The sequence below is a fragment of the Ptychodera flava genome, chromosome 11 (assembly GCF_041260155.1).
Source record: "Ptychodera flava strain L36383 chromosome 11, AS_Pfla_20210202, whole genome shotgun sequence".
In the NCBI taxonomy this organism is placed as follows: domain Eukaryota; kingdom Metazoa; phylum Hemichordata; class Enteropneusta; family Ptychoderidae; genus Ptychodera; species Ptychodera flava.
Window position 1 is genome coordinate 34,087,882 of NC_091938.1, and position 53,698 is coordinate 34,141,579.

At 34.9% G+C, this 53,698-nt stretch overlaps 1 protein-coding gene across 5 annotated transcripts; it reads right to left on the reverse strand.

Moving 5' to 3' along the window:
- Positions 1–779: 779 nt before the first annotated feature.
- Positions 780–53,337, reverse strand: LOC139144134 (1-phosphatidylinositol 4,5-bisphosphate phosphodiesterase delta-4-like). Of its 5 annotated transcripts, XM_070714793.1 has the most exons (23): positions 53,086–53,337; positions 46,605–46,751; positions 45,193–45,228; positions 37,456–37,689; positions 33,448–33,575; positions 32,765–32,892; positions 32,088–32,154; positions 27,911–27,925; positions 26,480–26,573; positions 25,578–25,695; positions 22,093–22,178; positions 20,918–21,038; positions 15,594–15,679; positions 15,034–15,116; positions 13,711–13,734; positions 11,302–11,403; positions 9,988–10,081; positions 9,155–9,334; positions 8,789–8,896; positions 8,232–8,290; positions 7,573–7,702; positions 6,194–6,343; positions 780–5,564 (listed from the first exon to the last, which is right to left on the reverse strand). In XM_070714793.1, exons 1-23 carry the CDS (start codon positions 53,114–53,116, stop codon positions 5,467–5,469), a joined length of 2,319 nt encoding a protein of 772 aa, XP_070570894.1. In that variant the 5' UTR covers positions 53,117–53,337; the 3' UTR covers positions 780–5,466. The 5 variants fall into 5 exon arrangements, with proteins under 5 accessions (XP_070570894.1, XP_070570895.1, XP_070570897.1 ...); XM_070714794.1 differs by lacking the exon at positions 27,911–27,925 and having other exon boundaries at positions 53,086–53,335; XM_070714796.1 differs by lacking the exon at positions 13,711–13,734 and having other exon boundaries at positions 53,086–53,329.
- Between the last annotated feature and the right edge of the window lie 361 nt (positions 53,338–53,698).

Here is a 53,698-nt window from a genome sequence, read left to right on the forward strand (position 1 = left end):
TGGTGACCTGGTGGTTTGGAAAGTAACTCTGTGAAGATATAGTGATCTGTATTCCCAATATGAAACACAACAGCAAATCAAATGATCCTGTGACCCCCATTTCCCTCTACACAGATCCTCCCGTCCTTATGAAGACAATGGGAATGAACTAAAGTCTGGCCATGTACAGGGAGTGACCAAAAGTGGAACGTCCAATTGTCAGTTTGAAATCTGACGAAGGGTCACTCAGGCCCTTTAATACAAAGGTTTTCAACTTGTATTTTTTCACCTTGACATGACCTGTTGGACAGCTGCACATATTTACAGAAGTTTAAAGTGTCAACATTCATTCAACAATGGTAGCTATAAGGCATGAAGCTCTTGGGGAGATGTTAGAGAATTACAATAAACATATGTCACTCTTGTTTGGTGCAACAATGTGCATTTTTTTGTAAAGGGAAAGACCTTTCAAAGTCTGGGTCGCGGTGATATCAATCCAGCAATGTACAGAAAGACAAAGTTCCACAGAAGCTAATTATCTGACCTTCATCTAAGAGCTTTGAAACATTGTAGCATAAGTATGTTTGCAGGGATACAGTATTTTTTTGACAGTTTCAGTCCCTGTGGCTTAGTTTCCTCTCTTAGGTGGTGGAAATATCTGCAATAAACCTGTAATACCACACTCACTTGAAAACATTACACTTGCAGGTTTACAGGCTATCAGAGGTCTATGCATCACCTAAGTTTCAAACACGGTAAATCCCAGACTGTAAACAAACAAAAACAACGGGACACATCAATGAAGTTTTTAAAAGTGTTGTTTTATTAGAGATGGAATAAGTTTTGGAATTCTCTTTTTCCCTGACGGGCACTGATTGGAATTACATAGAAGATGACAAAGGAAGACATGAAATGTGCAGAAACACAAAAATCGTTTTTTAAAAGTTTTTTCTATAAAGTGATAAGAAAATATACATCATCTGACACAGGAACATCTTTTTGACAACTATCTAGCATAAAACCACTTTAATAAAAACAATCTCATATCAGAGATGTACACCAATCTTGTTCTTAGTCTGGTCTTGGAAACAAGGGAGACGTCGATTGAACACAAATATGTACTAAACTTGAACAATTCACTTGGAAAAAAGTATGATAATCTGAAATATTAATTGAATATAGACATTAATATGTAAGAAAATATAGATTTAGATTAACTAGAACAAAATTAAAAGCTATATCAATAAAATTCAAGGTGTTTTGATATAATTGCTATACTTTGACAAATATATTTATCTCAGCATTCCCCTTTAGCTGTCAGGTAACTTTTCTTGACTGAAATGTACATGTCATGGATTCTGTAACGTCAATTATAAACACAAATGTTAAATAACAAAATCTTAGGTGCAAACAGCTGTTTTATTTCCAAATAACCTTTGCAGGGACTATTCATGGAAAGACATTCAATATGCAGTGTGGGCTGAATATCTAGTCACCAAAGTCATCCTCAACGAGATGATGAATTATCAAAGACAACTTCAGAAATGATCAATCATATAATATTGATTATACAACAAAAAGTTTGGTCTTTTCAACTGAAACAGATCTTGATATTTACACAAGTGACTTGCCTAAATCTGAATTCCAAAAGCGATTTACTTTGTTCATATGCAAGATAATGATAAATGAATGGAACTTTATCTACCCTGTTCTGATGGTCGTATCCATGACTACTGAAACTGTTACTATGGTGACTATGACTGGGTGCTAGTATGGGAAGCATTCATGACTCGTTATGTGCCCATGGCAACAAGATGGTTTGCACAATAAATTTGTACATAGCAAAAGGTACACATTAAAATGAAGCTGATATGTTGCCAGGCATTCTGGTAGTTTGTGCAATATTGCAATAACATGTCAACAAATCTGGATCATTTGGATAAAAACTGCCTGAGTACTACAGACTTGGATAAAATTGCATGAATATTACAGACTTGATGATGCAAATTACCATCACACCACACACCTTCTTCAACCTGTTCACCCCAGTTCCTTGTGAACAGGTCCACAATCACCATTGACAACAAAGAGTTTGGGCCAAACCATCTTGCTGAAAGGGTTACAGGAATCACACTGTCACTAAGACAATTTAGAACTAGAGAATTCTGCTAAAATGTGCTACACACAAAGACATAAAAACACACTTGAAGACATACCGAAATCTATTCTAAATCACATGATGTGAAAAAACAAAAACATTGGGATGAAAACTGGGATATATCTACTCTGGTACAACATGAAAGACATGAGTGAGTAACACTTGCACTGGAAAAGCAAGGTCAAATTCATCAATTCAACTTTGAAAATTTTTCAACAACAAAACCAAATGTACAATTATACCACCTCTATACTTTTGGAATGATTGTCAATATAGCATCAATCAATTTACTGTAAATATACATTTATACTATACCCTTGAAATTTTTTGAAAAGTGGACATGATATTTACACAGCAACCATAGTGGTTACAAAATGTTAAAAAGGCACTGCTTAGTGTTTATTTGAAAGATACATTATTTTACTCTGACATTTTTCATTCATTCATTCAGGCCGATCTCTATGGTAACATACCTGAAGTATCCTAGAGATAGAGGGGTTCTGACCTGATAGGGATTATGACTACTTCTGTAAAACATGTGAAAATCTGAGCTTCTTGAAATCACATTCCTATTGTCAATACTTTTGATGGCAGCAATTTGGGTGTAGGTGATAATTACACTATACAAAACTCTGACTTGAATTGTCACTGTGTGGGTGTATGTCCTCACATTTTGCTATAGTATGACCTTTGACCTGTAATAATTTGCATAGTCACAGCAGGCTCATAAATCACATCAGATAGGAAAAAAAGAATTAAGGTGCAAAATGTTAATGAGAAGGAAATGAAATTTCTGTTAAAGATCTGAAATGTCAGTGAAAATACATTTCTCTAACGTAAGACTCTGAGGATTACATTACAGAATTTTTTATTGTCTGATTGTTGATCTCAATAGATGAATGAAATAAATAATGAAATATTTCTGCTTTGTCATGGTTTCATTTAAAGGCACAGTAACTCAGCTCCAAGCTGGCATATTACATTTTTTACCCTGACTTACATTGCTTTCCATGACGTTTAACAGCTCATCAGGTCGTACTGACTCTCATAGTGCTACCACAGATCTACATGTACTTGTTAACAAGTAGATCTGTGGTACAACCCCACTGATTTCAGTAGTGGGTTGATTCTACTAACATGAAATATTGATGAAACGATTACATGTCTATCTACTATTTGAAAGATTATGACATGTGGTAAACTAATATCCTATACTCATTTTAAAGCTCATCTTTTGTCTTTTTTTTGATCACCAATTGCAAGAATGGTTAAACCAGATATTGCAGAAATATTTTTGAGTTTCTCTCATAAATAAAAAAGGTGTAAAATGACACAAAAACTTTGTTACATATCGGTTCATTAATTTTGTCTAAAAGGAAATCTTTGTATCCAGTGATAAAAAAGAATTTCATTGTAAAATTATCAATAAAGTAGCTACATGCAGGTTAAAAACATTACTATTTTAATTTATACCTTATGAATAATTAATTACAAACTCTCTCTCACCATACTTCAATCAAATCGTATTGCTGGTATAGGGATGGATCTATGTTTGGCGCAATCGTAGTGCAGTTTGCGGACTTTAAAAATTATTTCATAAGCTACAGCTGCTCTAAGTAAATTCTATAGAAACTAAATTTCTAAGAACAAAAGGCATATATGGACCTATATCACTTTTAAATCAAGTATGTTACTTTTGGAGATTTTTTTTAGTAGGCTCTAGGTTTTTTTATTTTTAGATGCTTGGTGCGACGGTATTTAATATGTTTTGGTGATCACAGACTGAAGATGTGATGATGTGAATTTCTTTCATGGAAGCACAATTTTGATAAAACAGATACATAGCAATATTTGCATAGTGTTAGTGATATTTGACCTGGAATTTTGGAAGTCTACCATTTACTGTTTGGTAATACCATACACTTGTAACTTTTTCTTTGATTCAGGGCACATACCATCACTATTGGGAGGTTGCTAAACTCAGCTTTGGGTGCCATACTGCTGACATACATGTACAAATCTGCAATATTAAAATGGTGTTGCTGACATTCAAAGCCGCTGTATTAAAGCCGCTGTATTAGTGCAACAATGTCTCACAACCAGCATACTCTTTTAGTACTGTTTGGGAAATGGGGAAAATACCGCCTCATAGGGTTGGGAGACTTTCTGTAACATTGGGTTTGCAAACACGCCCTCTACAGGCCAGCTCAGCTGTTACTTTTGACATAGTGTCAATTTTCTGTAATTTGAAAGAGACTTCTTTGTGAAGACATAACACTGCTCCTAAAGTACACACTTTGTAATTTGTTTACAGATCAGTGTACGTCAATACATTGTCCATTCTCGCAAGCCAGAGCATAATTTCTGCTCCGCTGACCCATGCAAAAATCTTAACAGGTTGCGCTTAGCTGTTGCCGTAAAGAGGTGCGTGGTTTACGACGATGTACATTGTCCTTATGAACTTACTCCTGTTAACACACAAATTCACTTTAAAGAGATCTATAATATCAATTTTCCATAAATAAAGTATGTCTGTAAGCCAAATACTGGGTATCTTAACACAGATCTTGCATATCAAGTATATCATTATATTCAGATGTTTGCGCTATTAACACACATGGATCTCTTGTGCCACACATGAATGGACTGAACCACTTCAATCTACGACACACTGCAACCAACAACAAAACATCTACAAAGTTACAATGCAACACCCTTTACCATTCATGCAAAATGGAATGATCCAACTGAATTCCATTGACTCATCCAATTGGAAAAGAAAAACACATCATTATATAATGTATTCACTATTTACAGAGACATGACAAGCGTATATATATATGTATTGATATATATATACACCTCACACAATGTACAATAATAAATAATTTCCCATTTGGTAGCTGTAAAATTCAAGGTATCTAACATTACTGTAAATAAATCTAAAAATCAGTAACTTTTAATACAATCTAAAAGGGGACTACCTGGCAGTAAAACATAAATGGCTCCCTAAGTAGCTAAAAATAAGGCACTAGTTTATCCCCTTATTTGCCAATAGAATTGATACTCCCTAAGTGGCTGAAAAACATATCCTTACTCCTTAGGTTGCTAATAAAATAAAACTTGCTTGCTAGGTTGTCATTAAAACACAGCTTCTCCAGGGCTGTAGAGTTGAGAAAATTCATATAAAATCTGCATAGGCTTGGTAGGAAAACTTTCGCAAAAGGTTCAAATTATTTGCATATCAACTCTGCCTGGGCTGTAACTGGAGTTTCATTGCTTCGCTTTAGATATGTTGCATATTCAGGTTCTACGGGCAGCACAGGATTTTATTTCTTGCTTGGTTCCGTTATACTGATCTTTACAAACAATGTTGCAGGACCCATACTGTCACCAGTCTTTGATAGTAGTGGTACGTGATGGTAACCTGTCAAAAAGACACAACAAAGCAGTGCAGTGGTGTGAAATTCTTCAGTGAAATACAGAATACAATGAATATCTTACTGGTGTGACCATGTTAGACTCAACAATGTGGCCACTAACTTTACAAAACACATATCCAACACAGCACTATTTATTCTCATTACTTCAAAAGGCATATTAATTCAACAACGATTCCACTCTGGACAATACTGGACAACAGTTGGTTTTACATCCTTCCGTTCATTTTAATCTTTTTCAAATCATACATATAAATATTATCTCAATTGTTTTGTATTTCAAACATACAATAACATTTCTCTTGACAATTTCCAAGAAATCAAAGCATACACATACAAACATACTGCGATGTCACCCTGAATCAACATTTCGTAATTGTTTTCACATCATTTATCATTACTGTTTCTCTAAGTCGTTCACAGAATGTTATTTCCTGTCAAATAAGCCGCGATGTCATCCAAATAAACATTTCGTCACACTTGTCTTCAAATGATCATCGCAATTTCACATGTGCCCATTATATTCTTTTATAAATCACACCACATGAATTTGCAAAGTAGTTTCAATGTACACATGGATTTGACATCTGTCATGTACAAAGACAGCAATGCTTACCTTGTTGCATGCTACTCAATGGCAATGTGTACTGTCCAATGAAGTCATTAGCACTGGTCTTATCATAGTCTCTCACCATAAACCTCACTATACACAACTCTGGTACATGAATGTCAAACACTTTTGTTTCGTTCCAGTTTGGATTGAAACCTGCAACAGAAATAAACAGTATGAGATATCTGTATGTTGATCTCCACAAGGAGGTGAGGTACAGAGTTATAGGTGACAGAGTTCAAATTTGCAGGTTTTTATTAATGATTTTATTAATGTATTGCTATTTCTGGGTAAGTTGTACATACAATGTTACATTTAGTAAAGTTTGGTTTGAGCAAAAAATTACAATTATTACTGCCATGTCTGTTGTAAAGGGTTAGCAACTTTAACTTTTGATGACTTTTTGACTTTTTTGTTTCTAATGTCAACTGCAGTTTCTTGTTCTACTGCCCAATGCATGTTGAGATACATAGTGTTCAGCTAGCTTGCCAACTCAGCCTGTACATGTCAAGATTGCATTGTTATGGCTGACAAGTGAATTCTGGTCTGCAATGAAATTCAAATATCAACAATAACAGCGCATTAACATGCATAGATGCTGTATTGGAAAGCTATATAGTTGATGTTTCAACTTGTTTGGGGGAGTAGAAAAAGAACTTGGAATTGACCTTAAATAAAAACAGTGAAACTAATTATCAAAAGTTAAAGCTACTGGCCCTTCAACTACATGTAGTTCATAGCAATTTCTGCTTTTAAAGTACAACGCGCTTCGGGGACAGACATACGGATTCTCAAACTTTTACAATTCTTTCCTGATCTACAACTTGTGGTGGCTCATTTTAAAGCTCTTGGTACAGTATAAGAAAAATTTTCACCATTTCAGTTTTTCGAAAATCCAAATTTAATTTTTCTCCATAGAGTTCACACAGGGATGGTGGCCACTTTGAAGTTCAAATATCCGTAAATCTTGAGTAATTTGTTTTCTTAGTACCAAAACTTGCACAGTGACCCCAAAATTTTATTCTTGATTTTGTAGGAGAATGGTTGAAAGATTCATTGAGGAAAATTTGAGCAAAAGTTAAGTTTCTCACTTTCAAGGCGCATACTTCCTTAAGAGACTGCGTTTTTGTCTCATATAGAGCCATTTCCCTGACACCTGCACTGACCATGATCACATGGCAAGCTCTCCCTCCCTAACTTTTGTCATGAATTTAAATTCTTCCAAGAATAATCTATGACCTTCATATGGACTTGGGGTTCAATTTACTGCAACCATAAAATGTACATGAAAATATCATAATCCAATTTCTCAAACGGACAATCAGAAACAATAATTTGATATCAATTCTGATTCCTCCTGATCACAATAATGTACGAGTATTTACCATTGTCGTCAATAATTCTTGTTTTGGCGTCTTTGCAGTCTGCTGGCACTCCATAAACACTGACTTTGACGTAAGGATCAATGATTTCCTTGCTGCCTGGAGGTTTGGGTAACTGCTGGCCACTGATGATCTGCAAAGTTCAAAATCATTATCAATTATGAGTATGGGCTGTATGTCATTAATGATCAGAATGAAAACTGACCAATGTTCAGATATTATTACAGTTATCATTTTATTATTATTATAAGCCTTTATTTAAACTTGATAAACAGTTGAGCCCATGGCTCTTCTCCCAGTGTGTTGAGCAATAAAAAATAATCAACTATAAATGCAGACTAACCAAGGCACTTGTATTGTACAATAGGTTTCCTGCCCTTCAGAATATTCATAGTGTGGAGAATTTATCCCACTTTTTCATTACTTATAAATATACATATACAATATGACATTCATATATATCTGCTATTATGCTTTTTTATTTCAGTTGTAATTACTGTGATTCAAAGGGCAAGAAATTCATTTCATATTCCACAGAACATATCTATCACAAATATAAACATAGTTAACAGACAGACTTTGGTCCGTTTCTTCCCCGTTCGATCACAATTTTCCCTTGTTTTATCAGGTTTTGGAACAAATACTGAAGACACATCACTCACCTTGATGGATAGTCTTTGTTTAATCTTACCGGGTCTCTCAGGATCAAAACTGGCACTCTCTGTGGATGTCAGCAAAAAGTGCATGAAAAAAAAATGTTCATTTATAACATTTTACGCTTTGTATGTTGAGAAACACTGTACAGTGTGTGTCCAGATGACACAAAGCATGATCATATAACTTTAGGCTGTGGAAAGTCAATGAGACATACCAGAATGTTTTCTATGAAACAAACTTTGTATTTTTACACATGCACATACATGCCATTGCATAATATCAAGGCAGCTGAAGGCGCATGGTGACACAGAGCACAAATGTCTGAGTGTATATATATATTGTAGTATGTGCATATAGTAACCTCATATGATCCATAATTTCATATCACAAAGTTCACTTGATTAGATTTCAGCTATTTGCCACATAGTCAGGGCAGTCTTGCATAGAGCCTTATATTTGGTTTCTGGATATTGTCTCTAGTGGTGTCTTATTGTGACAAAGACGCAGGAATATTGATATGTCATTGCAGTTTTACGCAGACTGGGATCAAGTTCATTCTCACCTTTTCTCATGAAGGAAGGCTTGAGTATATATCCACAGTTGCCGTTTTGTTTAAATTTACCAAGGTTAATGTCCATCTCATCTGCAGCAGTCTGGTAGTTCAATGCAACTATCAATGAATCACAGGAGCCAAAAATTACCAATGCTGTACTTTCTGATTATCACATAGTCACATTTCACAACCGTTTCAAAATGCATGTACATGCTGCCTTTCGTTTCACAGGGGAGATCAAATCAGCTGACAAAAATTCAGGAATCACAAGGCAGAATTTGATCAAAAGTACACCAAAGTACCTGATACTGTGTGAGTAATCTTATGGTAGACAAAGTATATAAATTCTGTTTTCTCACTTGAGGGATAACTTACCAATCTGACAGCCGGCATTCCAGAATGGTACAGGATTGTAATTGCTAGAATTTGTTCTCATACCACCAGGGTAGGTACGACTTAGCTGCCATTTGTTGTGGTCTACGTACTGTTTACCTTGCTCTTTGGATAATTCATTGGCTTTGCTCTCTCCGAACGATGACATCTCATAAAATGAATCTACAAAGCAAAGAAATGAATTCATGGTGGCTGTAACACTAAAACTATTGTACTGTATTCACATATGTTATTTAATATTATAATAAGCAGTATTCAATCACTGAATAAGAAATCTTCGGGACAAAAATTCTAACAGTAAATTCACACATAGTTGTATTAAACATGACCACATGTAAAACATGTAATGCAGTTTGTTTTTAATTTCATTTCCGTCACAATATGACATGTTTACAATATAGCAACAACTAGCTAGCAGTATTACTTTTTATGGCAATGACTATATGTATACTGTTACCAGGAGCAACCATGGCCTCTGATAAACACTTGTTGCTAAGTGACTGCTTGATCATGACAATGGTTTCTATGGATACTGTTACATAGGGTAACATGGCCCATAAAGTAATACCTGATGTTCACTGAGAGTCAATTCTTAATCATGATAAGTTTCCAAGGCAACTGTTGCCATGAGCAATCACTACCAATACTGAACTATTTTGAGTTGTTTACATTGAAGAGTCACTGCTTGATTATGAACATTAGTTTATGGTAAATCTTCAAATCATAAAATCTGCTCACAAGAAACACTACCAGTGTGGAGCTCAAGGGGGAGTGAATATTGTATTGGCTGGAATCATCTTTCAATGCATACTTACAGGTGCTCTTTGAGTGTTGGAAATTCTTGAAGCTAACACTCTTACAGAGAACCACAAGATCAGACAAATCTTTATCCAACTTCTGTTTCTCTTTCTGAAAGCAACAACAAACATACCAAAATGGCAATAAAAACCCAATTCAATGTGTTTGGTTATCACCAGACATGAATCAGTACAGGTCAAGCAGTCTTGTAGTCTAGTTCGCTAGTCTTGCAGTCTACTTTGTTAGTCTTGAGGTCTAATTTGCTAGCCTGCAGTCTAGTTTGCCAGTCCTGCAGTCTAGTTTGCCAGTCCTGCAGTCTAGTTTGCTAGTCCTGCAGTCTAGTTTGCTAGTCCTGCAGTCTAATTTGCTAGTCCTGCAGTCTAGTTTGCCAGTCCTGCAGTCTAGTTTGCTAGTCCTGCAGTCTAGTTTGCTAGTCCTGCAGTCTAGTTTGCTAGTCCTGCAGTCTATTTTTCAAGTCCTACAGTCTATTTGCTAGTCTTGCTGTCTAATTTAGTCTTGCAGTTTTCTAGTGCTGCAATCAAGTTTGCCAGTCTCACAGTCTAATTTTCTAGTTTTGCATACCATACATCCTTTACCATACACATATTTTAAATATCCACTGGTCAATCAGAGCATTGGAATGACCAATTGGTTAGTTCAGGCAATTTATCCAGTAATCCTGGATATTAGATAATTGAACATGACCATCCCTCACTACGCATAAATACGGCTACAGTCATAGACATGTTTAAACTTACCAATTTTTTCTCAGTATACAAGTGACATTTTACTGTTATTGGCTCTATGTTTGCACGGACAGCAAGGTGTTACAATGAAAATGATGAATTTGACAGGAATACATAATATGACTACCATGGACACAGGAAATTTGCGCCGCTACACTGAATCACGGTATACTGGTAGCTTAGATGCTGCAAAATTCTAGCAAGATCCCGTTTGTGTTTACAGTATGTTTGGTACAGTGATTTCACTACATTTTGGCATTCAAGGGGTAAAAAGATGACATTGCCAGAAAACCACATTGTGGCGATGAGTTTGACAAAGTCTTCATAAGATTAACTATCAGAGCAGAGTGGTCTGACTGGTTGTTAGCTTAGATATAGTATGATCACAGTGTACTGGTATCTCTGAACACTCAAGATTTCCAACCTTAGGTAATGGAGGGATTTCTGTAAATATCTATACATCAGTTTATTTCTAAATACATGTAAAGTCACAAGATTACTCTAAAGGATCACTGGTTTGTCACATTGGTTGAGACAGCACACTGATACATACCAGGACTGGAATTTATCCTCAGAACACCTTACCTTCTTAGATTCTTTCTTGACCTCTTCAGCCTCAATATCTGCTGCTTCGTCTTCATCGCTGACATCACCGTCATCATTGCTGTCTGCTTTCAGCTTCTTACCCTGATCAAAGAAATTATTCAAGGGATTTTTTTAGAATTTTTTATGACATAACTGAAATTATCAATATCCTTTTAACAAGTTGCAGTACTTGAAACACACAGTAATAGCGACAGATTCACCTCAGCTTAACTTACAACCACAGCATATTACCTATTTACACACATGAATGACAATTATTTGTACAGAGCTGGTCAGTTGGAGACTTGTTTCACTTGAAGATTTATTAGTCATCTTCTTTTCATGTTAGTACACAGACAGTTCAGTTTTGTATTACCTACACGACAGAAAGTATTTATACTCCTGTAAAATTTTATATTCACAAACTGTTTTAGTAGTGTCAACTGAAAATAAATATTACTTGTGGCTTAGCATTTAATATAGAGTGTTTACCAGTGACTGATGAATTTCAAAGTCCTAAAATAACTTTGGCCTGTATTACAGAAGGAATTCATGGACAAATACCAGATATTTGCACTAGGTCACTTTTGAAAACTTATCTTCCCAGTCAAAATGGTACCTGTTCTGATTGTGGTTCAAAAAACTGTAAACCCAGTACCGGTATACTGTCTCCTCTGCACTAACCTACCTACAAATTTATAATTACTTTCCATCTATTCATTGTGTCGGTAACTGGAAGATTTCACCTGCCGGGCATAAACTTCACAAGCCCCAGCTAGTTAGCAGGACGGCATTCATTTCTTACTATACCTACACTGAAACAGAGTTGGGATAGAGCTCCGTATTGAAATACCACAAAGACACTGCATCTACATGACCCATTAAAAAAGTTAAAACTAGTTCTGACATTTTATTACTTTAATGATAAATTTTCAATGATAACCAAGTCGACGAATTACTCTATGGTCCTCATTGGGATTTGTATGTCAGGCACTCGAAAAACCTGATACAACTTCCTTTGACACTGTCATTAATGGTTCAAATTGAATGCTACTGTGTAAAATCAAAACTGTATTATAGGCAAAAAATAATGAGAGTGTTCTAGAAAAATATATAAAATTGGTCTTTCCCGTCCCTATAATGCTCTTTTTACAAGTCCAGTCTTGTCCAGCACTATGAGCAAAACCGATATGGACACTAACATGAATACACCCATGGGTAAAAAGCCAATTTCAGCATTGTTCAGTAACCGTTATAGAAGCAAGCAACATATCCATATGTAGGCATTGATTGTGCTACTGTAAGCAGTGAAACACACGTATGAGTTTTACTCCTAATGCTAGAGCGCCCTCTAGTGAGCAGAATGTTTGTTTCTACAAATCTATTCGGATGTTGTGAAATACTGCACGACTGAAATGACATAATGTGTAAATGAATGAAATCCACGCAGATCAGCACATAGAGGGCACTAATTTTTAAAAATCGGTTAGATTGCACTTAATTTTTATCATCATATTAGAACTGAATGTGTGGAGAGTTTGCTGTAGGGAACACGATTCATTGCAATGTGAATATTTCACCATGAAAACAAATCATACAAGAGGCCTGTGTCATGGTGTAATACCATACATATCTATTTGATAACATAGCAAAAAATTGGTAATTGCATGGTCAAAAAATCTTCTGTTTGGTACGAGACTTTTAGTACAATACACGTAAAGTCATCTACATCATATTGATCTATTTTCAGTGATCAAGTCTGAAATTCTTGAAATACTAAGTCTTTCTAAAACACTGACACAGTCATATATATATCAAGTATGTACACACTCACTTTCTTGTGTTTTCAGATGAGAAACCAATAAGAAAGTCAAAAAGGGCAACAAACCAAACATAAACAATCAACATGCATATTCAAAGAACAGATCAGAATAAACACACAATATCAATTCCCATGAGCTCATCTTTCACATCTTTAGTCTTTTCTCTAAAGCTTTTAACAAATTTTAAAAAGCTAAAGATCCAATAAAATTTGTATGTACCATTCTATGTGTGTACCACAAAATTTCTATATCATGGCGTTGATCTGAGGTGTGCCAATGGTGTGATCCGTGGGTTTGGTTTGAAGAACTTCATATTTTGTTATTGCATGCACATTACAATACATGATATCGGTTGTAGTGAGGTGCTAGTGTTTAATTTCACACAATTAATGACTGATAACGATATATATTCCTGATTGTAGTTAGGGATGTGTGAACTCAATGTTAGCCATGACGACTGTGTTACTACATGTATGGTCATGATTTCATGCAAAATGATGGACCCTCCAGGAGGGACAGTGGACCCTCCAGGAGGGAGAGTGGGAACACACAGGCTTATCATTCACTATCAGGTGGGAACACCTACCCTTGGTTTGCCAAAACCTCCCATCTAAAGAATAAAAGAACATAAACATGCACCATGGGACATAAATTACAAGACAAAACCAACAATGACAATTACCATAAATATGTAAACATTCATTCCAAGCATGTTTTAGGAGACACAAAGTGCATGCATGCTTGTGACAAACTTTCCTTAGGTTTTTGATGCAGAACTACAGACATTCATGATGGTACGATTTCAGGTGTGTAAAATTCTGAATAATAAATATAATAATAAAAAAACAAACAACATAAACAAGACAAGAATCAGTAAAGTAACTTGTAATATGACAGCTGCTCAATATTTATATATTAAGATTTGTAACATAGTGAGAATGTGAATTGTAAATGCTTGTATTGAAGAAACAAGACAAAATTGGAAATGTAGCTAAATCTGAATATGCAAATTAATCTTTCAGTGTGATATGTTTACAATACAAACAATAGACAACAAACAAAGCAATTACAGCGTCACAGTTAGTACACATCTATATACTGACAGTATATTGTCACAATGTGTCCATGTTTATGAATATTGTTTAATCCAGTTTGTATATTGACTATAATTATATTACCATGGCATAACAATTTGTAAACAATAATTTTGAAAACAGTGGAGTGATCCTACACAGTTGTTGTGGTAGCGGCTGTCCATTTTAGTCAATGATATCTGAATTAAAGTTCTGAGAATTACAGTGCGTGAGTACATGCAGTTTTATATGGATTAGAATCTGTTCATATCTGCCACAACACTGCATGCATCACATATTCTCTACCCGTCCTGGTCTTAATAAAAATCTTCTGGCAAAATTTCTTTCTCTCATTCTGACTTTAAGAAACAGTAAAGTATGTCTGTATTATAACTTCATAGAACAATGAAAAATTTATATCGGTTGACATAGAAACTAACACCCTGTGTTATTCTACCTATTAATGAGGACCTATAGTATCCTTGGTACTTTAACAGCTGAAATGCAAATACCTGACTGCACCTATAATCTTCAAAAGTTATTGGTTTGAGGAGAAACAAAATGTTTTTATCAAGGCACATAGCAAAAACACATCAGCACAAAGCCATATAAAAGTTATGTCTCCAATGCCAATGGCTATGGCCTGTAAATTATTTCTACTTGCTATTGTTCTACAAGTCAGTCACTAACACTGGAATCTCTGTATTCTATAATTTGACCACATTTCAAAAGGTTCATATTTGCAGGACAGAAATGTGAGATATTACTTTGCAACATCCCATGGACGTAATCAATCAAACTGTTACACAGTTTCATTCAAAAAGGTTGATACATACCTTAACAAGGATCTTGCCCTTTAATTGTTCCGGAGATGGCAAAGCCTTCATATCTGCTGTCACAGGATCCGTGTACAGCTTGTCTATGTTGACAAAGGTTTATACAAAATATGCGTTTATTACTGTAATGTTTGGAAAGCATTACACTTTATAAGAAGAAGCACATTTATAGTAAACTGAATTCACATGACATAATTAAATGTTATGGAGAAACTTACCCCTTCAAGTTGACAACAAATTTTTTATGTTGATTTGGCTATCTAGTTACGAGTGCATAAAATTTAAAAACAATTTTTTTTTGCATGCTAAAATTACTGTACAAAAATGCCCCTGCCACGACATAACATTAAGCATGGTGCAAAACAAATGATACCTACATGTATAGTGTCAGTCAAAAAAGTTGGCTGTCTATTTTTCTCGAGCCATATATGGTGAAAACTATCATTAAATTCATAAAATCCATCATACCATTACATTAATGATGTCATCAATATATTCATTTACATGAAAGGCATTATCTTATATTGTGACAAATACCAATGAACTAAGGAAATACAAACCTCCAAATATGTCCTTCATGTGTGCAGCCATCAACTGCTGCTGGTCAACTGAACAGTGGTTCTCCAAGGATACGATCAGTGGATAACTGCATCAAGAGAAAGAAATAAGATTGAATGCAAGTTTAAGAACATGAGATTATTACAAAAATACCACAAAGGATGCATGAGAATATTGGTACAGCGTATCGCCCAACATGAAGCGAAGCGCATGCATCGTTTCTTATTTTGTGATAACCTTATTATAATACATCTTACATTCGTGGCTGAGGCATCAATTGGGCAAGGTATTGGCTTTTTTAATGCAAGTTAACAATATTTCTCGGATTTATTGTACAAGTATGGAACGCTATCTGTATGCACTTCTCGCTTATAGCCTCAGAATATTACACGCACAGGGCGTGAGACACATTCCTGCAATTGTCCCATGGGTCCCTTAAAACTGTTAAACAGTGAATGTGCAGATGCAGCTGCCGAAAGCACTGTACATGGGGTTTGGTGGAGGATGCCTTGAAACGGTAAATGTTATATGGAAAGGACGTTCTGTGCAGTTTTTAAGTACATGCAAAATTCTATTGTTCTCAATGATAAATGAACAAAAATAGATATGACATGCTATGTGTAAACTGCTATGATAATTGCCATCCTTGCAGTCTCTATAGTATGTAATTCTGTTGAGAACACAATACTCAGCTGGTAAATTACATGTACCAGTATTTGTGATACCAAAGTCTAATATTGAGTAGCCTACTATATTGAATAGCTACATGTTATGAAAGGTACTGTGCCTTAAAAATTTCCAGCATTTTTGAGTTAAATACTGGTTTTCTTTTTATATGGAATCAAATATTATGAGTATGTGGAGGCAAATGACTTGGCAGCATACACATTTTAATAATTTTAAACGTGTTTTAGAAAATTTCATTAATGAATAAATTGTTTTATCGATCAAAGAAAATTATACTTTCTGCCTATCAAATCATCTCACACATCTCAAATCCACCAATTTTCTGCCTACATTGTTATGAAAAGCCTCTAAACCCAGCAGGATATAGAGGTATAGGAGAGCACACCTAGAGTCAAATTCATACACACCATTTGTTTTTATCAAACTTCCCTGTGCACTCAGTAAGTATACCGGTACATTGAACTTCTTTATAAAAGACATTCAGAATACTCAATATGAGAAAGGCTGTCTATCTGCTATTGACAGTCTAGGACCAAATAACAAAAGAACACGTCAAGATTACTATTTTCCTTTCCTTTTCATTGAAAGCATTTGGGTTAGAGTGAAGCACAATCGTCAAATCGTCTGAATGTTATGAATTGTTTACAGTCACCAAGGAAAAGAAAGGTGCCACCCTTGACACCATTCTTGTTTGGAAAAGAAGACAGCAATGGTTCTAACACTCAGACTTTCATTGAAATATGGAGGTCACAATGCTGATCCGTCCCGGCACCAGTCTTTCAATCTACACATACATGACTTGATAAGAACTGACTGACAACAATGCTATTGTTTGCACAGCAATACAATACCAGTATCTGCATGAATAATCTTGGTGCTCCCTAAACCAAATGATATCTGTCAACTTGTATTCACAATTTTTTGCTGCCGAACTACAAAAGTATTCATGTTTGACCTAATCCGCTGATTGACACAATTTTTTGTTGCTGAAGTACAAAGTATTCATGTTTGACCTAATCCGCTGATTGAGTGCTGTTTTGAAAAATTAATGTTTATACAGTGAAAGAAGAATAAAGGTTTGGACAGAGAGAATGTGTTCATTTTGATAAGCAAGAAATAACAATATTTTCACAAGTTACATCTTGTCTCCTTAAACATGGTGAAATGACAAAGTTGACTATACACCCCTCCAGGATACAGTGTAAGACTGCACATGTACATGAAGTTTTCTCATGTAATAATCTCTTACTCACTACAATAGTCAGACATAAAGTGATCCACTTATTGGAAAAATAATACAAAATTAGAAAGCAAATATTACAAATGAGACTGTAACATCAAAGCATATGTGAAATTATTTTTCTCCAATGTAGAGGTCACAGTGTTAGCCAAGGAGAAATGCAAATGTGCAGGCTTACAACAGGTGGTCAGGTATTAAACAACGACATAATATGATACAGCTGTCATTTAACACTGCATATCCATGTATGGCTATAAGCATTAACCTTCAGTGTTGATTATAAATATCAGTGAAGGTACACTAGAAACAGAAATGGTATTGATTATTTTTGCTGGCATGAGGTCACTATACTTCCGTGCTATTTTGTCGATGCCTTCATTATCAACTGTATGACAGGTGACATTTGTTTACAGGTCAGAGTTGAGTGATGGATCAGTGTCTAGCCTCAATGAAGTATACATAACATTCACATGTAAGATAGCATTACCATATCATCACTCCAAAATCTAACACAGTGGTGGAGATACTTGTGTATCTAAACATGTCAAACACTGCTACAATGTCAGACTGAGACAGAGGTGCTATAGCTTCTACACCATCTGTATGATATGTGCCACAATAATATTACAAACACACTGATCACATGTGCCTTAAACAATGTCTGCATCACTTTGTTTAGTTTTTCTTTGCAATGTTTGTTTTGAACGAAATGTTTTGAAAAGTTGAAGTCATGAAGAAAAACAAAGTCATGAAGATACCTGGTAACTTAGACAATGTATTGTCACTACTATTTCACCATTTTTGCAGAGAAATTCTTGAATCATGGATACAATAGACTAAAATACTTGTGAAGTCAGTTTTCAGTGTTGTTTTCTAGAAATCTTTCAAAACAGACTTTTACATTCCCATTATTTTAAACAGTTTGGCGGTCCTACATTTGGAGGGGGTGTTATTGGTTGAAATAAAGTTTAAGATACCTATGTATCTAGAAACTGCAAAATCCTCCAAAGAACCAACATCTGAGATAATGATGTTCAGTTTACAAAGGTTTGTTTTTTGTCTGTTGTATGGGTGGATTTGACCTTGTACGACCTCAAAGTTTCAAGGGCCAAAATAATTGTGTCCTGTCTAAGCAGTGCATTAACATAAATTAAACCTGATACGTAAACTTTCAATGGAGTGTACTAAGGTGTGCTATTTCTGCAAGAAGTGTACAATTACACATCTGCAACAGAAAGGACCCAGGTCTGCATACAATTCTGAGTCTGGCCTTGAAATGAATGCATTAGCATACTGGTTGGTATTTGCATAAATGGACATCATACCAGGTACTATTTAAAGAGATAAGACAGCCAATTACAATTGATTTTATAAGGCTGTACACACCTACAAGATTGAAGCAAGACCCTATATGGCATCTATTCCCCTGAAATTTTCATTGAGACTTCAAAAATCATGAGCATGTAACATCTCTCATGTTGAATTTAAAACTATTCTACAGTAGCTGTGTAAAACTGTGTAGCTATGTCATCCATTTTAATTAAACACCTGGGTTTTACTTTTGGTGGATTTCATGATTCTCTTGTATCTATGTACGTAGTCAAGAATTGCACAAATATTTTGGTTTCAATGTTTCCTACACTGAATATCACAACAAGGAATCATTCTATTGTTACAAAAGTGACATTATGGTATACTGGGCAATGCTAATCATGTACTTGTGTATACATCAATTATATTCAAAAGTAACACGTCTATAATTGAAAGACACAGACAATTATCTGTTTTTGAAGTGCATACATGGAACAAGGAACATAATTACTGCTTTTCACAAAGTTTGTACTGTGTACAATCACTCACAGGTCAATATTTCACACATGAAATCACATCAATATAATTCAATGATATTTCATTAGCCTCACAACTATTTATATCATAATACTATAATAGGCTTTAAGAATTTAATCCATAATTGCCGTTTTATAATACAAACTCTGCAAGCTACAAATTAAAACAACTGTTACACTTAACAATTTTATAAATAATGATTTCAATTCTAGCACATATGGTCTAGCATGTCGATTTAAAGAAAGATCTGAATTGGACAACTTCCACTGCGACTTGCCATGTATTTTTTCATTGGTATTTTGTCTTTAGTTGTCATGGTACCAAGTTCAAAGGTCACCCACCACTCACTATATCACAATCAGTATTACATCTGATCACAACTTATTACTTATCTGCATGACAACAGTCTCTTTCTGATCAAATCTGTCAAATCTCTATGTCAGATCTGTGCCAGACATTAATAAATGAGGGTCACCGATAAATGTGAAATATTTACTCCCGGCAACCTCCAAGAAAATGACATTTTAACATGGTGACTTTTGCATTTAATGCTATCTTTTATAACAATGCTGGGTAAAAGCAACCTACGCTATACAGCTATAACACTGTATGTAGAACAGATGTGTTCTATTTCTGTGTGATTTGTAACAATGATTTGACATAGAGGCCAGCTATTTCTGTCATATTGATAGCCATTCTCTGTGTACATATGACAAAATTTATGATTTAGAAAAATACATTCATCCTGCAGAGATAAATCTGTGTGCTTTTGATTGTTATTGTGTTCATGTTTGTGCAAATGCCTGTATAGCCAACACATAAAATGTAATGCAACATGTGGAATCACTGCTTCAAACTTTTTTCAAGTTTGACAGAAGATTGGCTGCAAGAGCATGAATTGTACTGCTTCTGGCCATTCTGATATCAGTAGTTAGCAAATTGTCATTGGTATTTAACATAGCTTCATGTGAGTAGCTTCATAGCCACACAAGCACTGTCTGTCCAATAAAAGTAGCATAGCTGAGCCACATGTAAGTACTAACCTCTTGACAAACTTATAGTAGCATTATAGCAAAACTTCTTGTGTGGCCTAAATTGTTGGTATCTTATTAATTAAGGTAGTATGCACCTCGAAAGTGAAAGACAAACTTTTGTGCAAACTTTTGCCAATGAAACTTTAAGCTGGTCTCTTTAAAAATCAAATAAAAAATCCAGGGTCACGGTGCAAATTTTGGTACTTAGAGAAACAAATTATCAAATATCTATCAATATTTGAAATTCAAAATGGCTGCCATCCCTGCGTTATCTCTAGGGGGAAAATAAAATTCCAAATTTCAAAAAACCTACGCTGAGAAAATTTTTTTTTAACTCCATAATCTTCAAAATGAACCCCTGAAAATGATAGGTCACAGGAATATTGTAAAAGTTTGAGAGTCTGAATATCTGTCCTCGAGGCAAATTCTGCCTTAACATGATAGAACATCTCAACTTGAATTTGTTAAGTACCAGTGATATGATCACCATACATGAAGAAATATTTAAATAACTTACTCTGATGTAGCAAAAGCATAGGCATCAATTGCTTCAATGGCAGCCCTGAACTTGATCTTGGAGGTCAAGGTATGACCATGGTAGATGATTGGGTCACCATCAGACCCATCCCAACAATCCACTGTAGGACAGAAAATATAATAAATATATGATCCAGCGCATTGGTAGCAAGGAGAGAGATATTTAACGTAGGGTATGGATGTTTTTTAAAGGGACAAAGTCGGCCATTTTTCATGAATTTTTGTTTGATACGAGATACTACTTATATTGTTTGACATGTTGAAAGATACTGAATGAATGGGTGACCATGCATATATTTGACCCCAGTTTCAGACACAATCAATGAAAACCAATGTGAATAAATGGTTCATTCATTTTCGCGATGGTTTCGTGTATCATGTCTAAAACTGGGGTCAAATATATGCATGGTTACCCATTCATTCTGTATCTTTCAACATGTCAAACAGTATAAGTAGTATCTCGTATCAAACAAACTTTATGAAAAATGGCCGACTTTGTCCCTTTAAGGATGAAAGGATTCATTGTGTATTATTGATGTACAGTGAATGCATGTTTTGATGACTGTCACACAGCAATTTAAGATTTTATGAATATCGGTCCAACAGGTAAAATTACTTTTCTTCACAAAGTAAGTCTCGTCTTGATGTAAGTCAGACATTGTTCGAGCTTTGATGACACAAGAACGTGTCCGAAAACAAAACCATGAGTTTTGCATAAAAGAATAAATAACACAAACTTTTATCCAATTCATTGCTAAAAATATTACAGAATGAAAATAGTTAAATTAGTGCAATTAGACCTTTATACACTGTTTAGGCACATAAAAAAGTTACGATTGTTTATTTATTGCAGAGAAATCTTGAATTCAAAATAGCAAGATACAGGGAAATCAGGAATTCAAAATATCAAGATATAGAGACTGATGTCATACACTACATGTGTGTTCATGGAATCTTGCACTTAAAGGCCTAGTCCTCCATCCCCTGGTCTTCTTGTTGCATCGTATTGATGTTTAGTATTTACATTAGTGAAATCAGTGTATTTCCAGATATAGCTGATCAAAAATGCATCTTTAACATTTTTTTCTTTTATCATTCATAGCAAAATGACCTTTGACCTGTATGTGTCTTACATGGGTAAATGCACACACTTACATTCAACACATCTGCAACCTAGCTGTAATGCTCTGATATAGGCTTCAGTGCTGCTAGGTCCTTTCAACTGGTCCTCCAACAAATATCTATAATGGTGAACACATGAATGATAAAAACACTGTTATTTATGACATGATGTTAATGTTATGTTTTGCAAACTCGCCTTGTTTTATTACAGTTATTAATGGCTTACTTTGGAGGCAAGTCTCTCTTTGATGCAAAATCTGAGCAGAAATTAATGTGTTTAAATCTCTTATTGACTCCATTAATTTATCCTGGGAGAAAGGAACAATTTATCAAATGACTGTCAGTACTAGAGCAAGACATGGTTTGGAGGGGAGCATTGTTGATTTAATGATTGTAGAGATGTTTACGGCAGTGTGTTACTTTTATGAAAACAACAAATATTTGCCTTTCCGAGATCCCTTGATAGTTTAATGTCTTTAATTTTACAGCTAAGCCTGTACAGCAACACATAAGGTACCGTTCAGTTTTACGGCCGGGGGGGGCCGGCAAAATCCAGGGGGGGGTCATCATAATTTTGGAATCCGCAAAGGGGGGTCATCGCTTTTTCACTGGTAGGAAAGGGGGGGGGGGGGGGTCACCACATTTTCAAAAAACATAATACCAACAATAAAGTTCACTTTATGCCATGGCCATGATCGACCCTCTTTACCGGCGGGCCGCCTTCGGCAGCCCACTACAATAAATATACATTATGTATTACCCATGACCCTCTTAACGGGCAGACGCCTTTGGCGGCCCACTCCAATTAGGTTTACTTCATGCAATGGCCATGATTGACCCTCTTTAATCAACCATAATTGACTTTATGTAATACCCCACGGCAATCTTACCGTAAAATCCCAATTGAAGCCGCGGCTTGTATTAGAAACATTTTTGAGGGACCCCTGTGATCACGCACTGAATATGGTAATGGCCACGCGCCTTCAGCGGCCCTGTCAAGTAAAGTCTACTTATGCAATAGCCATGATCGACCCTCTTTACCGGCGTGCCACCTTTGGTGGCCCACTAGAATAAAGTTGACTTTACGTAATGGCCCATGACCCTCTTAACCGGAGGGCTGCCTTTGGCGAACCACTCCAATAAAGTTTACTTTATACAATGTCCATGGACATGAGTTGTCTATGGAAATGAAGTTTAAAATTGCCTTACAGTCGTCCTAATTACAGACGTTTCAATGGATGTGGCTGAGAAGTTTGTGCAAGGCATCGAATAAAGTGTGCTGCGTACCGGAGTTCAAATCCAAACCATGCGGGTAAATTTGACATATGGGTTTTGGTTATTTTTCAGGGGGGGGGGGGGTCATCAATTTTTTTCGTCTGACAAAGGGGGGGTCATTTTTTTCACACAAAATGCAGGGGGGTCTATATTTTTTGAACACCGGCGACAAGATTTTGCCGGCCCCCCCCCAGGCCGTAAAAACTGAACGCTCCTAAAGCACAACATAATTGGGCAAGTCACAGTGTTCCTGCCATCATATTATAACAAAGTTGGCCTTGAAATTCTCAAATTGGCTGATGTACAGAAAACATGCAACCCAGTAATGTATTCCATATTGTTTTGCTATTTAAAGCTTCAAAGATTTCTACAATAGTTTATGACCAGACATTTTTCTCAAGAACAAAAGGTATGATGGAAACTTCAATTTCTGCCAAAAATCCTATTCAACTTCACTAATAACCATTATGATTGGTGCAGGAAGCACACATTTCTGGGCTCCTTAATGACCATACAGGTATAAATAAATGCAAAATCAATTTAAATTTAGAAACAATACCAGCAACACATGCAAATGGGTGATGTCCCAGGCACACTGTAGATGCATGTCACATAATGATATACAGTCACTCAATACAGTAGAGAAACCTCTACAAAATCATCTTCAAGACAGATCAATAACTTATTCATGTTTATTTTGAAACACACTTAATTTTCAACTCAGGAAAAATGGAAGTTTGTTGCTAATTGTAGATTCTTAATAGTTGCACTCACATAATCCAGTAAGTTTACCTAGCCTGTAGGCTGTTTGTGTTTCAATGTTAATTAGTCACCTTGAAAAGTGCAAATATTTGGATGCAGGACCATGGACCAAGGTGCAGGTACACAATATCTGGTCAGTGCATCTCAATGATGATAACAGTAATCTCAGTGATCAGAACATTTACAGTAACTGTGTCTTCAGTGGTAATGGGATTGTACTTAAAGATGGCTTGTCAGATAAACCACAATCATAATCACCCTTGAATTTGTTTATTTAAATACTCAGCACTGTAAACAGTCCACTTGACAACCATAGATAATGGCTTGACCTTTGAAAGGTCATGTTTACAGTAATCTACACACTACTACTTGATATAAACAAAAAGTGTTTTTTTCCAATAAATAATCAGACTTTCAACAATTATAAACATGAGGAGACAAACAAACCAAAATATTTGATACATTAAGACAATAATGGCCATATTTTCCACTTATACATCTATATAATTTTGTTTTAGCTTATACAGTATCAAACAATACCTCACAGTACTGACATACTGAAATCTTGTAGATACCTCACAGTACTGAAATCTTGTAGATATCATGATCAGATACTTTTAAGATACTTTTGTTAACAGTGTGTGTGTACATTTTTGACACAATGCATTCACTGGAGTTACTATTCACAAACACTCTGAGGATCTGTAGTTTTTTCTGTTTTAACTTAAGTTGATAATAAAAAATCTCTAACCGTCTTCTTGAAGTTTTCCCTGCACAGATTTAGTAAACTTTTCCAATGCCTGTGTGGCTGTAGAAACATTTTCTGTTTTCAGCATAATGTTTTTTCATCCATTTTTTAAAGTTTCGATATTCTCAATGTAAAAATACCAGAATAGCTACAAAGTCTAGTTCCACTCTCAATGAACAAGTACAGTGTTTGAAAAACTCAGACAAAATAGAACAATAGTGACAACTCTTGATGATTTTGCCATTTGTCTACAAAATAAAACTACATTTTCTAATTCTTCCCTGGCCTTTACAGTATATTCAAATTTGTAGTATTTAACCTTGAAAAGACAATGCATGATATAAAATAGAGTTATTTTTGATAGCTGAATTTGAGTATGGAGTACATATCAATCTATAATAATAAAAATATTGGTCATTTCACACATACATTCAAGCAATTACCAGGCACATGACACAATTTTATGAGTAGAACAGGGTTATATACTTTACAAAAGGAACAGAAATACCTGAGAATTCATAAAAAGTTAAAAGCTAATGGAGTTGTACCATAAAAAAGTCAAAGATCTGAATTTACATTATGACTGATGAACCATTTCAATGAACCCTTTGGTCAGTAAAGCACAAGGTTGGTATAATTGTAAGTGAATCAACTGGGTTGATATCCAAAGCTCACAAACTGAGCAATACAAGTTTGTTGTAACAGTGTAAAGGATTAATAATTTTTTACTTACGTGTTGTGAGAGGAAGCAATGAAGTAATGAGACAGTGGTTGATTCATGTCTTGATAGATTTTATCATGGTATGGATTCATCAACATGCCATTGGGACCCATCATAAATAGATTGAAACCTACAATACATTATGGAAAAACAGTGATGATAGTATTGACAGCAATTCTGATGCAACTTTGCTTTACAACTTTATTAAAGATAGTTAGACATTCATACAGATACTAGCCCAGTGCAGCCATAACAATGAACACTCAGGTATATAGATGGCTAGTCTGTAATTGTGGTATGTGTGCTACGCAGTTGCTGCAACTGTATCTACAGTAGTGAATCAACTCTGGTTTTCAGTGCAGCCATACACTGTAGTGACAACTCTCATTTACATGGCTAGTCCATTGCTGCAACTGTAGAGTGATCAACTCTGGTAAAACCAAGTTTCCATTTCAAGAATAATCAAAGTTATCACCGATGAAATGTAGTAAACTCTAGATAGAATTTGAAGAGAATGATTTATCATTGATGACACTGCACTTGTAAATTATAAGTAAACATGGAAGTTTGTATGAATTTGTTTGTAATAGGGCTTCTTGCAATTGACATCATTATTCTTTCATTAATATGCAAAAATAAATATTTGTTTGCATTTTTAGATTACAATTTTGGAAATTAAGTATGCAAGAATGATGTAAATACAACTTTGTTGCGACTGCTAGTGTAACAATTAATACTGGAAGAGGTATTTACATCTCAGAGTATGAGCTGCAACAACATCCACGCCCGTATAAAATGACAAAATATGTCCGTATTTCAAGCAACAGTATTTGATGTTGCACTAGCACTCGTGCAGCGCTATAGTTTTGAATACCAAACCTGTAACCGCAAACTTGGCTATTATTAGTACTTACCGTCCAAGCTGAGAACTTGATTTGCCTGACATTCAGGATTTGGTTCATACTTTCCTATGACAGCTTCTGCCCACTTTCCATGCAGCTCTTTACGCTGAACAAAGAAAACATTATGATCATTTTACACTTTAAGTACAAGTATACAGGTTTCCCTGCATGCATAAATAGATAAATGTTTATGTGATATTCACATCCCACCTTACAACCTTAACCTATCCTGTAATAGAACCAGTTCTATATATAACCATAGAACAAATGAAGAATTGCATTTATGCTGTATAGCTCAGGATAGCTTTAGTACACATTCTTTAGGGCGAACAAATCTATGGTCAGAAGTTACAGAATACAGTAAACCCTCGCTCTAACGACCATGCTTGGGGACAGAAAACACGTTCGTTAAAGTGAGAGGTGTTTGTTCAAATGAATGGAATTCGAACCAAGACTAGCCTTCTCAGGGACACGTATGTACGTTATAACCGATAATTCGTACTACTGGTGGTAGTTAGAGCGAGGGATTACTGTATCTGTTTGTTGCATGGTGTTTGGCTTTACAGTCATTTGATGGATGACAGCATGAGAGAAAAAAAACACCTTTACATGAGTAAAAGACAAAATATAGAAACAATTCACTGGATTTATAGACTGGTAGAATTCAATTCAATGAGTTTGGAACTCTCAGACATTCATCAGATTGCTCACATAAATGTGTACATGCATTGATGCTAGCATAGCTAAGCATTAAGCAAAAGCCCTAAGCACCAATACTGACACACAATTTTATACATTACTATTATTTTCCAATCAGTTGCATCACTATATCAGTTTTATTTCAAAACTTGTCTAACTGTTGTTTTGTAAATATATAAAGGTTTGGATACTAGAGAAATACAAAGGTCTTTTATAATGAATTTTTAAACCAGTAAAAGAAGTTGCAAAATTGGCAATTTCGAATCTTTATTGGTAGACATTCCATTCCATGATGCACATAACTGCAGAAACCAGGAAATAATCTGTCATAACTAAGATTTGTCTATTATAAGCATCTTCAAATATGCAGGAACTTTCTCACAATGCATTGCTTTTTCACTAGTATAGAAATAATTTTTGACATCAGATATGGTGTCGTACAGCTGAGAACATCTTTAAAAACTTCAGGGAAGTTTAATTTTTTAACACACTTTCTTTGCATGAAAGTCTTTGTCCACTTGCTCAAGTTTTAATCAACATACATGTAGGTATTTTTTCCACAAAATAGAAGAAATAACAGCTTTCCTTGTAAAGTTGTAAACAAAGAGAAAACTTTTGCATTTTCACAGATTCAGCGTTGAGTTAAATATTGCGCTCATGCACAGAGAGAACAAAGAGCAGTTACTGATATGACAATGCAAAGAGTAATGATAAATTAATACAAGTACATTCTGTAAATTATACCTGACGTCCAGATGCCTGTATGTACAATATTTGTACAGATCAAAGTAAAATGATGAGAAGATTAGAATTAGATGATTCATAAACAATGTTGAAAACTTAATTATTTTTATTTAATTAATTAATTTCTTTGTGTACAAAAGTATGACTTTGCAGGTGTAGTGAGTGATTTCCTGTATTTTTTTGAACATTAATGTCAAGTAATTACCTATTGAATTCAGGAAGAAATTAGCAGAAGATAAGAACTTAGAGAGATAAGTTGTATGTTTGTCATTTTGATTAACAGGAAATATCCATCTATGGTAAGACCCACAATAGCAGAGCATTCCTCCAGACTTGTGCATGATCAACCATTTACAAAATAGTTTGTCCTTGATATATGGTAGTTTCAGAGGGGGAGGGGCCTATGAAGTTTGCTGTGTGCAGATTTACAGCATACATGTACTTTGTAAATTTTCAATGCAAAGGGTTTGTGAAACTACAGTCACTCCACAAAAGACCGTGGTGAAACTTATCGTTGCATATCCCTAAAAAGATTCCATTGTCTAACCACACTGTGAAACTGTTGAACTTTTCCATTGGACAAAGTTGCCATGCTATGTACATTGGTTATTTTTACATACATATATTTCCATTATTTTTGTGTTGGCTGATACAGTGCAAGCCATCCCACATCAGCACTCTATCTACCAAAGCTTGTTGATGTAATGTTTGGCTCATGAAATATACTATACTGTGGAAGGGAGATTTTCATCCCGGCCCAGTATTTGACTTTTCATCTTAAAGATTTATATGAAATCATTTCACACGCCTTCATGCAGACCTAACTTTGCCATTTGTATAACAGGGATATACAGTAATTTGTTGTGAATAAATAGTTTGATAAATATTAATAGGGTTTGATAGCTTAGTTATAATTAGAGATAAAAGTCCCTTGTCATTAGCCCTATATAGTCTACAGTTATGTGACATGCTTCAAAGCTTGTACATTTCAAAGGTAGTTGATTCCATTCAAATCCAGCATTAAAGATACTGTCAATACCCTGTCCACCCCTGAATATATAATGGTCTGTTCTCTATGACTCGACCCAGCCCAACACATCAATCCAGAATTGCATGCGGACATCCTACAGGAAGACAGGCCACCATATTTCAAACCAGTCAATACATGGTCACTCTATTTATAAACACATCTCTGTAACAGCTACACCTATAGCTAGCTGCTATAGGTGTGTCCATACTGAATCAATCTACTTTTCACCATTGACAAATGCTGATGTACTTTTTCACACTACAGGCTACTCAAAGGGTTACCATATTTCAACCTGATTTTGAATACGGGAAAATCTCAGTGACTTCATCATCAACAAAATATTCCACAAATACAATGCCTGCCATTCTATTTTAACACACCATACTGCAACTGTTTCAAAAAAAGCAATGGACACTGTTTTTATACTGGTGATGAAATGTGTATGGTCAACGTTAAAAGTAATGATACAGTGATATTTCTGTCTGTCACATGACTTAGGCTCAGTCAGCTGACAAATATTTTCTAGAAATATCAGTGTACAATAACAACCAATGAGATGATCAAAACCATATGAAGTGCAGTATGTCCATAATATTATGCGATGAATTGAAATTAAAGCCCAATTAGTTGTATATTTTTCCCTTTTGTTTAATAAAAATGCCATCCAATATTTGACAAGATATTTTTGAATCCCATTGTTAAGCCTTTGCAATAGATTATTCGGATTTGGTGTATACTCACTTGCAGCAGCCATTACCTGACAAATGTCAAAAACTACATGGAGTTGTCAAAATCTAAGTTGTGCATCTGTTACCAATGTTTGAAAAACATTATGTGGTCGAACTTCTGTCAGCATTTTCACATAAGTTGATTTTGATATCAAACCATCTTATCACAAAGATGTTAATATATAAAATGAATGGACCTTTACTATAATGGATCATGCTGAGATAACAATTACTGGTATATGACTGGATTATTGAAGCCAAACCTGACTGTTACATTATTTCACAGAAATCATTGGAGGAGAACACTACACATAATGACTTCTTTTAATTGTTGTGTCTTGTTTAGTTTTCCACACAATGTGTGTGTAAGGCTGGGTCAACATTCCATTATCAGGATAATAAAAATAAACTAATATACTGAATATCAAACACCAGTTCTAAATATTTTATGACTGAATATTAAATAATTTGAATGACATTTGACCTAGAAATGTCTGGCTTTTGCTATCGAAGCACTTTCACTGACATTAGGCTTGGCCATCAAATCATCTTTGTTAAATCATCACTGAGGGGTTTGCTTTGAAAATGCAAAAAGCACAAGTTAACAAGTCATCGTTGATGACACAGTCCCCACTTGTTAATGGGTATTTTGATTACATGTCCTCAGAAAGGATAGAGTCCTCTTCATTAATTAGGTCTGTGATAAAAATACTTTGATACAGATGGCGCTCAATGGCCAAGAATGAGTTCCATGGTGATGAAAACATAAAACCAATGTAGGCCACCATCCTAAAGTTCAGAAAATGAGTCAACTAGGAATTAATCAACAGGATGTTGCAAAACATTTTTGCATACAATTCTAACACTTGACAGATTATCACTGGTACCATATTTGAGACATGCCCAAGTTTTGGCTAAGGACAGGAAAAAATTGTAACAAAATGGCTGCCATGCAACCATATTGGATCATATCATGAAACAAATTGACATACATATGTATGACATAGGTTAATGTCCTTGTACCAACTTTGAATAAAATCGGTTGAGATATGCCCGAGAGTATATGAAAAATCGTAACAAAATGGCCGCAAGGCAGCCATATTGGATCGTATCACATAACAAATTGACATGCATATGTATAACATTAGTCAATCTCCTTGTACCAACTTTGAATAAAATCGGTTGAAACATATCTGAGTTATGGCTCTGTACATGAAAACATCGTAATAAAATGGCTGCCTAGCGGCCATATTGGATCGTATCACATAACAAATTGACGTATATATCTATGACATAGGTCAATGTCCTTGTACCAACTTTGAATAAAATCGGTTGAAACATGTCTGAGTTATGGCTCTGTATATGAACAAATTGTAATAAAATGGCCACACAGCAGCCATATTAGATCGTATCACAAAACAAATTGACATGCATATCTATGACATTGGTCAATGTCCTTGTACCAACTTTGAATAAAATCGGTTAAAACATGTCTGAATTATGGCTCTGTATATGAAAAAATTGTAATAAAATGGCCGTCTGGCAGCCATATTGGATTGTATCACAAAACAAATTGACATGCATATCTATGACATTGGTCATTGTTCTTGTACCAACTTTGAATAAAATCGGTTGAAACATGTCTGAGTTATGGCTCTGTACATGAAAAAATCGTAATAAAATGGCCACACAGCAGCCATATTGGATCGTATCACAAAACAAATTGACGTGCATATCTATGACATTGGTCAATGTCCTTGTAGCAAGTTTGAATAAAATCGGTTGAAACATGTCTGAGTTATGGCTCTGTACATGAAAAAATCATAATAAAATGGCCGCCTGGCGGCCATATTGGATCGTATCACAAAACAAATTGACGTGCATATCTATGACATTAGTCAATGTCCTTGTACCAACTTTGAATAAAATCGGTTGAAACATGTCTGAGTTATGGCTCTATACATGAAAAAATCGTAATAAAATGGCCGCCTGGCGGCCATATTGGATCGTATCACAAAACAAATTGACGTGCATATCTATGACATTGGTCAATGTCCTTGTACCAACTTTGAATAAAATCGGTTGAAACATGTCTGAGTACGGCTCTGTACATGAAAAAATCATAATAAAATGGCCGCCTGGCGCCATATTGGATCGTATCACAAAACAAATCGACGTGCATCTGTATGACATATGTAGTAATCCTTGTACCAAGTTTGAATGAAATCGCTTCTTGCATCTCTGAGATATCTGCGTGAACGGACGGACGCACGCACGCACGCACGCACGCACGCACGCACGCACGCACGGACGCACGCACGGACATGACCAAACCTATAAGTCCCCCCGGACGGTGTCCGTGGGGACTAAAAACATTCCAATAATACTGCTAGCTGTCACACTGCAGTTAATAACTTACCCTCTGTTCAGTCTGCATAAATGTCAGGAATTCTTCAGCCTCCCAATAATCATCATCCCCAGAGTATCTGACAAAATTTGAAAAAAAAAAATTGAGTCCATTTTGATGCCTTTCCCTGTCTGGGACAGCTTTCCGTAGAATTTACCTCATGAATACGGTCCAAGGAGTTCTCTCATGTCAAATAAAAAGATTCTACCGGTACTCAAGGTAGAATGCTCATTGGGGCAGATATTCGGACTCTCAAATTTCTACAAGTGTATTACTGATCTACCACTTGTATGGGCTCATTGTAAAGCTATTGGAGTATTAAAGAATATTTCCACTGTTTCTCTTAAAACCGAAAATTTAATTTTTTCATCACAGAACATACTATTACCACTTGAATGGCTACAAATTTTTAATTTAAAATATCAGTACCTCTTTGGTAATTTGTTTCTCTTAGCACCAAAATTTGCACTGTGACCCCAGATTTTTCTTGGTGTTGAAAGAGAATGGTTGAAAATTTCCTTGAGGAGAGATGAGCAAAAGTTGAAGTCTTTCACTTTTGAGGTGTATAATAAAATAGCATAACATGGCATGCGGATCCTCCTAACATTCAGCTGGGTACTGACTGAAGAAAAAGAGACTGATAAAGATACAATTTTAGAACAAAATCAGAGAGAAAGTAAGAGACATACTTGTAAAAGAGAGCGGTAATTTCATCCCTCCTGGTTATCAAGGAGTAAAAACGTACAAACTCCTCCGCATCAAGTTCATTGTCTACCATCTCTCCCGTGTGCTTCCTACTTTTCTGAGTGTCAGCTTCCTGGAAAGATCAATCATCAGAAAGTTTCAAAAGCACTGTTTGCAGTGACTTACTGGGTTGATGTGAGAGTGATTTGATAAACACTAGCTGTGCTGGTCATTTCCCATTCAATGGAATGACAGAATGTGTGCTACAAAGTGATATATGGAAATAAAGTGTGTATGATGATGGTGATGATATTGATGATGATAATGACAATGATGATAATGATGATGATGATGATGATGATGATGATGATGATGATGATGATGATGATGATGATGCCAATGATAGTGGCAGTGGTGATGATGATGATGATGATGATGATGATCACACAATGATGATGGTGCTGCTAGTGGTAATGTTGGCAATGTAATGAAATTGAATTGAGCAACCATCAAACACTACAATGACAATCATGCTAATCACAATGTTATCCAGAGTGTAAAAAACTAAGAAATATAACATATTGTAATGTTAAGAAAACACCTAGCCACCTAATATAGCAAAAGTACAAGTACTAACTACAGGAGACATCCAAGCCAGAACATAAACAAGGAGAATGTCTTGTCCTACCTGGAAGCACTTCCTGACGTGTCGTTTGTCAATTTTCAAATTCATCTGTTTCAGTAACTTGCAGACTTCTTCAAAATCAATGCAGCCATCATTGTTTCTGTCAGCTTTCTGGAAGAACTCTCTGATCCATCTGAGTTTTGTTAAGAAAATGTCTCTTGTAATTCATATGACACATTGCAATGACAATCAATGCAGTATTTCTCAATGAACAAAAAATGTAAAAAAAATCGTCAATCAAAAAGGTTGAAACAAAATTACGGTACGATTTCAGTTAACCATAGAGTGCCAATCAAACTGAGCTGTGTGTGTGACCTATTACATCCAAAGTTTGTTGTTTTTACTTTACTCCATGGAACACGCATACTTTTCATTTCAGTTCCTATTCAAAGGGCCAGTAGCTGTATGTCTTGATATCTTTTCACTACTTTGTTTTTAATGTCAGCTACTACAGTTTCTTATTCTACTCAGCATGTTGAAATACACAGTATTCAGCTTGTCAACTCAGAATGTACATGTGTAAACTGCATTGTTATTGTTGACAATTGAATTCTGATCTGGACTAGAATGCAAATGTAAACAATAACAGTGCATTTTTAACACAATAGATACAGTATTTACATGCAAAATATTTGGTGTTTTAAAGGTAGGGGACTGGATCGTCAGAGGATTATAAAGGTGTCGTAGCCTTTTGTTTTCCATTGAAATTGTAATGTAGTATTAGTAAATTTCCTGGCAAGACAATCTGACGCCTGACACCTGCCTTTAACATGCTTTGGGAAGTAGAACAAGAACTTGCAATTGACATACAAAACATAAATAGTCACAAAATCATCAAAAGTTACAGCTTTGTGATCTCTTGTCCAGTCTATAGCTTGTACATGAACATTAAAGTCTGAAATAAACTTTTAACATATAATAATACCGATACAACCTGTAATAAGACTTTGTACAATTCTTTGAGATTACATGCTAAATTTGAATGAATGAATTGATGAAGATTATTGCAAAATTGAAAAGGTCATTTCACCTTGTCTTGCACAAAAATAGAAGGTTTAAATTATCAATAAGTGCACTTTACACCTAGACTAACAACAGCTGGTCATCCATCCATAATGAACATCAACGTAGAATCTGTTTATACTTAGAATTATAATATCCACTCATCATTATTAAGGGGTATCTTTCATCATTTCTAGTCTATCATAGATATTCCCGGTAATAAGTCATATATGACAAAAATTCACATTGTTTAATACACAGTATCATCCAATATTGGCCCTGCAACTAGTACATAGGTCAAGCTTTGCCATGAGAAAGGGACAAGATCGTTCCAAATTTCCTCAGAAAAGGGAGATCCATGTTTTGTAGGAGGGATATTGTGGGCCAAAGGGTGCTGCATGGTGCTACATCATTGGCTGCTGTGAAGATTTGAAGCAAAAATCTCCAAAACCGGTTTGTACCGGCACAACATTAAACCCAAAACACTTAATTTTTTTACTTATAATCATAGTCAGGCTTATTATGAAGGCTATCACTTGCTTCAAGACAACAAAAAGCAAAGTCACTGTGAAAGTCTTGCTATAATTAGGATTTCCTGTGAGATTTATAAAGAATTACTGCTCAGTCCAAATATAAGACCACATTACATTTAATATCGCACTAATATTCAAGACAGACAAACAGGCCTTGCTTGTGAAAGGACGCCAATGAAAACAGTAATATTCAAAATTAATTTCTATTTTTGAATTACAATACCAGCAGAACACATGCATGATGTGCTGTGTAACAGCTACATGCAAATTGATCTTTCATTTCCACAGGATGCAAAATAACGTCGAATTCTACTTTCAAAATGAAAAGTAGTTTAATATTGTAAAGCTACTGGTCACCACAAGAAATTATATCCACATCGCTTCAAAGTTCTATTCTGAATACATTCAGTAATTTGAATTAGGATTTATTTTATGAAAAGTTAAGCCTTGTCTCTTTTTGCCTCTTATGCTATTATTGGTAAATATTTAACGAAACCTGGGAACAATCCCGAACAATGTATGCAAAGATATACCGCAGCCAGCACAATTGTCTGTCATGGAAATTTTTCTAATTTTGGATCAAGGACCAAATAGTCATGGGCTTTTGCATGCATCTATTATGCCTGCAAAAAATGACTTTTGGAATATTTATTCTGTGCTTCACGACACGTTTAGTCACCAATGTCTCATCTTTACTACCGTACACATTCACATAGCATCTTTGTGGACTGGGTATGCTGTATGTGGACTTGGAAGGACACAAAACAGATGGGTCTATCTTTGGCATTACCCATGAACCATTATTAGTGACCTGTAGTTGGATCGTAAAAGTTTTTTTCATATGCCTTATATGCGCATGGCCACACCGGTATCATGCACTGAAGAAAACACAACCGGGTGGGAATTTGAAATTTACGACCATTTGGGTCAAAATTTGAAAATGGTTTAAAGTTGCATTGAAAACAAATATGAGTTTCATGCCAATTTGTCTACAAAACTAAAACATTTTACAGTGTAAGATGTTCCATTTTGGTCAACAAATTTACTATCACGCAGAAAAAAATGCACAAATATGGGAAAAAATTTGCGGGACAACTTTTTCAGTACATTAACATTGTTTAGGCAAATAGACTGGGTTGTTGTACAGCTAAAACAACTGTACAATTGCAAAGACGCTAAAATTCTCCCAGGTGTTGTAGCATGGTGCTAATATTGGGGCTGATGGTAAATACATACACATGCTGACATTTCTGACAGAATAGCAGACATCTTCATTGTCAAAATAAAGTTAAATGAAGGAGCTAGAGTATTAATAGAAACTGTTACATTGATAAACCTTCAATTGATTATTATCAACTTGCAAATGGTTATTTTCAAGCTTGAATCAGTTATTGTTACACAACGTTAATGAGTAATATTTATCAATGTACAATGGCTTGAAATCTTTGAGCTAATTCCCTTGACATAATTACAACATATCAAATTCAAAAATCCCTTTTGTTGGCCATGGAATGGTAATGAAAGTGAAAGAATTGGTAAAGTTGGTTTCACTTACATCATGACATCACCAGTACCACATGATCATATCGTGAAAGGATTACTACAGAAATATTGAAAACTGGTTCCTCACCAGTTGAAATCTTACAAACATTCATCAGCTTTCATGTTTTGTTTCTTGCTGAAGTTCATGGTCAGATCAAAGGCAATATAATTTTAACTGTGGTTTTTACCCAAACCTTGGTGATAAAATATTATTTTCTTTATTCTTGTGTTGGAAGTTTCTGAAATTTTTGTCAAAAACTTCAGATGAATTTTTTTCTTTAGAATAGAATCAAGAGAACATTCGGAATCAACCCTAATATCAAAAAAAAGAATATAGTCCTGGCTGACATATTAACAGTAATGTTCAATTTGAACAAATCAGACAATGCGATTTCTGAGATAGCATGCAAAAATGACATACCTCAGTTATCTGTCAGGCAAAAACTTGCTTTACAATATCATAAATTGGCATAGACATACTGTAGGGCATGGTAATTACAAGAAAATTCTGAACTTGTCAAATATTTCAGAATCCAGTGTAAAGAACACCTTGGGGGTACCCATAACTTAATTGACCCATTCCACTTTAACTACGAAAAACACAAAATCAATAATATCTAAGAGTTTTTGAAAGCTGAGTTGAAACAGCAGTACAAGGGTTACAGGGTCAAAATAATGTCATGTGTGTTTATGGTACGTTAGTCAATCAAGTACTTTCTTTAATTTTCTATTTTTAATGGGGTGTGACACAGCAAAATGCAGCAAATTTTGGCAAAATAAAGGATTTCTTAATTTCAATTTTCAAAGAGTAAAGTTTAGGGTCATGGTGTTTTCAGTAGGGGAGACAGAGTTACCATAAACACATTTTTCTTTAATTTGGCCAAAGTTCACAACTTCAATATGATAGTGTTTTGATATATGGTATTCAAAGGATATTTATCTCTGTTGGCTTTGACATCAATGTGTTTGGATTGCTTCTTGAGATGTCGAATTCCAGTCACCCACTGAAGTGCGACAGCATCTGACGTGGCAACCAAGTCCACAGTGTCATTGTTATTGCCAATGACCAGAGAGAAACACTGAGCACTGTGGGTGCCCTTGACCTTGGCCGCCTTGAAAGTGTCTGTGGACTTGCCAGTTCTGACTTCCTTGATGTCATTGATGTTAACTGCAAACAAAGAGATACAAAAAACACAGCGTCAGTTCTGATCTGAATTTTTGTATTGTTACATTATTTCAAGTGCAAAAAACACTTGAATTTTTCTTTCTTTTGTGAATTTTCGAGGTCACAAAGTGACTAACATCTATTCATGGCTCACAACACTCCATACTGCGCAGTGCAAAGACCATCATGTACATCATTACAGTGCCATCTTTTGATAAAAAATTATTTTTAGATTTTATTTGTTTCTATATGAACACTTGTCTATGGCAGCACAACAATACTGACAATGCAGTATGATAGCTGACTTATAGGGAGTCATCTGTGTCAATCATACTCTATTCTTCTTCTTTCTTATCAATTTCTTGTCATTCTAGGTATAACATAAATTTATCAATTGGTGAAATTTTTTTTTTTCTGCAATATTTTTCATGTAACAAGTCTTCATGGCACTTGCAGTATGTAATTATACCTTTGTGACATGCATCACACCCAGTACTACAACTATAACACCATTACAGGGGTTTCCAAGGGATTCACCTTAAAAATTATATGGTGCTTATTTACTTGTTGTGATAAATTTATGGTCTACTGGGCATGCAGGGGGAAATGAAAGTTGCATAAAACGGATCTATCCTTAGTAAATGATGTTCTCTACAGCTCTGCTTTAAACTATATCTAACATTTTGTATCATGTAAAAAGATGGATCATTGCACAAGCATTTGCAGAATTTTTCTGATAACTATCAACACCTTTATGAATACTTTTTACAGATAAATATGGTATTTCCGTCATCGTCGATACATAAATACAATTAATGTCTGGTTGAGTATTCAAGTAGGAAAATTATCCAGTTTCTTTCATTAGTGAATCAATCACACTGAAAAAAGTAAACAACTTCCCATTCCTTTGACACTTCTGTTTTGTCTGTCCTACTTTCTAAAAAACAGTAGTGACTTAAAATTTTTTATTACCCGATCAACAGCCGTTAATACTTGTGTGATAGATTATGGATAATTAGCAAAGTTCTTGATGATACTCATGAAAGAAATACATCAAAGGTGTAAAAAAATATGTACCATGTTCATGAGATGAATGATTTACATTATGGAGGTTTTTATAAAAATGTGAATACACATCTGCTTGTATTAGATAAAACTACACATAAGATTTTTCAGGATATGAAACCAAATATTCAGAATAAAATAATAGAAAATATCATATGGTAACAACTACAAATATCAGGTGTAACCCTTTGTCAATGTGCTATACTGATTTTTCGTCTCCTTATCACAATTGTTTTATTATTGAAACATCATTTTCCATAATTTGTTTGTTTTTGAGAACACAGACTCACTGATTGATTGACTGAATTATCATACCCATTTTACAGACATACTAATCACTTTATCGCTGGGTTTTTAATCAAACCTAAGCTATACATGTAGTACAGTGTGTGTTTACATCTTTGTACACCAAAAGAATATGCTGACTTTTTAAAACTGAAAGCAGAATAAATCAACATTTGAAATTTGTGTATCAGATTCTGAGTAAATCAACATTTGAAATTTGTGTATCAGATTCTGATGAACTTCAAAAGCAAACCAACTGATTATTTAAGAGTGTTCCACCCACTGGCTTACACAGATCAGAACGTGATGAATTTTAATTAGTGTCAATTAAAGTGTTGTAATTAATTTTCCAAACCAAAACAAATGTAAATAGGCATAGAATAGCTACCATGACAACTTTAACCCGTTCACCCCCAGTTCCCTGTATACAGGTCCAACTTTACCATAGAAAACAATGGATTTGGGACAAACCATGGTGGTGAAAACTTTAATCTAGCTGGATTTATTAAAATCTGGACAAAATTATTGCATCAACATATACCTGTCCGTCCCATGGTGTACACGTATGCCTTGATAATTTAATTAAATCTCTACAGGCTGTTTGGAGGAAATAGCAAACGATCAAAAGCATACGAAATGTGGCATTTCAGTGGATTTTAAATGCTACATAAAACTGACTGAGATGTAATAGTGAAGGTTTATTTTCCATTATGGATATTAAAATTACAGATAATGATGATAGTCTGTGCAAACTGTGGCACAATGCATCTGGCGGTTATCCAGTATACATATTTATCATATCACAGACTCATAAATAGTAATGTAGCAGATTACAGAGTATTCTAACACAGGTTTATGAAATAACATCTGTAAGTCTACATGGTTCATTATAGAACATCAGCAAATTCACAAAATTTACAACTTATTAAATATTTGCATCTATCGATAAATGAAATTCAACCAGATCAAAGAAGAATTTCATTTTGATTATATAACACTATTCTCCTTTCAATTAATGTAGGGTCTCAATAAAAAATAATAACGTTTTTTAACGCTGTAAAGACTTTCATTACAATTTGGTATGGGATGATCTACAAACTGAGGTCTAATGAATGCATGATCACATCCGTGTATTCATGGAAGTTTTGCTTCAGCTGTGAGATTTCCACTTATGAAACTTGATTCATGACCTTGAATGACTCTAACTTCCCTTGTTATCAAACTCTCCCAGGGCAGGAAACACAACTACAAGGGTTTCTGTTCACCAGTTAGCTTAAAACAGTTACACCCTTTACATCCATGATCCTACATGTATTTCCCAGAAATCTATATGACTAACCCAAATATGCCCCTCTTCAGGGTATACTTGAGTCAAGTGTTAAGAAGCTTTATGCAAGAACTGACAGGTTTTGTTTACAATAACTCAACCCCCCTGTCACTGATTCAAGAGAAAATATGACTTGGAAAGAATGAGATAAAAAGAAAATTCTAAGCTTTACAACAATCAGCATGACAACTTTGTCAGTTAAACAGTCAAAGATAGTCAGTGTACAGTATACTCATTTTTCACTGTAAATTGACTGTTATTTTAAATTTCTTCAAAAGTTGTCTTACCCATAAGAGGGTAAATGTACAAATTCTCCCCACTTCTCTGGCCGCATGGGCAATAAAACCATCTACACTTTGTCTTTCAAACATTTTCCCACACACTGCTTATGGTACACTTTACATAGTTTTGCAACCTAGAAACATTTCTTCAGTCCCCTTGTTTAAAGCTGAACAGTAAACTTGATATGGCAGGAACCCTGATAACCTTTATAGTCTGATATGGAAGTACCGGAAGACCACATGACAAAAATATGACAGCTAGTATTTTAGTACTTCTGACAGAACAACCACTGACTCAATACACACAGATGTGTATTATTATTTCTTCTTTACACACAGGTTAACTCTTCTGTAGACACACCTTAGATTGCTATTTCCAGTCTGATCCATTCAGTGATTTCTAAAGTGCTGAAAAAAGCTCAACACTGATGGCATATTGAAATGATTTTATTAACACATGTAACATCAAGATTTTGAAAACTTAACAAATTTTCTTTATAAAACCAACAAAATTATAAATACACCTGATGACCCTGTAGTTCCATCCGTACATTACTGTCAGTTCGTTGTTCATTGTTGCTGATAGTTCAACTATATACCTGATGTTTGTCCTAAGCTACATGACTGTGTTTATTCAATGTCACTGCACTAGATACAGTAGTAGGCTAAAGCCTATAAACTATAAGCTCCCTTGTCAGTGGTATGTCAAACATATATGACAGGTATCACTACCGTATTTACAAGGTTGACATCCTATACATGTTATTGCTTCTGTTTTTCTATACACATAACTTTTATTGCCAACCTGAAATTCACAGTATTTGATTCACTCCAAAGATGTGTCCCTGCAGTTATTGTTTAGTCACAGATAGAGTACTACCACTACTAGGGTATGCTGTCTTTCAATCACTGAAGAATGGACAGTGAAACATACCCCAACTAAGGTCACATCCATTGATCACTAAGAAGGTATTCCTGTCCCATTTTATTGATCTTGAAGTGACCTTTGTCTGCCCACACAATGTTCTGCGTCCATGAACACAATTTCTGTCTATTTGTCTTACTAAAACTGGCAAGAATTTTTTCAATATACAATTACTTCACTAGGGTAAAATAGTCATGAACAAGGAGGATTATAATATAATAATAGCACTTATGAATATAAATTGTAGGGTCAATAGTTACGGCTTAACCAGTCAGGATGTTATTGACCTAGCAGTTATTATGATTGCAAGGTACACAGGTCAAGTGTGATAGCCACAGGTATGATAAACAGCCTGACACCTGAGGCAAACTGTAAGAATCAGTGGCACTTGCTTTGTTGTGCATACTGCTTTACTTTGATATATAACTCTATGAGTTACACTCCCATATTTAATGTTGTGCTTACTTTGGTATAACTTTGTTTGACATACAAAACAAAAATAGTGAAAAGAATCGTAAAAAGATACAGCTTCTGGGCATTTAAAGCTCTCCATACAGTATGTTTGGATAGAATAAAATTCCTGTTTTCAGCGGTAAGTCAAGAACACATCCGTTAATGGTATTTTTTATATTAGCAAAGGACACTCTAGTGATCTCTTAACTCTGTTAATGTTGGTCATTTATAGCTGAACATGCAGGCACTTGTATTTATGCTCCATAGATGCTGCTTACACTCACAGAATCTGTAACCAGCATAGAGGCTGAGATGCGTGCAAGCAGAGAGAGATAATGCCAGCATATGCTGCAATAATGGTTATTTTAGTCTGGGACTTGTTGATCTGTTTGATGCATAAAACCAGGTGCTGTCTAACACCATTCCATAATGATTCAATTGAATATGTCACAGAATATATGCAATATCTAGAATCTCATTCTTTATGTAAAAGTTTTTGCCTAAAATTTAAAAAAAACTATTTCAAAATATTTTTCTTTGAAATACAATTAAAAATTTTTCTGGTATTTTGTACTAAATTTGTTTATTTTTATTTTGAAATAGTGTTAGGTACAAAATTCCTATTTCATTTCATATTTTAATATTTTCTTAAACTCCCACTCTATTTGATTTCCATAAATTTCAACAAATGTAACCTTCTACCAACATTATACTTTGTGGATGGTTTTTTACTTCTACCGGTATACATACAAATGATACAGTCATTCACGGAGCACTGTCCCCCCACCCCTTTTGCATGCCAATCCTAGATGCCCTATGGATACTTGTTTACAGACCAAAATTTCATAGCTTGAACTTTCTATCGTTTTCTTAGTAAGATATAGTTTCTTGGTCTACTCCTACAATCATGTTGAAATGCCTAGAGTCCTTGTCAACGAAAGTGATATCTGATAATTTTATTGTTGAAAACTGAATTGAATTCTTGACTAGGATTGATTTCTCAACAATAACGATGCATACTGTGCATCGTGTGTAATGTTAGCGAGACTGCTACACTGTATTTACTAAATATTTAGTAAATATTTCAATATAATTTGGGGAAGTGAAAAAGAAAATGTTGATATTTTACAGGAACATCCATAAAATTACTATTAAAAGTTACAGCAAGTATGCTAAGAGTAGTTTCATTAATACATGACAATCACAGGGCAATAAGTTACTTTGTAATACATGATGAAGTGGGCTATTATTGACATAATGTTGTGTATTTAGCGACATTTTATGACTCTGTTCTGACAAATTCTTAGTTTTGTCATTTCCCAATATTTTGGTCACCGTCATAATTGCATCCAATTGAAGTGTTCAAACTACAGTACTGTTGTGTCAAGCAATGTACCGGTATCAACATAAAAAGGAAAATTATGAAAATTCAGCTGTTTTAAACAGCCAGGAAATCATAATGATAGCACATCATAGACAAATGCAACATGAAAGTGTTTATAGTTTAGTTTTTTGATCAAAATGGAAGATTCGAAATCCTGATGCATGGCTTTGAAATGTTTGTTTCATTGCTCTGTTGAAAATCACAATATTCTGGTATAGCTTCCCTTTTCTGATTGTATCATTGTGATATCAACTTATTGAATAGAGAATTTCAACAGAGCATTGATTCAACACATTTCAATCACTCATCTATGCACAGCACAATGTATACAAAGACTGATCTACCTGCCTTTCTCAAGTACAAACTTTGAATTCTCTACATCAAGTCAGCAATCTTTGAAGATTCAATCAGTTCATCCTCTTTCAAATATAGATATATCCATATTTTCTACCATTTCTAATCTTATTCAGGAAAAGTTATGAGAACAAGGGCTGTCTGGTAGTACGGAAGTACAAATTTAGAATTGGGTTCCCTGGATACACCTGTTCTAGAAATACACAGCAGAAAGCATATGGTGGGAATTTACAGAACTCTGTATTAAATCAATGAAAGGTAAATTTATCTGTTAGATTTTCTGATTTCGTATCACTGTGTATTCAGAAAATATTGCAATAATCTATGATTTTACATGATGAAAATATCAAATTTGGTATTATGCAATATCAAACACAACAATTAAAACATATGAACATCCCCTTGACTGGGTTATAATTTACTATTCATTTATGCACACGTCCTGATTGATTGTTACAACACACTAAACAATCTGTTGCAAATTTCTCAATGTAAATCGTGGAAGGACCAAATGTTATGTATTGTATTTTGAATAAACAGATGTCCTGTATGGGATATACCATATATGATTAACTGCAGTGAAGTTGCAATGTTTTGATATCATCATCAGATTTAAAAAGTCACTTGGAGTGTTGTTGTTGTTGTTTTCATAAGTTTTCACTTCTAGCATCTATCATGGTCTATCATGGTCTATCACAGATTTGGTCTAGCATGCCTATCGTACACAGTGCAAACAGTCTATTGTCTTGTTCTTTTACGTTTGAGCATATAAATATAGTGTGACATGCAATGTGCAAAATTCACCAACTTAAGTGCTTACTAACTTTATTCCATAGCTGTGATTTTCATAGACATGGCTAGACAATCAGAATAGGACTGTGGCAGGGTTTGAAACTAAAATTTGTGCAGAAGTCCATACAGAACACTACAAATTTATATTTTTGTGGCTTTATCAGTCCTGTGAAAAGCTCAACTGTCAACATCACCGATCTTCTTTTTCAGAGATTACCGGTAGTTTATGGAGTAAGTGAATGCACCAGCATATCGGTAAAATATGGCAATTATTTGTACAATTATCATGATAAGAACAGTTCCATGCCACAGAATTTGTTCTATATGTTTAGACATGGTAGGTTTTAGGCTGAACTTTATTTAATGTGTAAACCAGAAATAAATGTTAGCCTATCAATGGACTAACATCACTTTACGGTATTACTCAATAAGGATATGTGTTTTGACAAAACTATTAACTTCTGTACCATACCAGTATGGTATCTTGTACTCAAGTATATGTTATGAGTTAATTCTAAAAATTCTATCTTATTTGAATACTTTGTAAATCTTCATCATTCAGATTGCAAATCACTTGATTCTTAAATCAGTGTATGGCACTCTTCTTGACTTAAATCAAACATATAAAATTTCAAATTACCATTATTATATGAGTCCTTACGAGCAAAACAAGTTCCTTCAAAAGGTAAAGCATTGAAAATGAAAAAAATAATAATCAAGTATTAAAGCAACCTTTGGAAATCCACACACTATCTGTGGTCAAACATGGCAATGATACTTGCATAAAGTGAGGTATCACACCTGTTTAAGGTAACATGCGCCTCGAAAGTTAAAGATATATACTTTTGTTCAAACTTTTGTCAGTGAAACTTTCAACCATTCTCTTTCCAAATCATGCATAAAAATCAGCGGTCACAGTGCAGTTTAGTACTAGAGAAACAAATTACTAGTACCTTTAATGGACATTTGAAATTCAAAATGGCCGCATCCCTGTGTTAACTCTAGGGGGGGAGGGGAATAAAATTTCGATTTTTGAAAGATTATAACGGTGGAAATTTTCCTTACAAGAGCTTACAATGAGCTCCCAAAAGCACAGACTAAAAGGTATTGAAAACATTAGAGAATCCGAATATCTATCCCCGAGGCGCATTCTACTCCAACATCACAGAAATGAAACTCATAAAAATCTGAAATTTGTATCTTCCAGAAACATACCGTAATTACTTATTATATACTTATTAAGTCACTCAGTGCATAGTATACCTGCCTATCACAGAAATGAAAAGTCTTGCAAGGCACAGATCAGCAGTAAAGTTGCCATTTCCCATCAATAATATGTATTTCCTGAAATCCCTGGTTGACGTTTATATGGGTTTTTTTCCTAGTCAGCAGACCACAGCTATGATACAAAAGTTCACCGTGGAGATTCTCTGCTTGTCTAATAAATCTCCTTGAGTGACAGTGGATACATCTACACTGTACAGCAGACTTAAACATCTAGATAGACCAGTCAAAGCCCTGCACAGCACTATTTGAAAATATTTTTTTCACAAGAACACCAGTATTAAAGGTGAGCAAACCTACATTTTTGTTAGTTCAGGCAATAATGGAAGTACTATGCCTTAATTTGGTACTCTTGTACGGTTTTATCATACATAAATTGGTCTGCTTGACAAACAGAATAGTGTATCCATCAGTATGGCATAGACACTGAATGGTGCCATACCTCCAGTTATTGGAATTTGCATTTGCTCATCCTCAACATACATGTACAAACTTTGGCATTATTGGTCACCATTTCAAACTTTTTATAAGGACAAAGTAGCTAGGCCGCCTGATTTCGAAAAATCAACATGAGAAGTCACATCTTCCTGAAAATAATAACTTACCCTAGTAGTATACTGGTTCTGTTGCCAGTATCACAAACTTGCAAAATCAGGCAATTTGTGGAGCTATATTTGAAAAATCATACTCATCAGTTAATTTCTTTGGAATTTCTGTCTGAAATTTCTTTTTGATGAAAGTAACCAGGACAGATCATAATCTACTTACTTCTACTATCACTGGCTTTCTTCTTGGAAGGTGAGTAGGTAAGGAAATCATTGTTCTTGTCAAGTTTGTACGTCCTGGGGTACTTTTTGCTGGGCTTGATCTTGACAAACTTAGCGCCTTTGTGTAACGGATTTAGCAACTTGTCACCTAAAGAAGAATAAAAGGAATTTTCAGTTTACTTGATGACCCAGCCAAGATGTGAAAATAAAACGAAAATGTTCTAAATCCAAAAGAGCACACAGTAATTCTTTCTTATGACTAAGAATGCACAGATATTCTAAAATTTATTTTTCTCTAGAGTAGAATCTTAACTATTGAGTGTTTTCTTACAATACAGTTCAATTTATGCAGAAGTGTACATGAATACACTTTACTTTTCTCATATTGGGTGTTGTATTGAAAATTGCATGCGACAATCATCAGTATGCTTTGTCAGCCAATGTGATCCACCGTTGACTCAGGAGATTTTTCTTTGACTCAAGGAAAGTTTACACATTACAACATGTATTAGTGTTGAAGCAGTGTGAATAATCTATTCAAAGAATATGCTTTGTGCAGACTTTCATCTAGATTACGCACATATACCGGGGGTAGTACATGTAATGTTGTCAACAAGGTTTCAAAAGTTGTCTACCCATGCTTGGCAACTATAATTCTCCATTAGCAGTAACTTTCATGTCTTTCCTATTATTTGTTTGATGTATTCTATCTTTGTCCTACTTCATAAAAACATGTCAGCATAGCGTTCAACATGTCAACGCATGTACGGGTGTAATTGTTGACAATTGAATTTTACTCCAGACAAGTGTTCATCTATCAATGTAACAACAATGCTATGTTTGCTACACTGATACTCAGTGTTCCAACACACTTCATGAAGAAGAATAAAATAATGAACTTGTTTTCAAGATCAAGTATAGTGAAAATATTATTGAATGTCACAGTGCCTGTAATTCCAGTATTTCCATTTTGAAATCATAGCATATGCTGATCTAATTTTAATGGTGTTTATACCTCATAAATATTTAACAAGAGTTTCAAGGGGTTTCAAGTACTCTATATAAAAATATTATTGTCCATAAAGTACATCTCATTACAGCATGCCCTTTTGTCATAAATTTCTAAACTTCCAGTCATTTTATGAATAAAGGACAGAGAATATTATTTGAGCGTTACATCAATAGGCCAGACCCGGAATTCGAATCGACCATGGTACAAACAAAGCCATGTGCGCAAACGCGCATAGACGTACGTGTATCTCCATACGCGTTAGTACACAATGGGCTTGTTTGTACCGGCATCACGTGATTATTTGGGCGTACTGAGTCTGCAGAACGCATCACGTCCTTTGTATTCCGGAGTAGAACCATTATGTGTAAAGTTTGCTATATGGTTCAATGAAACAGTTTCACTACATGACATTTCTGGACTGTCTGTTGCCATACTTTCCATGTTCATGAAAAGTAGAAGTCATCATTTTGCTTGTTCGGAATCTGACTCTAATTAAATTTTTTGCATTCAAGCATTTCTTGCAAGACTGATCACAATATTTTTTCTTTTTCAAAATTCAAGAATTCCATAATTTGCACAAACATGTGGTAGAGTAATTTTTTGACTGATTTTCTGATAACTTTTTGAGTTGAGTCTTCCAAAGTACTTATATCTGTGTTGCTATAGAGCCAGTACATCATTCAGAATATCAGTCATTTTAGCAGCTCATATATTTGCATTTTATAATTTGCTGAAATACCTTGTACGCTATGCTATACCATGGAAACCATTACCATACATGTAGTTTCACATGCCATTTTTATCAAAGTAAATACTTTCAGTCCTTTCTGGTTACTATTGAAAGCCGGTAAATAGACGGAAATTACATCATCTATGTTACAAAAATGTGATTACAATAGAAAGGATACAACTTGATGTTTGATCATCATGCTCGTTCGATATTAGTTCACATAAATACATTACACTAAAACTTGAGCTGTTCAGTAAATAAATGATTAAATTTGAAAGACGATTTTCTTCCCTGGTGAATCATCAAAAACATTTACTTTTCTTTGCATTCACTGGCTTGTTCATTGAAATGATTCATGTGCACAATCATTTTAGATGTTGCCGTTAAGTACAGACTGCACACTGGAGAACTGTCTGGAAGTCACAAACTGCACATCAGAAGTAATAAATATTGGTACGCAGCAGTGAATTAACAAACAAAACTTTCATTTATCAACATTTTATGTTATTTTTTCTGTAAATAAATCAATGAAATGAAAAGAATGTGCTGTGAGTGATATCATTTCTGTTGTTAGCTTGGTGGGCTACATAGTCCATACTGAACCCTGTGTAAAGGAAATCCTAGTTGGGTTTTATATCTAGCCAATCACTGTGCAGTAAGTTCTTATAGCTCTAAAAAGTTTATGCTATCAGATAACAATGGCATACATTGGCAATAATCACTGCATATATCTGTGAATTCAATGCCAAGCAGTTTAGTTATGAAAAACAAACAGCAGCTTTTATCAAAAAAGCTATGATTTATCACATACTTTTGGCACTTAAACTGTTTACCTCATTTACATCATGTAAACATACTTCATATTTTCAAGGGTTGCCCTAGGCCAAAGTAATTAAATTCTTTGTTTTGCGTCCACTCAAAATGGGAAAAGGTACGCATCTAAGCGGCTGAAAAACACACACAAGAAAATTAACACAATGTAATTTGATTGCAGCAAATAAAAAATTGTAACAAAATTTTAAGTTCAGAAAAGGTAAGTGGTTATGTTCTAAAATTTCCTATTCAAATACACTGTGTGTGTTTTTCATGAAAAACAAAGAATTTAATTACTTTGGCCCTATTACAGAATGTGTGACAATGATATTATTATCTATGGACACAATGGAATGTTCAAATAAACCACACGAAAATCAAATATATTTTGGATTACATTTTTAAGTACTCCTTACAAGCTAGCCTCAATGTTCTATCACTATGGTGCTGACACTTAGGTGATTGTTTGATCATAAATTTTCAGCTGCATATTTCAAATTTTCAAATATATTGCAATTACGATATGAAGGCTCTCTGAAATATTTGAAGAAAATAAAAAGCTGAAATTTGCAGAGATGGTCACTGAAAGTGATTGAAAGAATTGAGAATTTCAACAACTTGAGATGCAAATTTACATTTTGGAGTAATAAATTACATTTCACCTCCAAGAGCTCTATGAAGTGATAAATAAAATTCTATGAAAAGACTAGCTGTAAACAGTTTCTGCTGTTAGACTTCTTTTCAAACAACAATGAAAATAAAAGATTTGATGAACAAATTTGTTGAATTTTTGTCCAAACATACACATATTGATTCAAACACGTAATCTATGTTTGGTAAGGTTTTTTTCTCATATTAAGAGCAGTGATACTAAAGATAACTTGAATAAAGATCTATAGTAATGTCTGAGGTATTGCTTTGAAGTGACATCTACAGTCATGGTTGAAAACTCCATCAGCTAGCTGAAACTTGTGCGAGTGTTTTTTTGCATATTTTGTTGTGTTTTAATTTGTTCTACTCCTAAAATTATATCAAAATGCCGAATATTCCAAATCAGCAACACATGTCCTGTACTAATGTTGACAAATGAATTCCAGTCCAGAGCAACCTTCATTTGTCACCAATCACATTGCATATCGGAAATAATGCATTGTGTAGGCATTGTAATTCTGTTTCTATCACAACACTGATGAATAATTTTAGAATTCACAGCTTTTGTCTCTTTAGATCTTCAAGTTCCTCTGAAAATTAAGTACCGGTATTCATAATTACACTGTCTTTGCCGTAGGCATTCAAACAAGGGATTTACATGGAAATATTTCAACATGCATCTTCACAGTTCACTCTGTCAGAGAGAAAAATGTGCAATCTTGCTAATTGCTCTGTTACATAATGTAATTCAACTTAAGACTGACAGAATCTTCCGTTTATTTGCTTTTCCAAGTGACAGCAATCTATACAGGCTGAGAATTGAAACTCTGTTACTTAACACTAACTCAAAGCATACATCAATAATTAACCAAACAGACACTTCAGTCATAATATATTCATCATATGACTCAAAAAATAGCAGTTTTCATATTAAATAATAGATTTGTGTGTGATTGAGCACTGGTAAGGTGACATGAAGCGTGATTACACAAGCAAGTAATTCCACATTGAATAATTCAAAACAGATATTTCAGCTTGCATGTTTATGTCCTTCAAAACTACACATATTAATAGTACCGGTATATATTTTTTTGTAGATATGTTTAATCCTGATATAATGATTTACTTTATGTAAAAGTCAAAGCATACCGGTACTCCATTGGGATTAGCATTTTCCATTTCATTGTTTCAACCATAACACAGAGAACAGATTTAAAATACATTTTAAAGATACGAAATTTTGAATGTTTTTTCATATAAGAGGTTTAGAAACCAAAAGCATCATTTCATCGCTAGGTGTCCAAACATTTATCAGCTGCTTGAATTTACGCACATTAAGGGGTTGTGGGTAATTACAGCATACAAATGACAAATGAAAGTCATTGCATTAGGGTGGGCATGTAGCATTATCACAATTGCCCTGAGCAAATTTGTACCAACTCTATGATTTACGCCAAGGATATCCTGTACATGCATGATTGAATAACCATGAAGATTTTGTTTTGAAATCCTTTTTTGCTAAAAAAACTGTCTGCAGTTTCTTAAACTTCCAAAAATCTATTTAAGCTATTTATCATGTTTTGACGAAGTTCATAATTTCATTTTTTTTACTTTCACACCTCTAAATTTTTTGTTCAGGGTTTAGGGTCAAAAGTAGTGAATTTTGTTTGTCGTGCATGCGTTTCAATTGACTACTGCCCTTAATTTAGTAGTTGTCAGAAACAGGCTTTTTAAACACTTGGGTGAACTTTGATTCAAGTTCACTATATGAAAAAGGTCAAAATGACAAGTTTATTTCCAATTCATGTTTCTTTACAAAAGTTTATGGTGATATTGCCGCTATCTGTAACTAGTGCACGATTTCACTATACATCCATTCACATATTTAAAACTAAACTCTTTCAGACAATAATAAAGATGTGATCATATTTTGACATTTGCTTAAAATATGATACATTGGATTATCAATTCTTAATTTGTACTACCGGTATGACAAGCTCTCACACCGTCCACAATGTGTTGAAAAAGCTGATCAAATGTATTGAAGTCACATCCTTTTACTTTCGCAACGTTTTTGAAATGCTAATAATAATTGAATAAACCTCACTCAAGTTGCTCACGACACATGGGCTTGTGAAAGTTGAATTACAAACTGTTGCATGTCAACATTTTCGCCAATACACTGATGTGTCCATCTGTCTTTCGATGCAGCTCGATTCATAAAAAGCAAACCTAAAATCGGCCAAACAGTCGGTCACCTTTGACCTCAGTGAGTGACCGTCCACAATAGGATATTTTCCCTCCGTACAGTGTGAATACATGACATATGTCACCTTGGACGGTCGCAAACGGTTCGTCCACCGCACTACCTTCTATGGCAGGCGAACCGTTGTGTGATCTCGACTCTGCTTTCGCTGAAGGAATCAAAACGCAGTTTCTGGACTGAAATTTAATACGTTGATACACGTCTCGAAGAACTTTGTTACTGCACCTTTCAGAACCACACTGTCCACGGCCGGGCCGGGACCTTGGGTCAGATCGTCGCTTCGTGAAGCCCTTTGCAACAAGAAACGTGTTGCATTACAGTACACGGGCTTTGCGAAGGGACGACCAAGGCTCTATGTTCAGAACCATTCAGAATATAGTTTCAACGCTATATCATTGACTGTAAGTCTAGCGTGAGAATGTCACAGAGTTGATAGTTGTAATAATGCTACAGCATTTTGACGACAGAGTACACAAGGTCGATCGCAGTCATTGTGTTTTAGTAGATATTTTAAGACATCGATGAATGGCGCACGGTCACTTTGCTGATCGGGACCACGTCCCGGGGCAGTGTTCGAGTTTACAAACCGGCATATCCAAACCGGTATGCATATCGAGAAGCTAGGGCTGCGATCATGCAACCCAAATAACTGTGTATCAACTGAGCTGTTGATCTCGGGACTGTTGTAATAAGTAAAGTTTTACCAACATTCCACCGCTCTCTAGCAAAGGGCAGTACGTGTGGTCCACAAGTTATACACCAAAATTGTCATCACAGTCCTTTGGGAAACACTTATACAACTTTCGTTGAATGTGTAACTGTGCTTAAAAACTAGAGACTTCAAGATTTTCTCAAGTTCACTTTCGATAAAATACAAACCTGATTAACTATCAGCAATGACTCATACTACACACTGTTACAAGGTGTTTCAAGACTTAAGTTGAAGTATGTGTTCTTGCACTTAAAAACAGTAACTAAAATGTACAAAACTTTGATAGAAATTCACTCACCAGCGGCTCCGTTGGCGTTTGCGTCGTCCATTTTCGTCGCCTAGTAGCGGGGAATCGTTAAATCAAGTTGAAAATCGTTCAAGATTTGTGGGATTTCGTGTAAAATGACAACGCCCGGGTTTGGTGTGTGTACGTCCCCCCTCACATATCACTTTTTTTTTCAAGTGAGAGACGCTGAAATTAGATTATCAATTGGGACAAGTTCATTTTTGTAAAGGGGTGGGTAGGTATCCTTAAGGAGTCCCATGAGTGAAATCGGAAGATCAAAGTTGCATGTGTCGAATACGCTCGTGTTATTAAAGTTTGCCGAATGATGTTTTTAAAATGAGAATTTACTTCTCTATTTTATTGTTTACCACCAAAAGATGACCCGTCTTTCAGCCTACATACAATGGAGAGGTCGACCGGCACAATTTGCGCTGACTAGCTGTGATACTATAAAAAACTCAACTGCAAACACAAACCATGTGTTTTCCATGGTCCCCAGATATAAAATCTATTTTAAGACAATAAAACCACGTCGTCTGAAAAATTGCGCTACTGTGCAGCTGTGGTGATGTAAATCTGCCTGCTTTCGTTTTTACGTTCAAAAAAATTGTCTCGTTGGGGGCGA

What these genes read in the sequence shown, in the direction of transcription:
- LOC139144134 (XM_070714793.1), bottom strand. Translation starts at nt 53,116, where the DNA reads ATGGACGACGCAAACGCCAACGGAGCCGCTG. An exon ending in TCAAGTTCTCAGCTTGGACG is followed by an intron (nt 25,696 to 26,479) that starts GTAAGTACTAAT and finishes AATGTATTGTAG; the next exon opens with GTTTCAATCTATTTATGATG. An exon ending in TATGCTTTTGCTACATCAGA is followed by an intron (nt 15,680 to 20,917) that starts GTAAGTTATTTA and finishes CTCTTGATGCAG; the next exon opens with TTATCCACTGATCGTATCCT.